General features: G+C 49.7%; 2 protein-coding genes across 2 annotated transcripts; both read right to left on the bottom strand.

Moving 5' to 3' along the window:
- Positions 1–14,460: 14,460 nt before the first annotated feature.
- LOC119104237 (zinc finger CCCH domain-containing protein 62) lies at positions 14,461–35,810 on the bottom strand. The gene is made up of 8 exons (XM_037227901.1): positions 35,727–35,810; positions 33,001–33,122; positions 30,380–30,476; positions 28,927–29,060; positions 22,950–23,085; positions 19,156–19,319; positions 17,651–17,773; positions 14,461–15,149 (listed from the first exon to the last, which is right to left on the bottom strand). The coding sequence occupies exons 2-8, from the start codon at positions 33,115–33,117 to the stop codon at positions 15,054–15,056; spliced, it is 867 nt and encodes a 288-aa protein (XP_037083796.1). The 5' UTR covers positions 33,118–33,122; positions 35,727–35,810; the 3' UTR covers positions 14,461–15,053.
- Positions 35,811–39,009: 3,199 nt separating this feature from the next.
- LOC119104545 (F-box/WD repeat-containing protein 11) lies at positions 39,010–46,739 on the bottom strand. Its single transcript, XM_037228261.1, has 8 exons — positions 46,607–46,739; positions 45,226–45,342; positions 43,550–43,646; positions 42,866–42,999; positions 41,993–42,128; positions 41,415–41,581; positions 40,303–40,425; positions 39,010–39,808 (listed from the first exon to the last, which is right to left on the bottom strand). Exons 2-8 carry the CDS (start codon positions 45,340–45,342, stop codon positions 39,713–39,715), a joined length of 870 nt encoding a protein of 289 aa, XP_037084156.1. The 5' UTR covers positions 46,607–46,739; the 3' UTR covers positions 39,010–39,712.
- Between the last annotated feature and the right edge of the window lie 25,350 nt (positions 46,740–72,089).

Here is a 72,089-nt window from a genome sequence, read left to right as displayed (position 1 = left end):
CCCTTCGCCTCTGTACACCCTCTCCCCTCGCCTCGGCACACGCTGTCCCTTCGCCACGGACACCCCCTCCCTTCGCCTCGGCACATCCCTCCCTTCGCCTCGGCACACCCCTCCCTTCGCCTCGGCAACACCCCCTCCCTTCGCCTCGGCACATCCCCTCCCTTCGCCTCGGCACACGCAGGCCCTTCGCCTCGACACATACCCTCCCTTCGCCTCGGCACACCCCCTTCATTCGCCTCGGCACACACCGACCCTTCGCCTCGGCACATCCCCTCCCTTCGTCGCAACGCGCAATTGTGCATGTTTCACACCCGCACAGTGAACAGCCGCCACAACCAGGAGCTGATGATGATTGGGGCTTTAGGGCGTACCGGCTGCACTGGCCATACGGCGTCCATTACGGCCAGCAACATCGCATGCCCTGTCGCTGTTTGTTGCCACAAGACCGGTGAAATTCCTTTGCGTCAACGGTATTCTCATCTCTTTCCGCCGCCGACAACAGAGAAAATGAGCTGGGGCTTTCTGTCACCGAGTTTCGTTCCGTCATTATCACGATGGGAGCGCACCCACGCCGAAGTCCTCATGGCGGTCAGTGTTTCGTCAAGTGACGCCGCCAGGCCCAGATGACGGTAAACAAAAACCAAGGCGCCGGCGTTGCTTGGCCGTGAATCATCACGACCCGGGTTTCCGCCGCAGCGGCCGTCTCGCGGATACCAATCCTGGGAGCCGAGTGGTTCGGACCACCGCAACTACGGACTACCGCCGCCTGTTGACGGGAGTGTAGTGGGGGAGGGTGGGGTGGTCATGCCGATCCATGACATAGTTACCCCCCCCCCCCCCCCCCACACACGGCTTCACTATCTTCCCGTGATATCAGGCGCCTTAAGTGTCAATCGAACCCACGGTGGAACAAGGCGCCTAGGTGCCAGTCGAATCCACCATGACAACAGGCGCCTTAGGTGTCAACCGAACCCACGGCGACATCAGGCGAATTTCGGTGTGCGACCTGAGTTGATAACCTCGACCAGTGAAGTTGCTGACCCCGCGTCAGTAACAGGCCAAAGTTCAACCTAACCCAACCCGACCTGAGCAACGGGCCACGGTTTCCAAAATGAGAAACCCCGAAAGAAGTCGAGGAAAGTGGCGAACGATGCAGTGAAAACACACCTCACCGGCATGCGCAGTCGCATCTCAATGTGTTCTACCACTTCTTAGCCATTCGCGCCTCGAAGGACGGAAGTGTGTCGAAGAGCTCCTGATGCCCAAAACACACGGCATCGTAGCGGTTCGTTTGGTTAGTTAATGAAGCAATTGGGACGTTGAGGTAGGCTAACACTCGACGTTAAGGTGCGCAAGTGGCATGTTTTTTATCGTGTACGTGGAGGGGCATTTAAGAAATTAATACCTGAATTGATGCTACTGCGACTGGTTTATGAACGCACACCTACATCTGCTACTTTCATCCTGACTCCTAACTTGAAAAGCTGATGGCAACAGGATATACCAAGCCGTGTGGCCTCTTACAACATCCCAATTCACAACTCGAAGGTTTTTATCGTTTCTTGACAGTTTCAGACTCATTCACGCCAAGGAAGGGGGAGGGGAGGGCTCTAGCTCCCCCAACCTTGGGAACAGAAATCCGGGGAGCGAGTCGTTGTTCTCCTTTGCGGACAGCTTTAGCCATTTTCTCTGTTCAGCCTCCCCCTCCTCCCCAGCCCCCCTTCCCATTATCTTGTGAAACTTCACCCGCCCCCAGGTAAGAAAGCTGCTGAACCAACGGCTCCGATGCCAGTACAAAGCTGCTCCCTTAATAACGCAGGGGCTGGACGGCCCTGATGCCTTCCAAGTACTTGGGTAATAATTACCGTTTTTCTGGCAGACGATGATATTGGACTGAACGATGTATGTCGCGAACTGTGCGTGGCAGATGTCAACATGCCTTTTCTTGCACAATGTTGACCAGGGACACTGACTGCCATTCGAAATTTCTATTCTGGTGGTTAGGCCCCCAAATGCGAGCCAGGCGGCCATTCCGCCCCTCCCCTCCCCCTCCAGGTGACCCCAGGAGGTGAAGTAACCCAGGCAGTGCTGGGTTAATGTGAACAATGAGGATGAAACATTGCATGCCACACCATTTAAAAACACACAGCAGTCAGGCTACATCTAGTTTTGTTACTGGTTACAGGGTTTTCGGACACCCTGACCACAGTGATTATTCAGCACCCATACTCTCCCAAGGCACTATTAAAAGTTTCACATAGTGGCGTGGCCCAAGCATGCAATGTCAGGACCAGGCACACTCATGAACACCTGCTCAGTTCGGACATAGCTCTGTCTGCTGCCTCTCAGCTTGTGCCCTGTGACATCACTAGGCATGTAATACACAACATAATACAACCTGTGCCTGCAAGGGAGGAGCATGGCAGTGACCTGAATGCTCAGAGCCATAGATGCTGGCTTCACTTTAAAAAGAGAGAGGGGGGGGGGGTCTTTTGTCCCTTGCAAGTAAAGAATACTGCTTAACCTTTGGTTGCCACTGCCGTTTGCATTTTCAGCACACGACACCATAACACCTGCCCTTTGCTGATGGAATTTATTAGCACCTGCAAATTGATCCCAGGGCTCTTTCAGTAGCTAAATGTTAAAGTTTTACTGCACGTAGCATCCTGCTAGTAAAGGTCATGGTTTTTGGTTGTTCAGGAAAAGTGATTAATTAGGACACGTCATGTCATTATTCAACATCAGCCATAAGAACACCATCACATTATGGATGTCCTTAAATGCTCTCAACAGTCTCAAAACCCTCAGATTCCTCACAGCTCTGGCAAATGCCCTCAGTCAAGCATAGTCTGTACTGTTGTATATACAGCTGTTTGTCAAACAAATAAACTTCTGAGGAGCAACATGCCTAGAACCCACATATGAGAGGATGACATACCTGATCCAGCAGTTGGCCAAACACATCCACAAAGTTGGACTGGTGGTTGTTTCCATTTCAAAAGGAATTGGTCCACCGCCATCCTGGGCAGGCAGCCAGGCCTGCAACACAGAGGACAGGTGTTACTGGCAACATGTGTGATGCCAAGAATGGCTGATGACCACTATATACACTGTGGCTAGGCAACTTTGACATGGTGCTAAGCAGCTGTTGTTTTGGTAAGCAGCATGGCCAGCATGAGTCAAATCTAGCTGCAACTAATTCTACTTAAAAAAGGCCAGACCACATGGCCCTCTTTGCAAATCAACATAACACACATTTTGAACTTGCATAGAATAAGTGGGGACTGTGCAAATGCTTTGCATGAACTTTGCATGTTTGTATTCACTGAATAGCAAAAATATCTCTTGAAACTAAATATCTTATAAACTATGAGGAATCACTACTCTGACAAGCCCACAACCACACTGCATACCCCAAAATTTTGTTAGAATAAAAAGCTGCCAGTAACAGAAAAACTGAACTGATGTTTGATTACCCTCGCTTGCTGATAATAGCTCCCAAGTTGTATCAGCAAAAACTTGCACAATAACCAAAACTTCATAGAAGAAGCTAGTGTCTTACCCATAGTGTCTGAACATAATACTGCTTTGACAAAATAATACATATTGCAAACTGCAAGCTCTTATCAGCAGCAAATTTATATCACTCATTGTTTCTCAGCCATCACACTGAACATTTAGCATGGGCCCTGCCTCCAGCAGGCATACCCTGGTAACCTTCCTGTGCTCACTACACTTCAGTGGTTTTTAAAGGCAAGTTTGCAACCATACTGCCACACTAATGCTTGCTTGTGTAGTGGTGAGCATGGGTATCATCACTACAGGGCTAGAGGATATGTCCCTTGCTATTTCACACAAAATGGTACATATAAAGTTCTTCTCATTTAAAAACATTTTCCTGATCCTGATCCATTATATTTCAGTATGACGTCTTCAACCCTGGTTTGAACCACAACTCTCAGATATAGCTGATCTGATCACAGGAAATATAAACCTTGAGATCAACCAAAGCAGAGAAAGACTGGCATAATGCAGCAAAGCTTCTTTTGATTAGTAACATGCAGCTACTACATTGAATCATCTGAACCATGGATGAACACTTTAACAATGAAAACACCACTAATAAATTAAACCAAATCCACCTGCTGCAAAAGGGCAAACAAGCTTCCAAAACATAGGATGGAAAAGCCTACTTTCTACACCATCAATCATCCTGCATATGATATGCTCATGCCCATGAAATTGTACATTACATGCTAAAATGATAATTTACTTTGTAATTACAAGGCACACAATGCATCTGGCTCCTTCTCCTTACTTTTCTACCTATATGCTCATCCTGTAAACCCAGATCACCCAACAGCAACAGGTGCGCCATTAATATGCGCCGCGATCGTATCATAACATTTTCAGCTTTTCCCCTTGGCAAACAAGCAGTTGTCAAACTAATCACAACACCGGGTCATCAGAAATGGCACCATGAACGTAGAAAAGCATCCCGATACCATTTTGAGGGAGATCCCTGAGATAATGACATCCTAAATTCCACCAAAGGGGCGTGTTCCCCATAGAGTTCCCGCGCATGTCAGTCGTACGTCGATTTGGGCCGCTTCGCTCCCGGATAAATGACCAAAAACATGACAGGAGATGCCAATCACAGTAGCCATTGTAAGCATCGGAGAACAGGTGAGCGGAACAGCTCCTTACCTCCAATTTTTCCCCAGCCTAAACTGACAACACCCACCAGCCCCCACCCCACGAGCGATGAGTTTTGCGGTTGCTGACCCCCACGGAAATGAACACGAAAATTAAACTGATAGTTCTTTATTTATTAAAAAGCATTCAATCCTTGAAATATGGTGTCATTTCAGATTGAAAGTACATTTTATCGTGTTTATTCAGTTATATAGTTTGACATAACTTCAAGTAACTGTATCAAGTCTTATAACTGATATTTTTAGTCTACTTGTCTGGCTGTTTGTTTGGTACGTTCAAGGACACTAAGGAACGAGACTACTAATTATTGACAGCAGCTTTGTCTACATTGCTGCAGATGCATGTTTTTTTCAGCGTCAGTTTTCCATTAATTTTTAATAAACTTCTCAGTCACTCTCGCTGAGCTTCAGCGTGAAACAATGACTGCACCAAGGGAAAATTGTAATACCCCTCCACCTCATAAGCCTGTTAAGCAGTGGTGTAGGTAGTTTTGCAAAACGTACTGGCAGTTGGGGGGGGGGGGGGGGGAGGGAATTGAATAGGGAAAAATTGCTGAGCCTAACCTGTTCTCCCTGAATTTTAAGCTGTTTTTAGGAGGATTATTCCTGTACGAATTAAGAGAATCGGAGCAGGTGATCTCTCATCTATCATTGATGTGACCCATGCATGCCAAATCATGCAAAACAGTTACCCATTTCCCGTTTTGAATTTTGTGGAATGTTTTAGTTTTGGGCAAATCAGCCACTGCCAGTTTTTCGCATCTACGTTTTTGTAAAGTAATGACTTGCATCATCCTCATGGGGGCGCTGAGCGTCTCTGTATGTCCATGATGCAAGCAACGCATTCGTAAAGGTGCGAATTCGAATACGCATGCGCGTACCCCTCTATTCCGTTAATATTGCACGGAATGCAGCCTGTAACGTTCACAGGGGCGCGGCTTATGCCTTGGTAAGCGGGTCACAGGGCTAACAAGACATCCCTGATGATAACGCCCCGAGCTGACAGAAGGTTATCTGATCATTCTGTTGCTTTCGATTTAGCTATACCAGCAGGTTTATTAGCCAACCTATATATGTGTATGCAACGGCATTTACAAGCTAGGAATGTATTCGGATACCCCCGTCGTATGGCGTCATTAAAACTTCGCCCCAAATTCCCGTTTTTCATGAGGATGGGGAGCGGTCGATGTCATCCCTCTCTTTACCAAACGAAGAAAGAAACAGGCCCGCGGAAAATCAACGCGACCCTCGCGATTAGTAGCCACTTTGATGTCTCTTGGTCCATATTTTACCGCACTCGGACAGATCAAATGTAATCCTTCTAGGAAACGACGTTCTTCAGCTTTGCATGCCCATGTTCACGTAACAGTGAAGCTAAATGGCATACAGTTTATACAAACGTGTTATGTATATATATATATATATATATATATATATATATATATATATATATATATAACCGAAAAAATATATAGGAATCCGAATACATTCCTATATATATATATATATATATATATATATATATAATATGTGTTTTAAGACTATGTTTATTATGCATAGCTCTGTTGTTGTAACAGTGTTGACCGCTGTGCACCATCGGCGGATCTGTCGGTTGCCGCTCCCCGCTCGCGCCGGCCGGCCGTGGACCTTGTAGTACCCCAAATAAACACATTTCAAAAACCAGATCGATGGAGGGACGTGTTTGACGTCAAAACACAGAATGAATGGTCATAGAATGCCGAACCATTCGGCGCGATTGCACGTTCCAAAGAGATATCCTCAGAAACTTCGGGGGAGGGGGGGGGGGGGTGCACCACCCTCCTCGTTATCAGCTGAGGGTTTATGCATAGAACTGTGAATCCATATGACAGTCTACGATCCTTTGTACAACATCGACGTGCCAAAACCATTCATGTGTGCTTCCTATGCGGCATGCTTCACAGAAGTGAAAAAGGGATGAAAAACCATGTCTCGAACAACTCAAAAGCTGTTTGTCGCTCTAAAAGAGTGCCGTCTGATTACGTAAGATTTAGATCCAATATTGTTGCACAATTATGACTGTAGAACTAACATTATTTCGCAACTGGAAGCGCTTCTTCAGCAAAGACTCCCCCGCAGATGACGCTGAAACTACCGCATTTAAAAAAGATCCGCGAAATGAAAGAGTTAAAATATATGCCACCGTTCGCCACCAGCAAACGGTTGCCTTTATTTGACTTGTCTTATGCTTTTCATTCGCCGCATTCATGGTCCATCTAAATCCATAATCAGCGAAAATAACGCTGTATTTTCGTGCATCATTCGTCAGGATGGCTGTCAGGAGCCTGTTTACAAAAGCGCTTGGGGTCTTCACACAATTCATTCACGGTGCTATCTGCCGCGGCTAATGCTGATCTCCATAGCAATAAGATGGAGGAGGAGGGGACACCAACTGAGCCAACACAAGCCCTCGCTGTTTTAAGCGTGTTTTTGTACAATCTCTCTTCACGTGGGTTTTATTTACGTGTATAATCCGTTATCTACATTATGTGCATTGTATTATCTACATTATCTACATTATATGCGTTATCTATATTATGTGCATTAACAAATGCCTTTGCCCATGCCCTTGAAAGTTGCATAAATAGTCCGGCGCAAATGTGAGGAACATTGCACATGCATAAGGCAATACTGATAACCTCATTCCTCGTCGAATAACCTGGGGAAAGGAAAAAGAGGTGTATGAATGTTTCGTACTGTATTCAGTATTCATAAATAACGCACTGAGGCTGAAATCCAGGGAAGTATGGACTCTCGAACCTTTCGCTTGCCCCCGTGCTTAAGTTGGTTTAACATGAGTTTTGTGTGTTAATGTATGCATGCGAACTATTTTCCAGAAATATTTACCTCCCGTCGACCTTTTGCCATAACACATGTTTTGCAGGCATATTTTATACTATGCAAACATTTATGTACGAGGTCTTTGGTAATAGCTTTTGTGCATGTTTTTTTAACCATGCGCACTTCACATCATGCTTAATACGCACATCTGTTGACGAAGAACTGGGTATGAATTTACATAATGCACAAGTCCTTTTTCTAAGCACATTTTTGTCCTAGAATCTTTGTCTTGGTAGTGATTGATGACAGGTTTCAAACGTTAGTATTGCCTACAACACCAGCACACGACTGACAATCAGTACCTGCTAGTTCATACTGTTATGACCTAATTCGAAGCCTCTGCAAATAACTACTGCCGCAGTTAACTACTACTGCAGCTAACTTCTACTGGGTACTGACCCTAAGGAGGACACCTAGGGCTGCCATCAGCCAGGGCAAGGGGACAGCCGCCTCCTTCTCGTTTGCTAAGAGGAGCGTATCTCTTAGCTCGCCTTGAAATTTACGGGGCTCTATCATACCGATAGTGAGCCGCGAATTACCGGCGCATGCATTGCGTTTTCGATCTTCCAATTCGATCGTTCATTCGTGCTTATCCATTCCAAAAGACAGAGCGAAAAACGATCTTGAGCTGCTGGCGCTAAAGCTCAAAAACTTTGAATTTCCTTGATTGCGAAATATCACAAGCGTAATTCAAGGCTGAGCGCATTTAACAGCAATTTAAGCGCTTTTTTCGGCCCAGCGGACCTGCTTGTTAAAGACTGATCAACCGATATGATCACCTAATTGGTGGATGCATGCCTCACGTTTTCGCTGATTTAACCCGTCAACCGGAAGCCCACACGCCTTTTCCCCGCAATTTAAATATGAGATTGACACAACTTATTCAGCGGTCACATGATGAATATTGTATGACTAACAACGTTTGGTCTACTGTTGGTCTACTGAATCGTGTTGGGCCCCAAAATTGAGATTGTTTCGTTTGACACCCAAATTTGTGCATGGTAAGATCCCATGAAATGACCGGGATCCAAAAATGACTTGCATGGTACAGCTTATAACTGAGAGGTCTGTTGATGCGATGCTGCGAGTGATGCGAAATGCTGCGAGTGATGCGAAACAAAGATGCGAAAAAGTCACACGGAAAGCCAACATCACGTTGAGAGGGATGTGATTTTGATTGCTTCCTGACCCGCACTTCCAGTTAAACGGCTGACGTCTCTCCACTCTGCTCCAGCTGGCCACCAACACTCAATAATGCCCAGTCGGGAGATCAAGCTGAGAACACAGCTGCCGTCGAACCATGGTACGGTGCCCGCTGAAAGCTCTCCCGTAATGCTACCAAACATGAACGGTTTGGCCCTCCTAGCACGACTATAAGTATTTCTAAAAGGCTACAGTTGTTCAATAGCTCCACCCTTCGGCTGCCCACCCGCAGTCGGTAATGCGCTGTCAGGAGGTCCTATCAATGCAATAGGCACCTTCTGCTACTGCGGAATGCAGAGCGGAGTGCTACGCTGCCAGGTGATAGCCCTGTCACATAATTGCAAAAAGCACATGATTGGGCCCCTGCGCGTGATTATGAGCATTCTGTGATGGCTGTGGTACGTTCGCAACTACGCTGCGGCTGTCCGCCAGCATTCAACAATGCGCAGATAGAGGGAAACGACAGGAGAATGCGGGACGTCGGTCCTGAAACAATACGTGCCGACACCCCTGTTTATAAGGCTCTGACCATAGCGCAAGACCTTCTAGAAAGTGGGAACAACGCAAGATCAATGTGAGGGGCCCGAGGGTTGTTGCGAGGGCCCCGGTACGGTAACAGAGGCCCGGACAACATTGCAGCGCCTGCCGAGCAACTGGGAAGGACAATGGGGGGGGGGGGGGAGGGGTAGATCGCGATGGCCCTGGCGATTGGCGTACTTTTCACAGTGCGCACTGCAGACATATAATGGCCGCGCGTTTTAGTATGTTTTAATCTCCTCATACGCTGTCACGACCACCTGGGTTCTGAGGACCAGCCGCTTACACGGATCGCAGTGCAGAGATAGTACATGCTCATCTTCATGTTCACGTCTGAGCTCGTTTATTTCGGATTCATTCACATAGTGGGTGCCATGGATGCATTTGGGTGCGCGTGGTTGGTTAGAGTGAAAGGTGTTTACATGCACACCATACAAATAGTCACGGTGACGGTACAAGCACAAAACAACACGACCATCCACGTGCCATTTATGTTGGCTGACCCATGGCCCGGTGCGCCGCCGACTTGCCAACCCGGTTGTGGCGTTCGTGCTCGGGTTTAGTGACGTCACGCGTGGGCAGCCCATCCTGCCGTTCGATATGCCGATTCCGGCAACCTTGTCTGTGAGTAGTGGATGCGACAAGTCGGTGCGGTGTGCACCTGTCCAGAGAAGAATGCATCGTTTGATTGGTTTAATCGTATGTGCCAACTAACCAAGGATTCGACACCGGTAACAGCAGTCGGATGGGGGGGGGGGAAAGATTCACGCACGCGCCGCGCGATAGGAGAATGGTCTTTACGTGACCGGCAGGCGACATCCCTTTATCTTAAGCTATCCCGTAGAGACCGCTCTCGTTTCCCTCTGGGGCACCTGGGAGCGTCTAACGTAGAGAGCTCTGAGGGCTGGTGGGCACTTGCACTCATCCAGCACGTTTAACAATTGGAGGCAATCTCGCTTATGCACCAAGTAGGTGACAGTGATGGCATTAGGGCGACATGCATAGCAAGGTAGCGAAGGCCTGTAACAAAGCTTGAAAAAATGATCTTTCAGTGGGGCGACTGCGTTTAGGCTGTCTGGATTCTGGGTATATGAACGTGCGAGTTGGGGGGGAGGGGGGGGGGGTGTTCCGAGCAGTTTGCTGGAAATTTCCAGCTTTGATCCCGTTTTGTACAGGCAGAGGAGCAGTGAAGATAGCTCTTCTCCCTCCTCTGCTCTAAGCCCCGTGGACAAGTAACGAGTCTTACTTAGCGATGTAGGTGTAACCACGGGGTGACGACACATCCAATCCAATTTGTACAATTGGCGAGTTTGTCCCCATAGTTTGAAAAAGTGAGATTTTGACGCGTGAAAAACGATTCGCGTGTTTGAAATACACAAGAACATGAATATAGTGTAAATTGTTGTAAATGGCAGGTATTCTACTCTGTTAAAAGCAGTTCATCCTAAAATCGATGAGATTATGTTATAAATGAAATTCATGAACTTATGTTTTAAATGTAATTGATAAAATGATCGCATAGCTAATTTCGATACCGTGATCTTGAACTGATGATCCGATATCCCAACGGAAACATGTAAGTGCTCCTAGGGTAACTGCGCTTTTTCATGCTCGACTGCCTCCAATCTTCCGCCGCGCGGTGGCGGAATGTCATTCAGTTTCCCGCACGAGCGGCAGTGCGTTTCGCCCCCGCCTCGCGCCTGCCATCAGGAGCGCGCGCCTCGTGCAGGATGGTCGCAGCGCCGGTGGCTTGACCGGCGGCGGGCGAGTGCGTTCCATTCCGCACCTTAACGGACGCAGTATGCGATATGGTCTGTGTGTTGTGTTTATACACAAAAAAATGGGCGGAATGTCAATATCGTGCCATCGCGTCACGCCAGCACCAATCTGTCGGCTCAGCTCGTGCCGCTCCCGCGGGTAAGTGATGGAGCACCTGGTGGGCGATACCAGTGTGAGTAGTGTCTGTCGGCGACGTCGATGGCGCCACTTTCGCCTGTCGTCGATCAGGCGAAGCGGCCATCGTGAAGTATTGTCGAACGCTGGCAAACAGTCTGTGGAAAGAGTCTTCTCTATGCACACGTTTTTGCATGCGGGATGACACTGATGGCCAAGTTCATGTCGCGGGCTTGCAGGAGAGGTGCCGTTCGGGGCCACCTGACGCCGCGCAGCACAGCGTTGCTCCAGCTGCGACCATTTCGGAGGCGCGCATCACCCATCTTTGTTTCCTTACCTCCCTCTTCCTCCTGAATCCTCGCGACGTCCGGCCCTCTGGAGAATGCCAGGGTCGGACGTCACTAGCCGTAACGCATGATGTATTTTGTTACCGAATAAAGTGTGCGTTAGGTCCAACAAGTTAGTACTGCACCAAAAGTTATTTTACACTTATTACAATTTCGGCGAAGATATGTATCCCAGGATATGACATGTACTTGATTAGGGACACGTACAATACTTGTCATTTCATTATCAAGCAGCGATAGGCAAAATACATTGCAAGCTGTAGACACACAGGCTCATAACATGCCAACATCTTGTATCAGCAAAAAATGTTAAGTTTAAGTATAGTAAAATAAAATGCACCATCCAAGAATATGGTGCTCCACCCATACTCCTAAAGGGCGGAGACCTGCACTCACACCGCGACCTCCTCCACGGGGAGACCTGAACTCTCACCTCAACCTCCTCCACGGGGAGACCTGCGCTAACACCTCGACCTCCTCCACGGGAGACCTGCACTCACACCTCGACCTCCTCCACGGGGAGACCTGCACTCACACCTCGACCTCCTCCACGGGAGACCTGCCTGCACTCACACCTCGACCTCCTCCACGGGAGACCTGACTCTCACCTCACCTCCTCCACGGGGACCTGCGCTAACACACCTCGACCTCCTCCACGGAGACATGCACTCACACACACCTCGACCTCCTCCACGGGAGACATGCACTCACACCTCGACCTCCTCCACGGGGAGACCTGCGCTAACACCTCGACCTCCTCCACGGGGAGACCTGCACTCACACCTCGACCTCCTCCACGGGGAGACATGCACTCACACCTCGACCTCCTCCACGGGGAGACCTGCGCTAACACCTCGACCTCCTCCACGGGGAGACCTGCACTCACACCTCGACCTCCTCCGCGGAGATGCCTGCACTCACACCTCGACCTCCTCCACGGGGAGACCTGCGCTTACACTTTGACCTCCTCCACGGGGAGACCTGTGCTCACACTTTGTCCTCCTTCATGGGGAAACTTGCGCTAACACGTCGTCCTCCAGCTCAGGGAGACCTGCGCTCACACTTTGACCTCCTCCACGGGGAGACATGCGCTCACACTTGGCCTTCCTCCACGGTTAATCAGCTGCTCGCATGTTCGGAAGGTGCTGTTCGCCGCTCGCCCAAATGAACACGCCCTGGGGGCCCGCTGCACTTCCAAGGCGCTGTTCCAAGCTTTTGTGCCTCTAATCGAAGCTTTTGCTTGCATGCTTGACTCTGTGCATTTGTCAAGACTGGCATCATATCAGCAGTTGTCACCAACAAACTCCTCAGATTTTTGTGTCCATTTTTTCCCGGTCGATCCCTGACAGCATATCATTCAATGCTGGCGGGGCTACGGGAGGGTATTTGCAAAGATACTGCGTCCAATTTGAAATAATTTTTTCTTGTGCGCGAAAGGTGCAACATTGCTATGACGATGTTATCGTGGGAGCACTACCACCTCACAATGTAAATATTGCATACGCGGACATGACCTTCAGTGCTCAAATCACCTATTGTCAGCGTAGAGCTGACGGCGACCGGTCACTACTTAAAGTGATGTTCGTATGTACGGTGACCAGGACGAAATACTTAAAATGAAACCCCAAGGTCGCGACTGTGTGTGTTCATCAGTCCAGGCATCTGTCAGCTGTCATTGCAACGCACCCGTCAGATTTGGTTTCAATTTTGTTTTCTATCGAACCTGCGCATCTGTGTGCACATACTTGGATGCGTAATGCAGATGCATACATCCAGATGACTCATGGATCCGGAAACAAGGGATTTTAGAGCACTGTGTTTACCCCCTTGTTCGCGAGTTTTTGTCGGCGAGTGGGTTTTTAATGAACTTCTGATACCAGTGAGAATATCGTTAGTGTATTTAACACGTTATGGTCCTTGAACATGGCGTGTTTTGATTGGCGCTTTGTTAAAACTGAGTTGCCCGTCGTGGTGATAATACCAAGAGCATCCGACGTGCAAAGTATAAACTCGCTCCGCAACATCAGTAGCTTTACACCTTACGCTATAGGAAGCGCTGATCACAGTTCCAGACGCTGCATTCTGTAAATCTACCCAGGATCACGACTGAGTTTAACACCGTCTGTAACACCGACACCCCGTCACAGGCTGGACATCATCCGTGCGTTAGCCGCACTTTTATGAACACGGTCGGATATTTCCGTTAGCAATTGGTAACACCAGAGATGACCTCCCCCGGAAGAAAGACGTTGACAGTTTCTGCCGCACGCGTTCCGTTTCGAAAAGGTTGGCTGACAATCAAGGCTCGGTGAATTCTGAAACGGGCTTTGTCCCATAATTTAAGTTAATGCCGACGTCTGTAAAAATCCGGAGTGCATCCAGGTAAGCCTACACAACTTTCAGCTCGTTCCGGCAGTTTTGCTACATCGGGCTGTTACGCTAAGAAGACAAAACGCTGTTCCTGGCGTTGCAGTCCGCGATCGTACCGATGACATTCGCTCCTATCATTTATGCTGCCAGCCATTAATAGCGCCCCAGCGCTGGCTACGATTCCAGCTTCCAGTTCCCGCAATCGTTCGCTGCACCTAATGTTCGTCTAATGTTCAGCCATTTATCGGCCTATCGCTACACAATTTGTTGAGAGATCCGATGCTCTTGCACATGCCCGCAGCCAGCTAAAACACAGCCTTTCCTGCCCAGATCTTAGAGCATAACACTTTGGAGTTAGAGGGTGGGGGTGGGGGAGGGGATTTTACCGTTGCTCTGTATGTGGAAGCGTTTGGCGTAAGGGGCAGAAAAATTGTGCAATGCATTTATTTGATGGAGCTAAGGTGAGACTGCTGCTTGCCCGAAAACCTTACTGAGGAGCCTGCCACGGGAGTATCTTTATCAGCGGGCTATTTATTTACAAATCCGATGCATGGTGGTTGGATACACCAAAGTCTGCTCATCACACCGGAGACACGGCATCAGTATTGATGAACAGTCGAGGAAGGAGAACACCCCACACAGTCACGTCCATGACAGCCAGCGACCAGCAGCGCACGACAATTAAACTACCAAACATTTGCGTGGCACATGGTTCCGCAGCGGCGGAAACGGAAACGGGTTCACGCATCAGTCGGGTCTGCTATCAGTCACGCTCTATCCAGCTGTGAGCCTCTGTCCTCGTGTGACCAGGGTGCAGACGTCACAGTCAGCCTTCGGTCCTGCCCCGACCAGCCTCATCAGAACAGCGTGATGGTGACAGACGAGCCCCCGCGACGGACCCGCTCGTCCCCCGTGCTGGCGGCGCCGCGTCCGCCCTGCGTGGACCATCCGTCGATGTTTGAAGAGTGCGCCTGAAGCCGTCATCGCCCAGTTTCAGCCCGCCAGCCGCGCCCCCGCCGGCGCGCCGTCGGTCTCAGTCGCCGCCGGAGCGGCTGGGCAGCTCCTCCACCCGGTGGGCAGCTGGACGGGCTCGGCGGCGCAGGGGCAGCTACTGCTGCTTCATTTTGACGATGTAGCCGCCAACGAGGCCGGCGAACACAGACCCGTCGTCGCCGACGGCGAGCGACTGCACGGCGTTGCTGACCTGGGAAAGGTCGGCAGGTTATAGTCGGCAGGTCGCCGCGTGATTGGTCCGTTGATGGCGCAAACCGGCTCGAACCGGCTGTGGCCGGAGAGAACTGGTACGACACCCAGCGTTGGGGAGTTGACTTTGAGGCTTTCCCATCAATGCTCTAACGCCAAAACCACTACGCCAACCTCAGCAACAACCGCTGACTTTACTACAACAACCTCAGGGAAAGGAAGGTCACTTCAGGGCCCCGTTCGCTGCTGAGCCAAGGCACCACATCAAGATAGAATCTGTCACCGACCTGGTGAACCAAATTATTCGTCATGCATTTGCACCTCTTAATCTAGAAAAGCTCGCTTTGAGGACAAGGTCGATCACGAATCTGTCAGGACCGGGTACCATTTCACTTGGAGGTAGGTACCGCAACGGACATGTCTAAGCTGGGGGTAGGCGAGATCACGGTGGCAGCAGAATGGGGTGAACAGGGTGTCTTCATTTGTGTAATAGGTGTGTTCGTTAAAGGGACTGTTCCACGTTCGCATGGGATTTTGGACTGGAAAGCGATTTTAAAGATAACTTATCGCATTTTACGGGTACGTCCTTTAAGGCTTTAAGTCCTTTCTATTCTCAGCTAAGCACACAAACTTGAGTAGACTTTTTCGCGCCACCTAATCTTAAGTCACCCAGATATGTATGACGTCACAAAAACGTCACACGGATTGCGCCACCTCAGTGGCCGTATTATGCACAAGGTCAACGGAAGTATCGCCAATGACTTTTTCGTATCTCACGTGCGTCAGCACGACTTGTCATGTCAGCGGACACCAGGTGACTTTTACCCAACTTAACGCTTTACATGCAAGCTTCTATTACGAACAGCTTGTTGTGGTACCTAATCCAGGCATTTGGCCAGTTCTACTAGTTACGTCGTAAATGAGGCTGGGAATCCAACAACTCATGAAGAGTGCCGTAACCAGGAATGTGAATGCAAGTTAAAAAAAATCACGCTATCACGAAAAATATACAGGACCACCACGAGAAAGGGCTAAGAACACGCGCACATACGGATGGTCAGTTAATCACACACATTAACTTACAAGCCGCCTTATGGCGAGTTGAAGTACTGCAAGTAAATCAGGAAGTACGCTTCAGTATCAATGCTGACAAAACGAGTCTGGCAGCGATTCTGATGTCATACAAGCGTCCCATGGCGTAATTAAACCACGTGTGTTCAGAACCATATTTACTCGATGGTGAAATAGTTGTATCCTAGAGCGGTCGTTTACACTAAAAAATATATCAATAGTTACAAGAGAGCTTTTCCCGTTATGTCTGATGCTTGCCTTAATATCCTCAAATGCAAAACATTTTCAGTCATATTTTGTCAAAACGCCGCCTTGCAGTCATTCATCAGTCATTGCAGCCCCTTAAGGCAGCCGCGCTGGCCAATCAGCGCCCAGATATCGGAGCGTCAGCCGGGAATGGAGGCCGGGCCGAGTTCGGTTCCTGGCTGATGCCGTAACTTCTGATCGCTGGTATGATCCTCGTGCCACGCGCCAGCAAATACGCTCCCAAATCTGAGCTGAGCTGTTTCGACGAATCCAGAACGAAAGGTCAGTTCGATTCCAAGCAATGCGGCGACGGTGAGATTAGTATAGGTGCCATTTCAGTACAATTCATCGGACGTATCATCCTTTAATACATATATATATATATATATATATATATATATGCATTATTTTATGCACCACATAAGATATGCATATTATAAGATATTATGATGACACCAAACGACTGACTGCACCATTTCGCTGCAGTTGAAATCGCTCAGCAAATACAAGATCGCTGCTTTTAGGATATTAAAAAACGAACTGCTATAGCTTGTACCTTACAAAACCAGACTACTCACTTTAATGCGAAGTAAAGTACGCTCCTTAATATGCCAACGACGTTATGAAGCCCACTTTGTCGCTTGGCTTATTTCACTTTTGTGTGAAAAATAAGTAACTGACATGTTTAGAGTCGTATCTTACTTTATCAAACTGTTGGCAACGCCGAGAACCACCTGACATGAAAAAACTACTCACGTGTTCAAACGGCAGTCTCCTGCCAGAACGGCAGGCATTATTTCATAGATGCTATAATGAAGATTTATAGAACTGAACGCTGGAATATTCAATGCGGTTCAGTAAGCCCTACCAAGTTCAGCGTGCGAGACCGCCTGAATCCATAGACATTGTCGAATCATGTCAGACGGGGGTCTTGGCATAACACCATTCCACCGCCCCCTCCCCCTCCCCTCATGAAGGTACGAGCACGACTGGGTGAGCAAATGAATGAAACGCTCCCGATTATGAAGACAAATGATGCACGCATTCTTCTTGCATTTTCTATGTGCACATGAACCTGACTCCAACGTCTCTTCACATGCATGCTGTACGTACATACAAGCATGACTCCAAAGTATCGTGCCATGCATGCTTCGCCTATCCGCACAAGAGCCCGCTCCAACGTACGGTGGTTCCAGTGGCCACCAGCTTCTTAGCGGGGACATCCCAGATCCTGACGCTGTTGTCGTAGCCGCCGCTGTAGAGGTAGTTACCACGTGACGCCATTGCCGTGATGATCTTGGTGTGCCCCTGTTGACAGCCAGAACAGCAGCGGCTGACAGAAACCATGGACTGACGGCTGACAGATACATTGCGCCGACGGCTGACAGAAACCATGGACTGACGACTGACAGAAACCATGGACTGGCAACCGACAGAAACATTGGGCTGACGGCTGACACAAAACATGGGCTGACCGCTGACAGAAACCTTGGGCCGACGAATGACAGAAACCATGGACTGACGACCGACAGAAACCATGGGCTGACGGCTGACACAAACCATGGGCTGACGGCTGACAGAAACATTGGGCTGAAGGCTGACAGAAAACATGGGCTGACGGCTGACACAAACCATGGGCTGACGGCTGGCAGAAACCATGGGCTGACGGCTGACAGAAAACATGGGCTGACGGCTGGCAGAAACCATGGGCTGACGGCTGACAGAGAACATGGGCTGACGGCTGACAGAAAAAATGGGCTGACGGTCGACTGATGCTCACGGGCGGGCTGTGCTCAGCGGTGTTTTGCAGTCATTATTCCCAACTGCACGTTCTATTGAAATGTCTTCGACAAACGACATCACAGCAACAGTGACCTTCCACAGTTGTATTGTGCGAGTTCCAGATGCCGTGTAAACTGGGCCTCGACGGAGCGCAGGCCTGTAGACACTTGAGTCCGGCCTGACTCAGGACTCGCGCGGGATGACCTCGGAATGAATCACGACAGTGTTCGCGCCCCACGGACTCGTTATCCACAACCCCATCTAGCTCGGACCGATCTCAGATCCGGCCATGCTTACCTCAGACTGCCCTTGACCGAACGCAGGTTATCTCCAGATCGAGTCTTACTGAGCACGTACTCACCTTAGATTGACCTTGAGTACAGTTAAACAAATTTGCCTCAAGCTCGCAGAGCTAACCAATTTTGACCGAGGACCAATCCCAGACCACTCGGACTGACTCCAAACGGACAAGGAGTTGACTCAGACAGCCTCATATTGATCTCAAACCACATAAACTGACCTGATACCGACCTCTCTGACCCTAACACTGATTGACCATTGATTGACCATAACACTGCTTGACCATTAATTGGCCATAACGCTTATTAATCATTGACTTAACAAGTAGCAAACGAAGACTGACAAGACTAATCAAGCATAAAGAGACAGATTTTGACCAATTTGACTAAAAGATTGGATCAGGCCTCGAAGTGAATCGAACAGCGCCTCTTCCTGGCCCTGATTGCACCTAGACCTGATTGCACCTGATTGCATCCTGATTGCACCTAGACCGTCACTATGCCGCAGCCAGTTAACCTCAGACCGACTGACCACCCATATGGCGGCGGCCTTATGTGGCCTTGGCGGTATGGTGGCCTTGAGCCATCCCAGATTAACTTCAGACTGACCTCAAGCTGGCCAAGGTCCGGTTGTCCCTTCTCGTTGGCCTTGAGCTTGATCACCATGCCGGGCCGGTCGCAGAAGCAGAGCGTGTTGCCAACCAGCATCAGCGGCGGACGGCCCTCGAACGACGTCAGGATCACGAACTTCGTGTCGCCGGCCGATGTTTCTCCTGCCAGAACGAGCGCAGCATGCTCATCACTGTCAAGCAAGAAGTACCAGGAATGTTTTGATTCGCGAATGCATGCAGCGGGCTAAAAGTGAAAGGCGACGGTATACGCTGGCGCTGACACCGTATCCATGCCTAACGAAGGCACGATTACCGATCGCAATTTGGCCTAAGTCATATTTTTATACTCTAAAAAAATGGCTTCAAAATTTTGTTATCAAAAACATGTCAAACAACAAACAAAATGTCAAAAAGGGTTTTCAACGAGGGTATTTCTAAAACTTCAGTGCCTCCAGTCATTTTAAACCGGAAAACGAGTATTTCTAAAATTTTGGCGCCTCTGGTCAATTTAAACGAAAGATGACAACTTTCAAAAATAGCCGTCTTTCCTGCCTGGAGATACTACTACCAAAACGAGCGACACCATGTGACGGATTTCAACAATTTCAGATTACTCAAATAAGAAAACTTCTGGAAGCTTTCCTCAGGACATGCGTGCGTATTATTATTTCGATGTCCCATCGTATCCATTCATTGAAGGTGCGAGCCAACCTGCTCTTTGCATGCATTTCGAAATTAGGCCAGTGGAGTTTTTTTAGAGCCAATTGATAAATAGAGAGGTAAAATACTTAGAAATGTCCCCACAGTCCCAACTTGCGAAAGACAAGGCAACTGTGGTGGCTACACTCACCATTGGACTGATTTATTTGTGGACTGACACAGCCTCAAACGATAGCGGTCATCATGCTTCATTTGGTCTTCTCTGCCCTTGCTTTTGTTTACCATGTATGCATGAAAACAGTATTGTGTGCATGTGTATGTATGTATGTGTGTGCGTGTGTGCATGCATGTGTGTGTGTGTGTGTGTGTGCGTTGTGCATATTCAAGAGAGAGAGAGAGAAGAGAGAGAGAGAGAGAGAGAGAGAGAGAGAGAGAGAGAGAGAGAGAGAGAGAGAGAGAGAGAGAGAGAGAGAGAGAGAGAGAGAGAGAGAGAGAAGAGAGAGAGAGAGAGAGAGAGAGAGAGAGAAGAGAGAGAGAGAGAGAGAGAGAGAGAGAGAGAGAGAGAGAGAGAGAGAGAAGAGAGAGAGAGAGAGAGAGAGAGAGAGAGAGAGAGAGAAGAGAGAGAGAGAGAGAGAGAGAGAGAGAGAGAGAGAGAGAGAGAGAGAGAGAGAGAGAGAGAGAGAGAGAGAGAGAAGATGAGCGAGAGAGAGAGAGAGAGAGAGAGAGAGAGAGAGAGAGAGAGATAGAGAGAGAGGAAGAGAGAGAAGAGAGAGAGAGAGAGAGAGGAGAGAGAGAGAGAGAGAGAGGAGAGAGAAGAGAGAGAGGAGAGAGAGAGAGAGGAGAACGAGAGAAGGATAGGAGACGCCACGCCAGGGGCGAGGTCCGTTGGGGAGCGCTGCTCGCTGATTCCCCGTGCGATTTTTGTGCTCGCTGATTCCGCGTTGCGGTCCGGGGGGGAGAGGGGGGGGGGGGGGTTAACCCGCGGGCAAACTGTCGCAGTCCGGGGCGGCGGTATTTTTAGCCTCGGCCTGCGAAGCGGCTGGCGTGGCCGGCGGTACAGCGAAAGGGGATGGCGATCGGCGCCACCGACGGCTCGCCTTGCGTCCGTCCGGCCGGCCGATCCCGGGCCCGGCCGGACGTTGGCGGCGGCACAACAATGCGGTTGTCGGCACACATCGCGGCAGCCGCCCGGCGCCAGAGGATTGCGCGGCGACCGGTGCTCGTGTCAGAGGGCAGGGGCTCAGAATACGGCTGTCCGGTACCCGCGGCTGTGCTCGACGCCAGAGGGTGGACGGCGGGTGGTGGCCGTGTCAGAGGGCAGGGGTAAGAGTCCAGCTGCCCGGTACCCAGCGGCAGTTCTTGACGCCAGAGGGTGGACGGCGGCTAGTGGCCGTGTCAGAGGGCAGGGGTAAGAGTCCGGCTGCCCGGTACCCAGCGGCAGTTATCGACGCCAGAGGGTGAAGCGGTGACTGGTGGCCGTGCCAGAGGGCAGGGGTAAGAGTCCAGCTGTCTGGTGGCCTGCGGTAGTTCTCGACGCCAGAGGGTGAAGCGGCGGCTGGTGGCCGTGTCAGAGGGCAGGGGTAAGAGTCCTGGCTGCCCGGTAGCATGCGGTAGTTCTCGACGCCAGAGGGTGGACGGCGGCTGGTGGCCGTGTCAGAGTCCGGCTGCCCGAGACTCTGCGGCCGAGCCAAGGGAAACTGGAACCATTTGGGGCGCTGGAGACTGCTGCCATAGGCATTACAAGTAACTACAGGAAAAAAGGAAAGGGAATGTTACACATTTGAAGACGTTGATTGTAATGGCGAGGATACCAAGCACTACACCGGCTGAAAAATACAAGATTTATATTCTTAAGAACTGTTTTTTGTTTCTTTTTGGAACTGAACAAAAATATCGCAAAACATGGCACGCTATTGTTACATGTATGGTTAGCTTTTTACAACGATCAATGAGCGGTTGATTCTTGCAAGGCAACTAAGAGCATGCCTGCAAAAGACTTGTTTCAGTCATTATCGTCTTATGGGGCGCGGCAAGTCTTTTCCGAAACATCAAAGTGTTTAATATTGTCCGTACTGAGAAGGAGTAGAATGCCACGCGAAACCAATAGAAATGACAGATATACAGCATACTAACTTACATTGCGAACGGGACAAGGGAACGGGTAAAAGCGAGCTGTGTAAAAAAGCTTCGGTGAAGGTAATGTCCCACATTTGAAGATATTGAGGCAATCATCAGTTGCAAGGGGAAAACCTCATTTGTAACGACTGACAAAGGTGGTACTTTTTAAGTTGGTCGGGAGGGATGGGGGTTTCGTCAAAAAGGTTAACCCAGCCTGCCCAAAAAACTGATTTCTCTTCTGATTTTGCTCAGCTTGAGTTGCGTCCTCGATGTTATCCTTTTTACTGTGGACTCAACATTGTTTTCCTGCGGAGGAATGACTTCCCGTCTGAAATTCATGTGAGGTGCCTCTTTGTGGAAACTTAGGATGGGAGGCTAATTCACAGGAAAGCATCTTAGTAGATCTTTGTAAAGGATTGCTGATGACTACCGATGTAGCTGATCGCGTTGCGTAACCATAACAGTCACGATTTTGCGACAGATGCACTTGCCACTGCTGGGAAAACAAGCGTTAATTTTTATCTTGGTCTCCCTGCACTTTTAAAGCTGCCGCATAGTTGCAGTCAATTGTTTTTATCCTAATCCAGGCGTCGTCAGTTTAAAAAATTTGTCCAACATTTGCAGACTGGCTTAACATATGAAGGACTGGCCGACATAGCATATTATATAAAGTGTAATTCTTTATCTAAGCCAGGGTGCGTCAATGTTTTCCAAGTGACTTGCTCCACAAATAACGATTAGTCCGAAAGCCAAGCTGGCGCACAAAAAGCAAAACAGAATTTCGGAAATGTCCCTGTTTAGATTTAATGCCTGGGCCAGTGATGTCACAATAATGAGGCCCGTCGGGGAAAAAATGTAAAGTGAACGCGTAAGATTCGCTCAATTTGTTGCACATATAGAACCAGTAATACACAAGTTACTTTCAAAACACGGCTAATCGCTTAAACACCCAAGATATCGATTCTTGTATGACTAGCAATATGGTCCAGACGACCTTCCTTCTACGCCACTTACTAAACATGACTTCGGAGCAGGTGATGTCCTTGTCCCTGACGGTGAAGCAGATGCTGCCGGCCACAGCAATGTCCCACACCTCCTCCACGCAGTTGAGGGTGAACTGGCCGGCGCCGTCGGTGCCCCAGATCTTCACCTGCGGAGCACCAGACAACGCACTTGCAGAGAACGTGCGGCAGGTTACGTTGCCTGCGTGCAGTTGTCGCAACGGCTATTTGTACGCATTTTGTGCGCGTCTGTCGCCAGTTCGAATGTCGTGAGATGAATTATGATTCTGTTTATATTATATAAATGCATATTATCTAAGTACATAATGTATATTATTATATCCTTGTTGTTACAATAGATATGCGATAATAAGTCATCAAATGCGTACAAACGCATATATATATATATATATATATATATATATATATATATATATATATCCATTCGCTAAGACCAAGCCCTCTTGAGCTGTGACCTGTGACCAATGGCTTCACTGGCGATCAACAATCGGTGTTCATCTCTGAAGCTGTTTATGCGCTGTGCAATGGAGATCAAAAAATCCATACAGCCCGTTAATGTTTCTCGTAGCTCGTTTGTAATAACCGTCATCGTTTTACTGACATCGCATCAAGGAGGCAATTGGGCGGGCACTGCATGATGATTTCAATGCATATCACATGCATATAGAAGGTTACACCAGCGCTGCTAGTCGAGTATTAGGCCGTAGGCGGCTTACATCGATATGTGGGCTTATCGATTTGCTCGTGGACTTACTAGATCGAACATATTCTCAACTGTACACCGAGACCGAGAAGGGTGTTTGGTTGAGTGCCCGATTTGTCTCCGCCTACCAGCATACTTCTCGGCAAGGTTCCGACCTCCAGGCCGTGACCCCCGTTACGTAGTTGGGTTTTCACCGCCACGTGAGTGTGTGATGTGCCCACCCACACCCAGCATGCATCGATACTTTTTTACGCCGTTACCCAAGAACAGGTAACCAGGAGTGCCCCTCCCTCAATCTCAGCGACGCAGTAAACCGTACGTTAACACCAGAAAACATAAAGTCAAGTCGCGGCACTCCCAGCTAGGAAGATGGAACAAACGTAAAAAAGCAGGCGAAGAGGTGGAGCAGACCCGAAGGAATTGTGTTATGTGATAGGTAGGGAAAAACCATAGAAGAGAAGGCTTAAGTAGCCATTAGCCAAAGTCAGCTAATGACAGCCCGCTATAACCGCCCAATAATCTGCAACCGCTCAATTCACCGTGTTAGTAAGGGCTGTACAGTCACACAAGTCGGAGGGGGCAATTACCTGGTCATTTTTGTGCTGTGTTTTGAGCTGGATGTCCAGGGAGTCCACCCAGCTAAGCAGAGCTTGTAGCTGGGAGAACTATCGGAGCCAGCGCCGTGAATATGGGTATATGTGCATGACTTTATATCAGAAATTGACTATGAAACATGAAGGAGGTCAAATATGAAATGCGTTGGATATGTACAGCACAAAGGATGGCAATGTCTTCAAATATGTTGGTTACGTTAATATGTATTCACGAAATGTTTGCGGATGATGTTCTAACGATGGTTTTTGATACAGGGATATCAGCTATTCTTGGAAAATATGAAACCATAATGTCGTTCCACAGCTTAGGGCCAAGGCAAGATGCTGTTAATAGTCTATAATTACGATTAGAGAAAGGTTGGTCTAAATGTTTTGCTCGCCCCATATCCATGTCATTGGATTCGTAGAGAGTGTAAATTAAATCGAATGATGCAAGGAGCTGTGGAGTTAAAAATTTGTGCATCACAATTGACATTTGGGATTTAGCAATATCCGATAGTTTCAAAATTGTGTATCGTTTAAAGATTGGCTCCGAGCTTTGTGGAGGATACACATTTCCTATAAGACGCACAGCCTTTTTTGCAATTTGACTTGGCCCGTTTCCTGACTGCTGGCTGTCATCCGTGTACTGGTGCCTGTGTGCACTCATCACCCAGTCAGCTTCACCTTCAACCACATGCGTGGCCTGCAAGAACCTGATCATTGCCTGCCGCGTGACGTCACCACCCGACGCGCGGCCCGTCCCCGCGGCTCGACCGTGCCGCCGGGCCGCGCTCCTCCGGCTTTGACCTGTGACGTCACAGCGCCTCGGGCACCGCGTGGCGCGGCTGCCGGTTCGGCGAGCCGGCCGGCACAGCCGCTCCTGGCCAGTGGACGCGCCGGGTCACGGCGGCCGCGCGGCGGGGGCCGACGACCCCAGCGCCACGGGTGGAGGGGGCGCAGCGGTGGACGGAAGGCAACCGACGTCGGTCTACGTATCGGAACTCTTAACAGCCAAAGGTTTAGGCCCAAGCTTCTAGAGGTCACCAGCGAACTTAAACGTCACGAATGCGACGTCATGCTCCTATCTGAGACGTGGCTGCGCCCCGCCATGCCCAGCCGGCTCGTCGTGCTCCCCGGGTGCTCCATCACCCGGATTGACCGCCCCAACGGGCGAGGCTACGGCGGCGTCGCTGCCATGACAAAAGCCAGCATCAAGGTGACCTTACTGCGTCTGTCTGCGTCTCAGACCCAGCGCAGTAAGCTGGTGTCACAGCGGGCGATGCTGACGCTCGAGCGGGGACGTCAGCTCATCTGCCCGCTGTACCGCCCGCCCCAGCACACAGTAGCTGCCTTGCAAGACTACTTCACGGACCTGGAGACCCAGATGCGGCGCGTGCTGATTGGCCACCCGGAAGTCCCGTTCGTCACATTTAGTGATCTGAACTGTGATTTTTGGAAGGACCACATTGGTCCAGAGTGTGGGCGGTTTTTTCTTTTTTCGTCACACCACTTTCTCTCTCTGGACCAGATCATGACCGTCCCGACTTTCTTCACTGGTTCTCTTTTAGATTTGCGCATCGTCCAAAACCGCCACCGTGACAACGTGCGCGAATGCCGTGCTAGCTTCTGTTACTGCCAAAGTAACTTCTGTTATTTTAGCCCGCATAAATTCCTAAGTCTGCTGGTGAATATTCCGAAACCTTCAGCTAAGCCTGTTGTTCTGTTCCGCTGCCTGAAACGCATCGGCATCGCTTCTTTTAACCACGATCTTCATCGAGCTGATTGTGGAAGTTCTTTCTACCCCGACGGTCGGTGATTAGTTGATCGCATTTTGACAGGTTTTTACCTATTGTTGACGCTCATCCCCCGTTCAAGACACATTCGTAAGACTCCACTGCTCTCCTACCTCCGCCGCCATTCGTGGTCTTATGGCCCGCCGCCAGGCCGCCTTCGCACGGTCAGGGAGAGAGAGTCGTGCGGGTCCGTGAAACAGTGAGCCGAGCCGTGCCGTTCGATCGCCGTCCGCAGCGGCCGGCATGGTGAGGATCCAGAGGGAGATCAACGAGCAGGGTCAAGGTTAAGGGTGGCTGGTGCACAAGGACGGTGTTAGTTCGGAGGAGAGACCGACAAACGATCGGACCAGACACGACAGCTGATCAGCTGAACGAGTTTTTTTTGGGTCTCAGTTGGCTCTCGTGTCACCGCAGAAAGAGATCCAAGCACCAGTCCCTGACTTAGCGACGCGCCTCACCCCGAGTCGGGGCTTGCTCGTTTGTGGTTCGCTTATTCAAATTCGGCTCCATACTCGGAGCTGATGGTTGGGTTACACCCGTTTGAGCATACGACTAGCCGTCAGTTGTTGCAGGGACCTCAGCCACGCTCGGTGGAATGACGAATGGAGGTGGCGTTGTGTGGTCGGTGTTTGGCCCTTTGCTCCTTGCGATTTGTGTGAATAATACCGCGATAGCAATAGGAATTAAGGTACTTGAATCCGGATTCTGGGACTTATTAACGGGAATGCCCGTTACAAGAGTGGGAATGTTGTGAAGAGTTGCACTTAGCTTACGTTAGGCTGCACCTAGAGTATTGTGTGCAGCCTTGGTCCCCATGCTTCCAAAGAGATAGCGATAGGCTGGAAATATTACAGCGGGTCGTACAACGGCAGCTTTACCAGTACCTATCATACAACCATCTCCTTGCATTCTCCCAGCACGGTTTCCGTCCGCGTCACCGACGGAAACCGAGTCAGTGTCCCCGACAACATTCTTGGCGCCACCTTTAGGGGAAGTCTTACTGCTGTGCCTTATTGGCTCTAGTAAATTTTTGACATCCTTGATCACCAAATTCGGATTCAGAAGCTGCAGATGCACGGTATTGAGTCCTCCTGGTTTGCCCCTTATCTTCAGGGGCACACCCAGATTGTGCGCCTAAATGATGGGTCGGGACGCAGATGTCACGGACACTTGCCAACAAAGATAAGTGTCTTCCAAGGTTTGACATTAGGTTCACTTCTTTTCACAGTTTTCTCGAATGACCAGTTTTTGTGCGCAGAAAAAGGCAAACGTATTTCAATATGCAGATGGCACCAGGTTTTGGTGAGCGGTCCGAAGAATGACCTAAGGGAAGTTATCTCTCGCATGGAGGCATCGCTTGCATCACCCAGCTGCTGTTTCCGTTCGCATGTCCTTAAGGTGGGCGCAACCAAAATGCAACTGATCACTTTTGGCAGTCGTCAAAATATACGTGCTATTCCGGACTTCACCGTAACTTTTCGTGACGCTGCGTTGCGACCGTATGCAGAGGTGAGGAACCTAGGTGTTGTTTTCGACAGCGACCTGTGCTGGCATTCACACGCGTTCGAGCTCAGCCGCCGGTGTATGGACGTGCTGGCAAGCCTGTTACACATGCGGCACTGTCTTCCAGATGACATCACTAAAACTGTGCCGACGGCGTTGGCGCTCACGTAGACCAGATATCGTCTCACGATTTACGACAATGGCACACGGAAAATTTTTGACAAAGTCCAAAAGATCCTAAACTTTGCTGCCAGAGGGATTTTTGGCCGACGTAGATTTGACCATGTGTCTGACCTGCGTGAGGCACTTCGTTGGATGTCACCTCGACACGTGGCTGAGTTTCCCGTAGTCATCCTGGCTCATAACGTGATCCTGCACGGCGAGCCTGATGTACTGAGGGCTATGCATATATATATATATATATATATATATATATATATATATATATAACATAATACATACATGTAATACATATATCATACGCATTGCATATATATATATATACATATATATATATATATAGTTATAGTTATAGTTATATGCATATATGCCTGTGTTAGACCGCGACACGCGTGCGCGACCCACTCGACGGGACAGACTCTTGCGCCTCCTTAGGCCGAGAACCGAAACTGACAGGAGGCGTTTTGGGTACCACGCGCCAGTATTGTATAATGCACTGCCAGCCGACATGAAACAAGCAACACAGCAGTGTTTCGCACGCGCAGTGAGAGCGCACCTGTTTGAACGCTAATGCTATTGGTGGCCAGTGAAAGAATGTCGGCGTGTTACACGTTTTGCTTTTTTACCTGCAGGTTCTTATCCCCTATACTTTTGACACAGGGCTGTAATAGCCATGCTCCATGTGGATGGCCCAGATTAACATCACATATGCTTATATACATACATACATCACTGATTGGGTGTTTTATGTCCTTGTGTATTACCAATACAAATCCCTCCAAAATAATGTTCCGGGTTGATTTTTTCAAGTTAGCCACTGATATATAGTGGCCGTGGCAAGACCAGAACTCGACGCATTTGTCGCTGACAGGCTGCCGTCCAAAGGCAAAAAGTTCATATGTTCATTTATAGCCATTTTGCGCTTTCTTATGACATCTGATTTGTCTTCTCATGCTGCATTCGGAGATCTAAACCAATAATTGAAATCTTCACACACTTTTAGATAAAAGAGTGGGCTAAAAATTTGTGAAAATTTCAACTGACTGCTTCAAATAACCGAAATCAGCATGAGTAGATGAATAAGGTGAAATAAAAATGTAAAATAGCCAAAAATTGACATATGGGGTGAGACCTTTGTTGCCTTTGGACAGCAGCGCGGTTGGTCTGGTTGAGTTGCCGCCGCGCCCGCCTTACCTTGCCACTCATGTCGCCCGAGTAGAGCCGATCCGGCGTGGGCAGCAGCTTCCTGACCTCATTGTCGTGACCGGTCAGCGTCTTCTTCAGTTCCAGAGTGTTGACGTCCCAGATCTTCACCAGACCATCATTACCTGATTACAGACACGACGCATCAGCGACGATGCATGGTATCAACACTTCCATGAGCATGACTAAAGGCCTGGAGCCAGGAGCGCAGCTCAAATTGTCTAATGGTGAGATTGGAGGCTGGAACACGGTTAGAGTGCATCACGCCGATTATTTGTTTTCTGCTAGGAGCCATCTATGATGAAATTATGGTAGGCCTGAGCGAGCCGCTCCTCACCTCCCCCCCCCCCCCATTGGGTGTCCCCCCCCCTCCCCTCATGGCTTCAGCTTCAGTTTTCTTTTGGCATGATCAGTTCAGAGTTGTTATGATGACAGCTACCACCCTTCAATACGCTGTCAGACTCGAATGACCTGGCTACGGGGTTTTCCCCGACTACCGACGCTCAGTAGAATATCAGGCTCTGATGACCAGGCTCTGGGGCTTCCTCGACTATTGCCCGTCAGTGCACTGTCAGGCTCTGATGACCAGGCCCTGAGGATTCATACGTGTCCGAGCTCAGCCGCCAGTGTACGGACGTGCTGACAGGCCCGTCCCATGCGCGGCACTGCCTCCCAGATGACGTCATCAAAACTTTAGCAACAGCGTTGGTGCTGACGCAGGTCAGATGCTGTTGCATTGTTTATGGTAATGACACGCAGAAACGCTTTGATAGCATCGAAAAGCTCTCGAAAACTTCGATACCAGAGAGGTTTTTGGCCGACGTAAATTTGACCACGTGCCTAACATGTGTGAGATACTTCGATGGATGTCGCCTCGATATGTGACGGGGCTCCAAATCACTTTGGCTGAAAAGGGGATGCTGCACGACAAGCCAGATATGCTTAGGTGCCTCTCTAGGCTGAGAACTGAGAGCGGTAGGAGAACCTTTCGTGTGCCACGTGCCAGCATTGTACAACGCACTGTCGGCCGACATCACACAGCTAACACAGCAGAGTTTTGTGCGTGCGGTGAGAGCGCGCTTGTTGAGCACTGATGCTTTTGATAGCCGGTGAATGAGTATCTTCAACATACGTTTTGTACTTGTATGTTTTTTATACTTTGTACTTTTCACACGGGACTGCAATAACCCGGGACTGGGACGGGAAAGACCTTCAGTTCCCGACTGTGGAAGGCGCTGTGTCCTCTAGCGTTCTATCTGTTGGGCCCCTGTTGGGGAAACATACGCTGTCAATTGGGGTCTGCTCCCCTTTGCTTGTCCTTCTACGCATCTGTCAGTATCGCTGGATAAAGCAACGAAAAAAACAGGCCCCTCGAAAAAGCGGGCCAAATCTGGCGAATACTTTGTGTTGGCGCGGACCTTCATCAAACTGTTGTTGGACTAACCAGTGGTGACCAGATCTCCATTAAAGATGCACATTGAGTTCACTGTGTTGTATTGCGCCTGTATTTCTTGATGTATGGTCAAGTCGGCGTTGTAAATCTGGAAAGGAAAGACATTTTAAGCGAGATGCATGGGTCGCATGTCGGGTTGGGGCACAAAAGGTCCAGTCTCCTGTCATGCCAGAAGTTGGCATGGAACTCCAGGCGTTGCACGGAGGGAAACGGGGGAACAGATGTCGTCATTCTCCCCTCGACACCACAACAATGAAAGAGAAAGTTTCTGTTCCAAAACTGCCCAGTGTGATGGCAACCGTCAGCTGCCCAGTGTGACGAGGTGCGATGGCAACCGTCAGGTGCCCAGTGTGATGAGGTGCGATGGCAACCGTCAGGTGCCCAGTGTGATGAGGTGTGATGGTAACTGTCAACAGCCCAGTGCGATGAGGTGCGGTGGTAACCGTCAGCTGCCCAGTGCGATGAGGTGCGATGGTAACCGTCAACAGCCCAGTGTGATGAGGTGCGGTGGTAACCGTCAGCTGCCCAGTGTGACGAGGTGCGATGGCAACCGTCAGGTGCCCAGTGTGACGAGGTGCGGTGGTAACCGTCAGCTGCCCAGTGTGACGAGGTGCGGTGGTAACCGTCAGCAGCCCAGTGCGATGAGGTGCGATGGTAACCGTCAGCTGCCCAGTGTGACGAGGTGCGATGGTAACCGTCAGCAGCCCAGTGTGACGAGGTGCAGTGGTAACCGTCAGCAGCCCAGTGCGATGAGGTGCGATGGTAACCGTCAGCTGCCCAGTGTGATGAGGTGCGGTGGTAACCGTCAGCTGCCCAGTGTGACGAGGTGCGGTGGTAACCGTCAGCAGCCCAGTGTGACGAGGTGCGATGGTAACCGTCAGCTGCCCAGTGTGACGAGGTCCGATGGTAACCGTCAGCAGCCCAGTGTGACGAGGTGCGGTGGTAACCGTCAGCAGCCCAGTGCGATGAGGTGCGATGGTAACCGTCAGCTGCCCAGTGTGATGAGGTGCGGTGGTAACCGTCAGCTGCCCAGTGCGATGAGGTGCGATGGTAACCGTCAGCTGCCCAGCGTGATGAGGTGCGGTGGTAACCGTCAGCAGCCCAGTGTGACGAGGTCCGATGGTAACCGTCAGCAGCCCAGTGTGACGAGGTGCGGTGGTAACCGTCAGCAGCCCAGTGTGACGAGGTGCGGTGTTAACCACCAGCTGCCCGGGGCGATGAGGTCCGATGGTAGCCGTCCGCTGTTGACCGTCAGCATCACAGCTGATCAAAAGCATGCAGCGGCGTTGTCCCTGACCGGCCAGTCAGCGACCAGCTCTTGGCACACCTTTGGCCAGCTGTTGACACACCTCTGGCCAGCTCTTGACACACCTCTGGCCAGCTCTCGACACATCTCTGGCCAGCTCTTGATACAAGTCTGGCCGGTTCTTGACACAACTCTGGCCAACTTTTAACACACCTCTGGCCAGCTCTTGACACACCCCTAGCCAGCTCTTGACATCTGGCCAGCTCCTGACACAACTCTGGCTAGTTCTTAACACACCTCTGGTCAGCTCTTGACACACCTCTGGCCAGCTCTTGACATACCCCTAGCCAGCTCTTGACATGCCAATGCCAGCTCTTGACATGTCTAGCACCACGCCTCTTGACACTGTTCAAAATATTTGCTTATATCTGTGTTCAAAACGGCTTATAAACAGTGCAGTAGCCGGTTTTACGAACGTCCTGTAACGGCCCTTTGCGAAAGCGCGTGGTCTCAACAAGACGGTGAGCACGTCCGAGCTCGTACCGAGACACGCGGGCGCGTGCACATCCCAGAGCGAGCGGACCAGACTCACTCTAGAAGTTGAAGTCCTTTCACATGGCGCCGTGTGGTCAAAGTTGGCCATCCACGAGTAAGTGGGCTACAGCCGACCACCCCCACCCCCCTCGCCCCCCTCCCCCTCCCCGCCCATCGTTCAGCGCACTATTCACGGCATGCAGCGCCCATAACCGTGCGGCCGTTGACCCGGTAAACCAACATGGGGAGAGACTGCGGGTCCCGTCAGTGACAGGCCAAAAATAGCCCCGGGCGATGCCGACCTGCCGCGAGCGGTCTCCTCGCGCCGGCCCCGCTCCTCCCCTCTCCCTCTCGAGGCGAAACAAAAGATCGGTGTGGCTGGGATGTTTGTGCCCAGCCGCTCCAACGGTGTCGGATGGAGGGTCACGGAAAAGTCCAGTGCTGCATGTGATGATATTTACCGACTCTCAGTCGGTTTCACTTGAGGGCAGTTTCAAGGGCAGACGGTAGTTGGAATTGCTTCAGCCTTAGAGATTCTTCCGGTGGGAGGTCAGACAATAATATCATCGATTGCTGTGTGTGTGTGTGCTTGTGTGTATAGTACGCTGTTGTTTTTTCACAAAAACTAAAAAGACTATGACAGCCGCAATAGATTTGCTTTGTTGTTGACCGCATGCAGCTGTTTGCGGCATGATTTCAAATCATACCTGAGTCTCGTAGCGATAAGGGACAAGGCTGATGACTACACCGATAGCTAAGACCAGTGCTGATCACACTCTTGATAAGGTGAGGTTGTCACAGGGATGTACGTTACTCAGGCGGAGCCACTTACGATGAGTTTGCCGCCCTCGGCGCCGGTGAAGAGCTTGCCGTTGTGGTAGACCATGGCGACCACATCTCCACTCTGCTTGGTCTCCTCCGTCACTGAGGCGACGATGTTCAGGCTCATGATGTCTGGAACACCGGCACCCTCGCATGTCAGAGGTAGCAGATGACTGTTGCCAAACTCATGCGCAAAATTTAGGTGACAGGACGCGTTTCCTAATTTTGCACACGATATATACTTTTTGGTTTGCCTAAACTCTAGGAAAACTAAAGGCCTCGACAGCCGCGTCAAAGTTGTAGCTAGGGAGTCGAAGGTGTCATACTTTGCAACCATTCAAAAGCGAATTAAAGTTGCAACTAACCCTTTATTTGGTTGCCGGTGTTCAATTCTGCTCTAGAGGTTATTTTGAATTTGGCATAACAACAGCTGGTATCGCTCACACTACCCAATATATATATATATATATATATATATATATATATATATATATATATATATATATATATATATCAATTCACACAATATCAAGATCACATATACGTGAGTAATCCGCTTAAATGTGAACAGTTTTTTTTGCCCTGACACTATTTATTATCCATGGAATATTGTGTGAAAGGTATGGTGTGAAATGATTAAATTGTGGCGTATTGCTAGATTGTGGTGTATGGTGTGAACATATTAAAATTACCGTGAAGTCACCAGAACGATGAAAACACGACATCGAAAGTGAAATGTCCAACGTGTTTTTCAATGTACAATGAGAGTCCACAATCATATATTAGAAGGCCCGTTCCGTTGGCCCGAAGGCCCGTTGTTCGAGTCCCCACTGCCGACCGTGGAGCCCTCTATCCCCTTTCAGCCAAGGTGTCCTTAAGCCGAAGTGAAGTCTGCCAATTATTGGACCACCCGCGGCGATAAGGAATAGTGTTGTGTCAATGAGGGCTCCTGCATCGATCCGGTGCCAACTGCCCGGGTCAGAAGGTCTGCCGCGTCAGGAAGGAGACCGATTCATGATGCATTCCTCTAAGGCCCGCTGGATCGACCATGGGACCCCGCCCTCGTGCCACCAGAATAGCAGCTGCAGCTGCAACCTGACCCGCCCCGGCTAACTAAGGATCTAGCCCGCAGAGGCCCGCTAATGTGCTCACTCCCTAGTGTTCTACACACGAGGCCCCTTACACGTAAAAAGGTGAGAGGTCTCACTGATGTTTAATGAAGTGGATCGAAATTAGGTCAGACATGAAAAAGACCAATCCACGTTTGCCTAAGAACGTCCATCCTCCAGCAGAATCGACTCGTGAGACAAATTACTTGAACAAGATTTGAGCCCACCTGCTCGCAATCTTACGAGCAAGAATAGAAATAGCCGAGGTTGCAGTCGCAGCGAAACTGAACGGTGCTGGCCACTGCAGGTAACTCAGAACGTCGGGCGCCGGGCGCGCGAGCACGACCGGCGTGAAATACTTCCTAAATTGTGAAATACTTTTGTGAAATAATTCGGAATCAATTTTGAAAACCAGTCAAAATTAATTCGCGCCGTTCAAAGAGAGGACTGTAGCGTATATTTACCGTTTGTGATCTTGGTGCAGCTTTTTAAATAAAAAAAATTGTTTAGAGCAGCCAGAAAAACAACGATTCTGCCAGTTCCACCATCAGATGCAAGCACTAGTTGTTGCGTAAAAATACAAATGCAAAAATGCGGTGCCACCCTTATTATGAACATACAAACACGCAGATAGAACATACGTTTGGAATTCTGTCTAAACGTAGGAACTGATACTCTAGAGCGTTCAAATACTCTTTATGCAGATGTATCATCATTTTCATCCGCCCGTTGGCGCCATGTTACCACGGGGGCGACGTGTGCGGTCTGGAGGCTGCAACACCAGGGGTAGGTTGCTTTTTAGGGCTTGCGAGGGCGCATGCCCGTGATTTCACTCACTTATCAATTATGACTCAATGTTGAGGATTCCATGACGAGCGTTTGTTGGTCATGTAATAATCGTTTAAGGAGTCCTCGATATTTCTGTAAAATCCATAAAAATATAATAGCGCCTCTGAGCTTTAGCGGCTTTGAAAGCTTCCAGTGAACTGATGCAACTTAAATAGTGGCTACGGTATATTTCATACAGTTATTTACCGTCCCCTTTCATCAGCTTATTAAAGGGAGTGTTCCACATTTGTATGGGGCTTTGAACTGAAAAAGCTATACTGAAGATCATTCGGTGCAGTTCACAGCCCGCCATTCTTAAGATCTGAACCATTCTAGTTTCTGAGCTGCACGTACGCGTAGATGTGCACGCCATTTGGAGAAGACTATTTCGTTTCTTAGGCATCCATGACGTCATGATAATGTCGTGCAAGTCCTGCCATTCCGTTGGCAATGCGGCGATCAAGGCCAGAAAAAATAATTGTCGAGTCGGTCATATTTGGCGTTCGCGAGAGCAATTTTTAGATACAACGGCCGTTAGTTGGCTCTAGTTCAAGGTTGTGCAAGGTAAGATGTCACAATCAAAGAATGCGGGCTTTGTCTACTGCGTTCTTTTTTCGACGGTCATTCCACTTTCTCTCTCTCTCTCCCTTTCTCTCTCTCTCTCCCTCCCTCTCTGTCTCTTCCTCTCTCTCTCTCGCGTTCAGACATCTCCCGCGCTGTCCTATCTCCCACCCTGAGCTCGGTGTGCCTGCTCTGTGTCCTGACCGGGCCGCGCGTGCCCGCAGCCGCCGCCGCTCACCTGCTGTACGGCGCCTCTCTCGTCACCAGTGGCAGCTGCTGTCGGGGCTGGTCCGTCCGTCTCTGGCTAGCGACGGGGCGTGAGTGTCGCCGGCGCCGGCGCCTGTCAGCTCTCGCGTGTCGGTACGTACCGAACGCATCATTTCGGGAAGGATGAAGCGTATTTTAGGCAGGCCCGCGCTCTTTTTTGACGCCGCCGTCTGCCAGAGCAGCGAGGAGCCCAGGTCGAGTGAATCCGGGCCTGTCGCGACGAAAGCGGGCTGAGATTGAATGCGTCAACAGGACGCGGCGCCGAACGGGCTGCCTTAAGGACTGAGCGAGAGATTCTGCAACGGGATTAGAGGACTAGGGCCAGTCGCACTCAAATGTACTCACTCCCTCGACGCCATCATTCACATATGTGTTGTGTGAAACTGACTGTCTCATATTTGCCGTGGAGCAAAACAACTGAGCGAGAGACTCTGCAATGGGATTAGAGGACTAGGGCCAGTCGCACTCATACGTACTCCAGAACAGCTGCAGCTGGCGGTGCACACTGGTCCAGAATAGCTGCAGCTGGCGGTGCACACTGGTCCTGAACAGCTGCAGCTGGCGGTGCACACTGGTCCCGAACAGCTGCAGCTGGCGGTGCACACTGGTCCAGAACATGCGAACGTTGGCGCGTTCGGGCTCCACGGGGCCGTTATTTCAACTCCGAGAAACTTGAGGCCCAGTGGCAGCCGTGTCTGCGGGGACCCTGAGGGCAGCAGATAAGCACAGATTGTGTGTCAATGTGATAAGCATAGCTTACGTCACACTCCGGTCTCCGAATACTGCGCCTTGATGGAAAATTGTAGGCACCCGTACCTTAAAAACTGGCAGCATCTGCTTTTGACTAGTTTCCTCACACCGGCTAACAAGCACTTTGGAACGCAAATGCGAACTTGGAAGCAAACGCCTGTTGGACTACTGTCGTCATGTCACAAGATCGCGCGGGAAGAAATGTTTCCGTCACATATGGCTGCCAGCACCGTACAAAGCCGTGCTGAGGCGGGGTAGAACGCCTCACATTTGGATGGCCTTGGAAGTCGGCCGTGGTCGTAATGGCTTGGTGTTATGCAGCGGAGCTTGAGCCGTCAGGACCTGGCACTGTGGCGCGGCCGGTCAGTTCTGCCCATATGTGGAGTTGGTGCCATCAGGACCTGGCACTGTGGGGCGGCCGGTCAGTTATACCCGTCAGCGGAGTTTGTACCCTCAGGACCTGGCACTGTGGCGCGGCCGGTCAGTTCTGCCCATATGTGGAGTTGGTGCCATCGGGACCTGGCACTGTGGCGCGGCCGGTCAGTTATACCCGTCAGCGGAGTTTGTACCCTCAGGACCTGGCACTGTGGCGCGGCCGGTCTGTTCTGCCCGTCTGTGCAGTTTTTGCTGTCAGCACCTGGCACTGTGGCGCGGCCGGTCACTTCTACCCGTCAGCGGAGTTAGTGCTGTCAGGACGGGGTACTGTGGCGCGGCCGGTCAGTTCTACCCGCCTCGCTTAGACCCAAGCCGGCCGCATTTTGGCCAAAAATTTGTGAAACAACGAGAAACGTGCGAGGCTGCTGACACCCGACAGAACAGTTATTTCTGGTCTGCGGTGTCTCAATATATGATGCAGTTATGTGCACTAGTGAATCAATTTATGGACTGAATCGTCCAAATCTGATCCATCTCATTTACTGTCCCTTCGTGCAGTGACTCAGGCTGGATCAGGATAACCTGAACGTACCTTTTTGGCGCGTGAGCAGCGCCGGCCAGTTGCGGAGTGCCATAGCAACGCATGAAAAGTAAAAACATGGCAAAATGTCGCTAACAAAAATCGTGAGCAGAGTATTGCAGAGGATTCAAAGGGCAGAGACAACCAATCGCATGAGATCATGCGCGCCTGGATATAGCTGGCATGGCAAAAGATCAATCGTAAGGGAAAAAATCGCCCAAGATGAAGGCGGCTATGGAAAATTATCCTAAGGCATAAAGCTCATGAGGGAGAAAGGCTACATGCCAAAACGATTACACAGGATAGGAATCATGCTGCGTAAAGGTACCGGCAATAGCTCGCGCTGGAAAAGAAGGCGCGGCGTAAGTGGCGTATGGCTGACTTCGTCTCCTAGGTAAAAGTCCGTCGGAGGGCACAGTAGCCAGCGCTGGGCGAAAGACAACAAACACGTGTTCATCCAAACAATTACGGAACTCATTTCAGATTATATACAAATCGGACTTCACGGCTGACAGCTTTCATGCACTAATTTTGACTTACAATCATCTGGAATTTGAACATAATCCATGCCAATTTTTCCTCTGACAACATTCGTCAGGCATCATATATGGTAAACGATGCGTTACATACCAGCTGATTTCTTTGATCTTTTGCAACACGGGCAACATTCATTACGATTTGTGTTCTGACGATTCTTACACTTAATGATGTTTTCCTTACAACCTCTTCCATGGGCTCTTTGCTCATGATAATTCATTAAAGGATATTGTGCCTTTCAAACTTTTCATTTTGAGCTTTTTCATTATATCAGTCGTCATGACTGTGACGATTGTCCGTCCCGATGGCTCAGTTGGTCAGAGCGCTTGCCTTCCGATTCACCCACCCGTGGCGGGGTGGGTTAGAGTCGCTTTAGGCGCTCGCTATTTGCCCTTGACGGGTGTGGCCTGCGGCAGGCGGCAGCGGTCGCGCCAAAGGTCAATTGACGTCAGAGGGCAGGACGGACCGTGCCGAACGACACGCTAAACTTTCGCCACAAAATTCTGTCGTTGCTGGGAATTGCGCGATCGGATATTAGGGGTCAGGGCTCACACAACAGGCACCGCTTAATGTGGGCTCTGATCCCAGAAATCCATCCATTCAAAGGGTTTGGACCAAATCTTTAACAAAAATCCTGTATCCTGCAATCGAGTCCATTTACTGTAGCGCAGTTGGCTGCAGAGGCCTGACAGTGCGATAAGTTTTGCCTCGGGGAAAATCATACTTGTGATAGCTCCGGTCACTGTCCTCGGGAAGAAGAAGAAGAAGAAGTGTTTTTGGGACACGCTGGCCGACCGGCCGGAGCTTGTGTTCCACAGCAACAGAATGTCAGCTGATTGATGCTTCTTTGGTGGATAGCGTCCTGGGAAAGAGTCTGGAGTCCGTTGATTCTCCGTTGCGGTGTTCCGTGTTCCACTTTTGCAATTTGATGACCCCTGCGAGGGGCCTGTGAATTAAAACTCCGCTGGAATTTCTGTGAAAGGTTGTCAATACAACGTATCCAAATAGTCGATAACAGTGTATAATTATGTATTTGAATCGCCACAGCCGCACTTCACGCCCTCATGTCTTGCCTAAGTCTTACGAGCATTGTGACACGTTCTAGGCGTAGCCACCGCAGTCGTGGGAGTGATGGCTGCTGGGTAGCGGTGCAAGTAAGGCAGCACCGAGCATCCCTACCCAGCGGGCAAGTAGTTGGGCCTGGCAGTGCAATGTTTACAAAATCGACACGCATTGGCAAAGCCACAAACCCACACATTAGGGTACACAAAGAAGCTTCGCTGCTTGGCGGTCTTCGCAGTACCACTCGCTGCTAGAGGAGCACTGGACACAACAGTGCACCCATATTCCAGAAGTTTTTTTATTTTAACAATATATTTTCATCACTCGGATTCTTTGCTTGCATGTGTGATGGGCTACCAATGTTATATGCGAAATAAAAACTACGGGCACGTACTGGCAGTGATGTCATGCAAAACAATGAGTCCAAGGCTCCGTGTCCAATTCAGAGCAGCAGTTTACATGGTGCATATCATCGGTGTCCTTCGTTTACATCCGACCGGTGGCTTCACCATCTATCGGTCACACAGTGAGCCGCGGACTCAGCAAAAAAAGCAGCTTTGACTGGTTCGGATCAGAGGCGGACACGAATCGGCCAGTCGGAGGATCGCCAGCGTTCCCACGCGCGTCAGCTGCGCTCGGGAGGCGAGGCCGCTTCACTGGCGACGCATCTGGACGATGTTGCCACCGCCGAGGCCGGCGAAAATGGCGCCATCGTCTCCCACAGCCAGCGAGTGTACGGGATTGTTCACCTGGGGGTGGGACGAAAATTTGAACACGTGGTGCGCGTGACAGAAAGATATAAATAAATCGCCAATCTAGGTAACAGGTCGATGGCAAAAGTCCTTTTAAGGCCAGCAGAGACGTTCTGAAATTCACAATTTTTTATCGGTGAAACTGAAAACAAGGAAGCCGAGGTGGACGAAAAAAAATGATACGCTTCATATGCCAACACAATTTATCACTCTAACAAGGAGCAGAACACAAAACGGCTAGTCACGTGTCTGATGTTTTGATGCGTACGAGTCGTGTGCAACGAGGCCAAAGACGTTCTGAGGAAAATCCGCACACTTTACCATATACCCTACCGCATGAAGAGATGAAGGAAACAGAAACAGTGAGCTCAAGATTTAGGTCGGTCCCAGAGGAACGGTCGGTGGAACGGAGGAACGGTGATACATAACTATATCATCTACTTTGGATTTCTGCAAACTTTCCATCTCGTGGGGCGGAAACAGGACCTTACCGTGGTTCCCGTGGCGGTTTGCTTAAACGAGCCAGCGTCCCACATCTTCACCAGGCCATCGTACCCGCTGCTGTAGATCATGTTGTCAACAACCACCATGGCGTTGATAATCTTGCTGTGACCCTGCGAACAGCACGCCGTCTTAGCGTGGCTGCAGGGGCTCACTCGGGTTGGGGGATGCGTCGGTGCGGCAACTATGGGGCACGGCGGGTACCGAACGCCGAACTCCCAGCCCAACTGTCTCAGAATTCAACATTGGCACTATGGGCGTTGGCTGGCCAGACCATCAACCCCGGTTGTGCGCCATTGCCATCAAGCCTCAGCCGTGGCATCATCTTCGCACACCGTTGTATACCAGCGGCGACTTCAGCACGGGCCAGAATGTGCAGCCAGAGGGGGGGGGGGGGGGAGGAACGCTGAGATCTTCAAGGCGGTTCGTTCTGTGCAACACTTTAGGTGTGATGTTGAACTCCGAAACACAGGGACCTCTTGCCTCCCCCGCGGCACGCACGCTGCGGTGAAGTCCAGGCTTGTCATAATTTTTTAGCGATTTTGATAAGAGTGGACTTAGTGACAGCGTGTTATGTGCGAACTAGGTCTGAACGTCACTCCATGCCTTTTGCTGTCCTAGCCAAGCAACAACTGTCATTTCGCAGCCGATTCCAACAAGACAAATAGGACTCTGCGGCCGTGGCCGACCTGCGGAACTGTGCGTGGCCAAGCTGTGTCAGCGGACCCGGTGGGAGCCGTGAGTGACCAGGCTATTCCAGTAGACTAGGTGGGAGCCGTGCGTGACTAGACTGTGTCAGCAGACCAGGTGGGAGCCGTGCGTGACCAGTCTGGTGGGAGCCGTGCATGACCAGGCTGTGTCAGCAGATCAGGTGGGAGCCGTGCGTGACCAAACTGTGTCAACGGACCAGGTGGGAGCCGTGCGTGACCAGGCTGTGTCAGTAGACCATGTGGGAGCCGTGCGTGACCAGTCCGGTGGGAGCCGTGCATGACCAGTCTGCGTCAGTGGACCCGGTGGGGGCCGTGCGTGACCCGTCTGCGGACCGGGCCGCGGCCACATGAGCTCGCTGTTGCGCAGCTCTGCGGGCTGTCCGACGGCTCACCTCCAGCTGAGCCACGTCCTTGTGTCCGCTGCGGTTCTCCTTCACCAGGATTTTGGTGCCCTCGCGGCTGCAGTACAATATCTTGTCGTTGGCGATGCACAGGGGACCACGACCCTCGAACGTGTCCAGGATCACGAACTTGGTCTCGCCCGCAACATCCATCTCCTCTGCAAGCAGGAACGCCAGTTCGTGAATATCACAACACACCCCTTGCTGCTGCTATCATTGATTGCAATGTTTCGCACCGATCGTAGGAAAGAAACTGAAACACAACCGGTCTGTTGTCGGTAAAGCCCTGGGTCGGCGGAGCCCTGTTCTTAAGTTAGCCGGTCATTCCTGGGGCCTGAGGAGCAGGTCACTGTCATCTGCGGAGCATTGTGTCCAGGACACTGCCTCGCCGTTGATTACGGGTATGGGATGCAGCGCTCACTGAAGCCGATCTCTGTGGTAGAAAGCTCTGCACTTACTGAAGCCGATCTCTGTGGTAGAAAGCTCTGCACTTACTGAAGCCGATCTCTGTGGTAGAAATCCCTGCACTCACTGAAGCCGATCTCTGTGGTAGAGAGCCCTGCACTTACTGAAGCCGATCTCTGTGCAGGTGACGTCGTTGCTGCGCGCTGTGTAGATGATGTTATTGGCAAAGGCCATGGACCACACTTCCTCGACGCAGCTCAGGGTGAAGAGCAGCTTGTAGTCGGCTGACCAGATCTTCACCTGCAGCGGCCCACAGAGGCGGAGTGTTAGCGGGGTCATCTGTGATACACCTTGCCATGTGCCGGTATAGGCCTGCTGAGAGGGTCAGGTCTGACCACCTCTGTACCTGTTAAGCGTGGCAAACGTCTGCATGCATGCATGGCATGATGTCAGTTCGAAAAGTATTTTTTTCTTATTAATCTGTACGTAGGGTTTCCAATCTAAGTAAAGGGGAATGAAGGGACATGCCCATGAAGTAATGAGTATGTACTTTGAAAGCTTGCTACACACACAACATAGAGCGCTACCGTTAAGCACGCTTCATCAACTGTTTTGGGTGATTGCTAGTATATTCTAAACATTCGTACTCAGCGCTTAACTGTGTGAAGATTTTGAAATTAAAGGCTTCTCCATGAACAGCTTACTGAAAAACCCTAACCACCGACTAGATGGCGCGGCAAGTTCATGCGCATGTTAACGTAGGTGGGGTGCTCGGCGTTCAATTCTGACTTCGGTAGACTCCACCCTGACCGGCTCCTGCCCGGGAGATGGCAGCGGCTAGGGCGTGATCGCCCCGTCACGGGTGAACGCTGCGTCAATGAGCGCCTGCGCCTGACAGTGGACGACTGAAGACGTGCTACCCAACATCAGCATCTGCCAGTCACAAGTGCCCTTACGCTATAACTGAAGTCAAACTTCACATACTGACGCGCATACTGGGGCCATTCTGAAACGCCCAAGCTGAAGGCAAGGCTTACCTTGCCGTTCATATCTCCAGAGAACAGCTTTCCGTCTCGGGCCTGCAGCACGCGCACTTCATTTTCGTGTCCCTCCAGCGTCTTCTTGGCCTCCAGGGTGGTGGCGTCCCATACCTTGATCAAGCCGTCGTTGCCTGCGGGCGGTGACGGAGCCGTGACCGCCGAGCCAAGACAGACAATGTGACCTGTTTGAACAACGTTGGCTTGCTGTTGGAGGGTGGAAGTGCGTCTGTCGAAACTTTGCTTTGTGGTTTTGTTACCGCCTAAAGTCGAGAGCATATGGCTGCGGGTTTTGTGACGTCATGTGAGTGCTCGTTAAGCAGAGAACATCACTTTAAGGTCGAAGTATAATTATCAATATCCGTAGGCTAATTAGCTGTTTTCAAGCCCGACTGCAACGCCAATTAAAAAATAGCTTAGACTTTCCATTCGAAAAAAGCCGCCCTCGTGAAGTTCTTCCGTCGGACGTCTTGTTGTCTACCATCCAAACTTCTTGTTCAGCAATATTTAATTTGGCGTTGTCCACCTATGACTGGAGTTCGGTAAATTGTAGAACAGGTGCCGCTGTACAATTTACGATGTGATTACGTTGAACGACTGAGGAGGCGAAACAACTCCAGAAAACCGCTGTTGAGCTTCATGCCATTGATGAGTTCATTATTTATTTACTCGGGCTCTACTAACCTGTTGTGACCAGGTCATTGTTGAAGATGCACAGGTCATTGATGGTGTTGAATTGAGCCTGCAGAACCTTGTGCACTGTCAGGTCCGGATTGTAGACCTGCAAAAGCACACTGATATATCAGCTGGTCTTGTGGGTCACACCCCCTGGACACACCGCGCAGCTTCGCAACAGCGTGAGTCCGTGTGTGACTTATCAACGGGATGTCAAAATAGCCACGACCTCCAGTGCAGCGTGGCTGGTTTCAGCGCAGCCGCGGTGCCACCGATCGGATCGTCGAACGGCCGTGTACGCCGGCACAGTAGACCACCTCAGGGGCGCTTAACGCGCTGCCACGGATGCGTTTCTGACTAGCGGCCGCAAGATCCAGCCTGCAATCTCATTGGTGGACCCAATAGCATGAATATTTATCATAGGTCTATGAGTGTCTGAACCCGTGGCTATTTCACAAGTTGGCGCTAGCCCTGAGCCGACACTGGCAATCGTCCACCCCTGTAGCGGCCTGGTGGCCGGCGCGGCCGCGGCGGGCCGGCCACCGGCTGTCACTCGGAGGGCTTCCGCACCGGCAGGTACGCCGCCCACAGACGCTAGGTGGTGGTAACCCCTCTCCCCGCGGCAGACGGTAACACTGCTACATTTATAGCCCTCTGTTTGGAGAGAGAGAGCGGAGCGGGGTAGCTGTCGGGTGCTGGTGGTGTAAACCGGCACCATAGCGGACCGACGGACCGGGACCCCGCCAGCTGCCGGCTGCCGGTGGTGTAAGCCGGCCCCATAGCGGACCGACGGACCGGGACCCCGCCAGCTGCCGGCTGCCGGTGGCATAAGCTGGCACCATAACGGACCGGCGGACCGGGACCCCGCCAGCTGCCGGCTACCGGTGGTGTAAGCCGGCCCCATAGCGGACCGGCGGACCGGGACCCCGCCAGCTGCCGGCTGCCGGTGGTGTAAGCCGGCCCCATAGCGGACCGACGGACCGGGACCCCGCCAGCTGCCGGCTGCCGGTGGCATAAGCTGGCACCATAACGGACCGGCGGACCGGGACCCTGCCAACTGTGGCCAGGCAGCACAAATAGCTGCTTAGATCATGACATTTGAACCTTTTTTATTGGACCGCTCAATCGAAAATCGCTCCACTGAAAAAACGGACTGAAATTGTTTGAAAATCGGCGTGCATGACGAGATTCTTATTTCTGAAACGTTGCGGTCTGTGTTATAAAGTTCGGTGACCTTTCCCATTTACCTTTTGTTGATGAAAACGTTGCAGATTTCAATATTGTAATGCAAGAGCACACTTTTACCACTAATTTGCCTACACAGCCTTGCTAATAGCCAATTCGTTTAGTACGGAAAGCATTGGCAGGTAACATCATTTGTTTATTTTGAACCGTTTACAGAAACTCAACAGCCTGCGCGAAGCCAAATGCGTCCAGGCCGAGTACAATGACAAAGCAATGGTGTGCGAAGTAAAGACACTGGCCTAGGTGTCATGTTCAAAGGAGCTCGTCACACAGCACTGTTTTTACATCATTTGGAAGGCACGAACGGCAGTATTCTAAGGGCCTTAGCGTGCTAATTTTTACTGCAACAGAAGACTAAGGTGAGCGTTCTGGGGCTTGGCAGAGCAACTAAGGTACGCACGCCCCGACAGCTGTTGGAAGATCTCGTGTTGTTCACTTACCACCAGGCGACCACCCTCGGCGCCTGTGAAGAGCTTGCCGTTGTGGAAGGCCATGACGACCACATCGCCGCTCTGCTTGTCCTCCTCCAGCACTGTGCGAACCAGTCCCAGAGACATCTGCAGCAGGCGTCGCACGAGTCACGGGGCGCTAGGCCACCCGCAGATACATCAGGGAACATCGCAAAGATATCCAGCGGAGACAGCAGACCAGCGTGTTTACAGATATTCACAGATCATCCCTTTACTGAAAGAAAAGGGTCTGTCTCAAGGCGTATGCACAAGGCGGAGCGCCAGAGATGGTATGGTGAATGAGTAGTTGGAATTAAACGAAAAATGGGCTGGGTAGACTAAATCATTGAGAAGTTAAAAAGGCGCATCATAATCACACGGACACTGAAAGCGGAAATGGTGCTAAAAGAGGAGAAATGGGGATTCAAAAAGATAACCTTACTAGAGAAGAATGGTACGATGTGAGATATTTCACCACCATGAGATGTACGTTCATGTCTACTCGAGATTTTATCAGAAGTGCACTTCACTCGCGAGAACGCGCTTAATCTCGGCACCTCCCCGCCCCACTGTGACTGTCCTGCCGGGAATGCTGCGCATGTGTTGTGGCTATCCTGTGCCATGTTGTTGTTGACGGCCCTGGGCGGCGAGCAGCGCGAGCGGCGCGGCCAGCCCAAATTACTGGCGGAAGGCTCGTGAATCAGCTGCTTGGTGTGCCTCTGCTGACCTTCTGCTGGCCTGTCCACGACAGCCGGCCAAGTTACTACGCACGCCGTTGCCAAAGACAACAGCTGCCGAGGGGACTGCACCACCAGCTGAGCACGCGCGGCCTTGTGTTGCGACTTTTTGGTGCTGTGTTGTTGCCCGAGTCAAACGCCCAAAACGTGCCCGCTTGGTGCACTGGCCAGCGCCCTCTTTCTTCGATGAAAAGCAAGTATTTGATGTGATAAAGCTGTTAACGCTACTTCGCGGATTATCGTTATACTCACGAAACTGAACTACCCATAACTTCCCAAGCAACGCTTTAAACAGCGCTCAGCATTTGGTTACCATAGTTACCTCATACATCTCGAAAAATTGTGGGAACTCTTTGCGGTGGAAGTAAATGTCGAAAAACACAATCGTTAGAAAGTTAAGCGAATAGAACAACAAGGCCAACAATTTTCAAGAACGTCGCTATCTCAAATGTACAGTCAGGCCGACGATACAAGGGTCAAAATAGATACATAATCTACCAGCGTTTGACGTGACTCTACCATATTCCTTATACCAAAGGCCCTGGCATCCAATACGGATGAGTCCGAGTCTAACACTAAAACATCCATTACCAACTACCCCGCGGGGCGCACCCCCATCGCCAACGCAGACTCACCTTCACCGGTTATAAGAAGCGCTTCGGTCAGCTCTGGCTTGCGCTCGTCTCGTTGGCCCTCTGCCGTCCGTCGGAAGCCCTCTGCAGCTTCTGTCGCAGGGTCCCAGCCGCGCGCTGCACTGTCAGGCGGCAGTGGAGGCGCTATTTTATACCCGGTCTCCACCGGCGTCCCGCCCAGCGCTCCGGATATTTTGAACCCGGTCCGGAATCATCCCGACTCGTCCGAAACGCAACAGTTGGGTGGGGGGGGGGGGAGGGGGGCATGGGGCGGCGGGGCGGGCAGTGTGGAGGGGGGGGGGGGGGCATCTACAGCACCAGTGTATGGTGCTGACGATAGCTGTAATGATACGGCTACGGTACCCGCTGCGTGGCCCGCATTCCTTGGTTGGACGTTGTTTAAGCTGTCAAGAAAGTGATGTCAAATTAAATTTGAACAATTGTTCAGCGCATTAGCGAGAAACGTTATTCACATATATAAGACAGTGGTACTAGCCTTATTCCTCGGAGAAAAACTAGGAGAATGGAGATGTAGTTTGGTTGATATTTCGGCAACATGCCTTTATCAGAACAATAGCAGAAGTAAATTCAAAATGGGCAGTTTTAAATTCACTTCTGCTATTGTGGCGATAAAGGCATGCTGCCGAAATATCAGCCCAACTCTCCACTCTCCGGTTTTTTCTCCGAGGAATAAGACTATTTTTACGGTCTTATCTACGCAAATGTGAATAGCCTTGTGCCCAGTTTCAAGGTGAACATGAATGCTGAACTATTCCAAAAGTTCTCACTTTAATTGCTTTGATATTTAACGTTTTACCGACCAGGATGCTTCAGTTCTTTTTTGACTGCTGTTAACTCCTATCGTCTATTGTTAACCCCGCCTGGTGCTGCACGCATTCCACTTATGCCATTTTGGGTATCATAAAATGCTCGAGAAAACCGTATCCGCTTTTCAGGAATAGGTGAAGCAAGGAAACATAACTCCGTTTTAGTTCCAGCGGACAGAAAAGACCGCAGCATCAAGAATATGTTCAGCAAGGGACTCTCCACCCACAGCACATTTACAATCTTAATGGCATTCGAGATCGATTCAGACGGCATGTATGAAAAAACGATTATCCAATTATTTATTGTTCCTTGGAGCAAATGATAAGTCAGTGGTTCACACTGCAATGGTTTTCCTCTCACAAGATTTCACCGCGTTATTTTTCATGACACCATTCTGTGCTCCTTCAGACCCTTGGTAACTGTGGGTCCAACTTTGCTCTTGAAAGGGCGAGCGTGCGTAGCTCCGCCTTGTGTGGGCCCCTGGCGGAAGTTGGCGCAGCAAGCTGGGCTATTAAAAACTCTGATCGTAAATCCATTCACGTCAAAAATTTGACTAAATCTATGTTTCCGTGCATATATACTACGATGTCCTCAGGCGTAAGCCCTAGTAGAGGTGGGAAACAAAACGTCTACGCCTGTCTACCCGTTTGTTCTAGCACAAGCCACGGAGTACTTTTGGATTCTTGCTTCGCCAAATCTCAATTTTTCCCTTGCCCCAAACACGAAGCACAGTTTTACAGGAGTGTCAAGTTGAGAAATGCGTTACGTGAGTGCGAATTTTGGTGAGGGCTTATCTCTATTCAGCGGAGAACAGCGGAGAGGAGAGCAGAGAGTGATTGTCCCCAACATTTCGGGGGGTGGGGGCAGGCAGGTGTCAGCCAGCAGGGCAGTTTGCTATCTCTTCTGTCTGTAGATGGTGCCCATAGCCCTCGCAGCCAGACCGCGTACTGCCATTTTCTTGTCCTTCCTCGGGAATGCTTAGCTTTCACAATTCGGTATAAATGCCTGAAATGTCTGTGCTGACTTTCCCAATAATGTTCGCAAGCAAAAATCGAAAGAGGCAAGTGTCTAGGTTTTCGTAGTGGATCTTTGTACATTTAAGCTAAATGAAGACAGTTGCGTGGTTCATAAAGCTTGCGGTTTAAGCGTAGGTTCGTCTTTAAGGGAGTAAAGCTAGAAAACACAGGCATGCTACGAAGCATTGAGCTTGCCTATATCGGGCTATATGGATATATATATATATATATATATATATATATATATATATATGTATACATGGATTTTCAATATGCTCACGATGCTGGTTTCCTGCCGTTTTCAGGGAAGTCCTTTGCCTGCCAAGATATATTTCAGGCATGTGAAAATCAGTTAATGAGAAAAAAGTGGAACGGAATGACGCCAACTAGCCAATCCGAATCTAGATAGAAGATTACGTTCAAATAACTATGCATCCTTTTTGTATCGGCCCTTTTGTTTGCCTACGGCTTTGATGCGAAATGTGAAGAACTCTTAGGTGGGGACCTTTAGCATTAGTTTCTTTGGTCCAAATACCTTTCCAAATTTTGCCAGAGTTATCACAATGTCGCCGAGCACTGTATACAGGCGCAATAGGAACTGCTCCATAGGTGCATTTACATAGCATTTTAGGAATATTGCCAGATTAGCCCAAACTTCGGCAAGATAAGCACGCGAGCTGGCCAGCGTTAATGTGGTGTCTTCAAGTCACCCACGTCGTGTCCAGATGTCTTAGATTAGCAGCACCCTCTCAACAAAGGCTGAGCCCACCAGTCTCACTCGCGATCGAAGAGACGCATCATAACCGAACAGACATCCGCCAGCTCGGTACGAGCACCGATGCAGACGTTTCAAAGCTTCTCATTGCATTGGACCGAGTTGGACAGGAGGTGACGCTTTGTTTGATTCCCTGTCATGTCGGTATCCTTGGAAACGGGCTGGCTGACTCAGGCGTAAACCCGCATCACGTGCACCACGTGCACTCGTATTGCTTCCTCCAGCTCGAAGTGGTTATCCTGTCATCTTCCCATTCTTACAACGCAAGCGGCAGCTCTGTTGGGATAATTAAACAAATAAGACGTTGAGTCTACAAAAGCTGAATTATTCCTAATGGTTTTCCAGCTTCCACGAGGCGAGGCGCGAACAGGTTGTACTCTGCAGGCCGCGTATTGACGACACGGACGAGACTCGCCTTGCTGAGTGGCGGTGACAGACCTTGATGTCCACGCTGCCCCGCGTCCATCACCGTGCATCACGTGGTTAGGTTGTGTCCACTTTTCGTTCGGGAGGGTTCGCGTTACTTCAGGCGAAATGCTACGTCCGTTACGTTAAGCGATATTCTAGTGCGGGTATTCTATTATCTTACTCGCAATTGCTTGATGGTGGCCAGCTGTCTTCATGCCTTGTAGAAATCAGATTTTGCTGTATATCCTCGACTCGTTAATTAAAAAGCAATGCCACTGGTGCAACGTGAATTCTGCAGTCGGCACACCCTGAGACCCTAATTAACAACAACACGAGTACCGTAAGATTGATAATACCGCGTCTGGTTCGAGCTTGATAATACCGCGTCTGGTCGCACTCCGCGACTCCGCGTCTCCGTTCCGAGACTGCGGCCCGGCCCAGTAACCTCAGTCGCCCGATTCACTGGTCTCAGTGGCCCGGTCCGGCGGCTTCAGTCGCCCGGTCCAGTGGCCTCAGTCGCCCGGTCCAGTGCCCTCAGTTGCTCGGTCCAGTGGCCTCAGTTGCTCGGTCCAGTGGCCTCAGTCGCTCGGTCCAGTGGCCTCAGTCGCTCGGTCCAGTGGCCTCAGTTGCTCGGTCCAGTGGCCTCAGTCGCTCCGTCCGGTGGACTCGGTCGCCCGGTCCGGTGACCTCAGTCGTCCGGACTTGTGGCCTCAGTCGATTTCTCCACCCCTGCCTCCAGCTCACTTCGTGTTCACCACAGTCACACCAGCGATCTCGCGCCAGCATGGAACGGTACCCACAAATAGTAGGACAACGTCACTTTAGCTGTAATGATCGGCTGTAAACCGGGTGACCAGGGCGCATAACCCGTCGCCAAGTATTGTGCATCACATGCGCGTACGGGTATTGCAGGCGGCCCATGCGCATTTGCGAATCGTGCTTGCTATCACAGACTACAAGGCCGATCTAATTTAAAGGGGGTTTCATGCCTCGGGAAAACCGACAACACATGTCGTATGCTTTGCTATTGGATAGTGCTGGATCTGGGGCAGCCGTAACTACTTGCCTAATGGTCAAATTTGCGGTTGTTTGCGTTTGCACACAAAACCACCTTGACAAAATACAGAGTACAGATATTATGTGCAAAATACAATATAAGTCTCAGCGACTGTTTATTGTGCGTTTCAGCGAGCCAAGGGAGCGCTTTGTAACGTCACGTACATCGATAACTGAACCTGTGCCTTCGCTGCAGACTGTGTGCTGCCCGTGAGAGGTGGCGCCCCTGCGATTGACTTCCTCGCCAGGCCGCCGGTCGAGGCCAGCGTGTCGGCCGGCAGCATCGCCAGCTGGCCTGGCTCCCAGTCAGCTGGCGTCGCCGGTCTCGTGGGAACACCTCTAGATAAGCCCGACATGATAAGGTAATCATGAGCACCGCTGTTGATGAATGTTGCCCGTGAAGCCTGTCACAATTAGCTCTGCGAGCTACTAGAATCAGACATTCGGCCGAACAAAACACCTAAAGCGCATAATTCGCAGGGAAACGCAAGAATGAGCAAGAAGCGCGAAAGCGCATAACGTATAAAACATGAGTTTCAGTATGTAAGAACCTCCTCGTGGCATTACGGCATGTGACAACTCCCTCATGGCATGCTGGCATGGAGTGGCAACTTCCTCGTGGCATTCCGGCATGTGACAACTCCCTCATGGCATGCTGGCATGGGGTGGCAACTTCCTCGTGGAATTCCCGCATGTGACAACTCCCTCATGGCATGCTGGCATGGAGTGGCAACTTCCTCGTGGCATTCCGGCATGTGTCAACTCCCTCATGGCATGCCGGCATGGGGTGGCAACTTCCCCGTGGCATTCCGGCATGTGTCAACTCCCTCATGGCATGCTGGCATGGGGTGGCAACTTCCTCGTGGCATTCCGGCATGTGTCAACTCCCTCATGGCATGCCTGCATAGAGTGGCAACTTCCCCGTGGCATTCCGGCATGTGTCAACTCCCTCATGGCATGCTGGCATGGAGTGGCAACTTCCTCGTGGCATTCCGGCATGTGTCAACTCCCTCATGACATGCCGGCATGGGGTGGCCATTTCCTCATGACATCCCGGTATGTGTCAACTCCCCCATGGCATGCCGGCATGGGGTGGCAATTTCCTCATGACATCCCGGTATGTGTCAGCTCCCTCATAGCATGCCGGCATGGGGTGGCAACTTCCTCGTGGTATTCCGCCGTGTGTCAACTCCCTCATGGCATGCCGGCATGGAGTGGCAACTCCCCCGCCGGAATACGAGGCATTGCGCTTGCCATTGCCTTTCGAGCATTGCGCAAACGGCTGTGGCGCTGTGTGAAGATATTCTTTCTTGAATCCTTCCCCCATAGCTTTTCAACCGTAGCAGAGCCTCTGTTAAACAATGTCAGAAGCTCTCATTTCCAATGAGTGTCTTGGCTTTCCTTGCCTTCACGTACCTTAAATTTCCGTACCTCTTTTACCAGCCTACCTCAAAGTTGTGGAGAGTAGCTATGACCCAGAAGCAAGGCCCTTATTTTGTTTCCGCTGCTGCTTTCTTTTGCACTATCTGATGGATTGTCGAAGATCTACGCTGCATATCTTTAATTATGTTCCGCTTAGTGGCCGTGGAATGCACCGATGTGCGGTGCATTATTATGCCAGAGTTGGCGGGCTTGATACGGAACTGTGTCTAACCTTGCGGGATGTTCCACATTTCTGCCGTCACTAGTGCGTCCAAATGTGATACCCCCTTCCGTCTCAGTGTGGACCATAGACAGAGTTAAATTGGGATGCTGAGTTTTCATGACCCTAAAAGTTGTTCAAGGCCACGGTGCCTGTGCGTCCACACTTCGGCAAAATCATCGGGGTATTTGACTAAGAAAGTTCGTTTGAATGGACAAGGTGGCAAGGGCCTGGGCACATCTTTTATTTTCGCCTATCTTGTATTATGTATATGAAATGTTCCTCGCAGCTGCTCCGAACAGCTGACGAGTTAGTGTTGCCTATTGTCCTGTACACAGCTATCTTGTATTATGTATATGGAATGTTCCTCGCAGCTGCTCCGAACAGCTGACGAGTTAGTGTTGCCTATTGTCCTGTACACAGCTATCTTCGTATTATGTATATGAAAAGTTCCTCGCAGCTGCTCCGAACAGCTGACGAGTTAGTGTTGCCTATTGTCCTGTACACAGCTATCTTGTATTATGTATACGAAATTTCCTCGCAGCTGCTCCGAACAGCTGGCGAGTTAATGTTGCCTATTGTCCTGTACACAGCTATCTTGTATTATGTATACGAAATGTTCCTCGCAGCTGCTCCGAACAGCTGACGAGTTAGTGTTGCCTATTGTCCTGTACACAGCTATCTTATATTATGTATACGAAATTTCCTCGCAGCTGCTCCGAACAGCTGGCGAGTTAGTGTTGCCTACTGTCCTGTACACAGCTATCTTGTATTATGTATACGAAATGTTCCTCGCAGCTGCTCCGAACAGCTGACGAGTTAATGTTGCCAATTGTCCTGTACACAGCTATATAAAATGTCAATTACGTGTCGTTCGTGCTTTGTGCGCGATGTCGGCATTGTCTTAAATAAACGGCAATATCTAGTTCATGTTTCCGCCAACTTTATCTTGCGTCGCTGCGGTCCTCCAACGAGCAAAGGTATGTCCTACATTCGAACCTTGGTACGCTTCTGGGCAAAAACAAAAAGATGGTTGGTGTGGGTATCAAGATCTATGTTTAGACATACTTTACGGGTAAAGGTTGTTATGCTTATCATCAGATGGGGTGTCAGGTTCATGTAATGGTCTTTTGAATCGTTACATCACCAGACGAAAACTGACCACCATATTATCAACACAGCACTAGCTGGTCAAGATGGACCAGTCAAGTCAAATCAAGAGTAATGGCCATTAATGAGACATACATGAGCGGGCTACGAATCATTTTCGTTGGGCTAAAATTATCCGACGCAAAGATGATCACCAACTTTTCCTGTCCATGGTTTCCCCGTGATTTACGTCTGCGTTCTGGTGCAGTGGTTTCCGTATCTTGTGTTGAGCGTTGACACTATATCCTACTGATACGCGGTCTCGGAAAGCCAATTTAAATTTTTACCTCGCCTTTTTCCAGGTTGACTTTAGGTCACCGCTCTGTTTAACCTGAAAAATGTAGGGGCTAAATCAAACACTAGTGGGCATCAGATTCAGCTCATTATCGTGATTCCTCAAACGACAGAGCATGGATATCGCTTACGCTCCGCACCAGTAAGGCCACGCCGTCTATATATTCTGACAGAATGTGTCATGCCCCTCCACCGTCCCACGAAGCACACAGAGCTAACTTTGCCGCACGGCACCGATGCCTCCGCCGCGAGATAATCTGATTCTTTAGCATAACGACGTTTAACATATCGTTACTTCTGAGTACAGGCACGTGGGCTGGTATCTTTCTGCGAAATCCTTAAAGTCTCTATAAACGCAGAAATCATGCAAAGCGTATATCACAGTTCGTTGTGAAAATGTTACGCACCCGTTATGATGCTAACACGATGAAACCTGCGCATTCGTTTTCAATCTCGGACCTACTATACGACAAATATTCCATGAACTGCACGTCATTGGCAGTCAAGACCTCCACCATCCCACGTGGGTTCCATAGTTCGCAGGATTTACCTGACGTGGGGTTCCTCATTTGGGTTGTACCATTTGTGCCGCTGAAACTGACACGTTATAGGGCTCAACCAATCCCGTCGTTTTCAGTGATTGTATGCGTTTGGCATTTGCGTTATTAACGACCTATCATGTGTAACAATATCTTACGGCATCTTGTATACGATATCGATCGATATCGTTGCTGTATATATATTATGCAATAAAGTTGATATAATACAATATGAACAAACTGATATTCATGTGACAGAAATGCAATCCAGCGCACGTGGAACAAGAATGATTTTCTGTTGAGCATACATCCCGATGTCTCCATTAGATTCCTCTCATGATATTTATCCCATGCTCCATTCTTTCCCCTTCAATGGAAATAGCGCGTTAAGGGCTTGAAGTCCGGGCCGTTTATTATTAGTTTGTTAGTTATTGGGGTTTAATGGCGCGTCAACCGCAGTGGTCATTTGTATCCATCAAGCTGTTCATTGCGCCGTTTTATTGCCAAGCGCAATAAACAAGTAAAAACTTGACCTTGGAGCGCTCCAACGGATCACAGTGCATGAAAAGAAACGGTACTATTGTAGTCGCACACCTGATAACTAATCCTGCATCCCTACCCCGCGCGCCAACGCTCACCCCAACACGTACAACCGCCACGTCGTGCCAAAGGCATCCCGACTCACGGTTGCGTCAGGAACTACGAAGCTCTTCTGCGGGAGAAGCGTGGGGCGGGGGTCAACCCCGGCGAGGAGGCCGCGGCCGTCGCTGTCACAGTCCCAGGTGGGAGCGTCGGGCCCGTGCCAGGATTGCATCAGAGCGGCAGGGGCGTGCCGGCCGGCCCAGCCAAGTCCACGTCGCCCAGCGCCGCCCGCCGGGCCGCCCGCCGAGTCACCTGCACCACGCGGCCGGCGCTGCGCCAGGACGCTTGGTTTGAGCACGCGGCGCGTGACCTCCATCATCGCTTACCCGACCGCGAAACTTGTGGAAAAGCTCAGGTCGGGGCGACTGGAGACCGACTGGTTGGTCGATAGCGAATGAAAGACACTTATTCCTCGACTACAATGTCCAGCGCTCGACGAGAGAAGAGAGCTCAGTTGTTACTGAGTTATTTGGTTATTCGGGGGAGCAGTGATTACCTAAAATCCCACAGCGAGTACTTTTATTCCACTGATTTATCGAATTTATCTCAAATCCCAGCGCCCGTCTTTTCAGACAGCAAATTTGGATCTCACACACTTTTAAATTGAAACTTGGAAGAGAGAGATATATGTATATATATTTATATATGTGTTATATATATATATATGTATATATATATATATATTCATATATGTGTGTGTGTTTCTGTGTCTGTATCCTTTCCAGAATATTTTCCTTTAAGTATGTTTGATAACAAACAAACGCTGATTACGCATTAACAAACTTCTTGATGCATCGTTGGAGATTTCAGGCTTTCCGCTTATCAGTATCGTCAAGGTGAAAGGTTTTCGTTGAAAATAACTCATATGTCCGTTGATATTTGCACACTCTGACATTTTGGGACCTCGTGGGGGAAATGTAAGTGATGTATGAAAAAGTTTTTAGTTTTTAGGGACAAAATTGGCGCATTCCTGCCTTGAGGGAGAGATGCGACCTATGATGACGTTTTTGGAGAAAATATCCCCACGGGTGAATGAGCAACGCTAGCAAGTCTAAAAAAATTAATGTCATTCAGATATTAGGCAACTAGAGAACATCCCGCTAAAAAACTAAAGTAAAGATCAATTTAGTTCAGCGGCGTAAATTGACATCAAGGTGCAGGTGGAAATAAGATAAAGAGAACTTTGTTTAGAAAAGTTGCTCGGACAAGAACGCGACCCCATTATAGCGCACTACTAACGAATGTGGTATTCAACTATCGCTTGGACTTTACCAGGCTTAGGTAAAACTCATCTAGACCATTGACGTGCGATGACCTACACCCAAAACACTTCTGGTATATCCGAAGTTAGTATGGGTTAAGGCACTGAATGCATCAGAGGGATGGTGTGAAATGCTCTGAAGATATTCCAAAACATATCGCGGGTTGGATACTCCCTTCCATTAAGGAGAGCGATCAAATGCTTTGAATATATGGAGAAGCCAGAGTACAAGGCTAGCCAATTTGCCTTTCGGACTGGGACACAGCTGAATGACCATGGGAGCCCAACCAGAATGTGAAACGAAACTTCAGAGGCTACTTGTTTGCGCATTCGGATTTCTGTCCGCTATGATCAAACCCAAATCTGATCGCAGGCTGCCAATGGCCATGTCAACAGTGTCAGGGTTTACTTGATGTGTTCCCAAGGTCAGGGCCACTAGCACGAATGGTTTATTCAATGTCAGTCACACCTAACGTGTAGGTAGTACGTCGTGAAGCCCGCAACGGGCCGAGCTCAATGCTAATATTGGCACGGAATCCTGGACCCAAAACTTCAGAAGCCCACCATAACAGTTGACGCTAGGGGCTGCATCACTGTGTCAATAAAGCTCTACGTTGAACTATCTGTCAAATTATGTCATGGTACGGTAAGACTCATTGCACAGCCAATGACAACCGGTTTGACGGAAAAGCCTTGTCGGGACAGAATCGGAGTTACCAAGGCATAATGCGTGGTGATAGGAGTGGTACTTGCCTTCGTAAAATGTGACCACATATTATCTGAATAGTCCTCTGCAGTTCAATGTAGTTATTCGTAAAGGACTTTTTGTAATTGTAAGCTGTTGGGGGCTTGAGTTTTCTTCAGTTCTGAGGCTTGGATTGCCTACACGTATTTCACGTTTTCAGCATGTTTTTCTTCGAAGTCTACTTGAAGCTACTCAGTAACGTAAAATGGTGTGATTGATTTCAGTTTGGACCCCGAACTATTCTGCAAAGTTCACTGACATTGATAAGAACGCAGCGAACCCAAAAGACCGAAGTAGATGCGGTTACACTGGGTGAATTGAAGATCCTGACTTGTATCAATGCATACCTACGTAAGCGGCACGTGTTGAAGATCCTGACGTTATCAATGCATACCTGCGCAACGACTTATTACCAACGTAGTAAACTGCTGTCTGCAACTAGTAGCCACGCTTAGTGGAATATTCCACTCTGCACCAGTCAGCACGGCCGCTACCCCAGCCAGTCTTTCGAGCTGCCCAAGATAAGTGGATTGCTTCACTCCGCTATTCTGCGGAGTGGCCCTTGAAGACTTCCTATTTACGTTGGCGCCGGGGCCATTTCGCAACACATCAGAACGCAGGCTCCTTCGGGCCGTCATCAAGCGCAGCACGAGCCTCGCTGGCTTGGTGCCTATTTCCGCGGTAGTGTTGCTTCACCCAGCGTGGCCGCCGTGGCGCCCCGCCGACGAGCCTAGACCGGCTTGGTTCCGCGGCTCAGCCGGGCCCTCATTGACGGGCCTCGCTCGGTCTTGTGGCTCGGACACGCCGGCGGGCCCTCAGTGACGGGCTTCGCTCGGTCCTGCGGCTCGGGCGCGCCGGCCGGGCCTTCATTGGCGGGCCTCACTCGGTCCTGTGGATTAGGCGCACCAGCCAGGTGGGGCCAGACGCACGGCAGAGATGCCACCGCCGGCGTCGCAGGCCTCGCTCCTGGCTCGCCTGTATGGCTGTAGACAGAAACACTGTATATGTGGTGCACGGAGGCCCCAACAGAGGGCAGACGGAGCCGTCCGTGATCTCACCGGAACGCATTTAGGTCATGCTGAAAAAAATGGAGTGACAGGTCAGATCACCGAATTTTACGTTGTCTATGGCAGCACAAAACAACCAAGAAAATCAAAAGAAAAAAGAAAAACAAAAGAAAAAAGAAAACAAACGAGAAAAGAACACATTAGCAGGCTCTCCAAAGCCTTAGGCGTGAATTGAGTTCCTCAGTCATTTTTTCAGAGTAAAAGTGTCCGTAGCAGAAGACTGACGGATGCGAAAGCACGGCAGCCCCACAGACAACCACCACACTTGCAAATAACTGCCATCTTTCATCTTTTCATCTAATTAATCATCAAGTTGTATATTAATAGTAAAGAAGATTTTACCAAAGATAACTTGTTTTTGTGTGCAGAATGTACTTATTTCAACCCTACAATTAGGAGCACCACCTCTAAGAATGCATGTACTCTGTGAGGGCAGATGCCAGACCTTTATCAATATTACTTCGAACCTGGCAGATGAGTGCTGTGGCCTGTCAGGCACCTCACTGCCGTGAGTATTCTTCCCAGGACAAGCTATCACATATTGAGGAACTTCAAAAGAAACGTGCGGTCTGATCCCAGAATGTTATCAAACCAGAATGTTCAGAAGATGTTTTTAAAAACACATGATGCAGAAAACAAAGAATGAGTCGGTATCTCGACCGGCCCGAAAGCCTGCGATTTTCCATAATCTTACGTGAGGCAATATTGCTAAAGTCAGGTGTTACCCACAAGTAAAGAAAATCACTTAGAACTGACAGCAAGACAGGTGGGAACTCAGTGAAAAATGCCGCTGGTGGGATGGGAGCCGCCGACCCCCGAGGGGTCGTGGTAGAGAGTCTTTTTTATATAAATTTGATCCGAACCCTCGGAATGGATGGATTTCTGGGATCAGCGCTCACGCTAAGCAGTGCTTGTGGTGTGAGCCCTGACCCCCACCATCCGATTGCGCAATTCCAGGCAACGGCAGAACTCAGAGGCGAAAGCTTAACGTGCCGCAATGCTCGGCACGGTCCGTCCTGCCCTCTGGCGTCAACTGACCTTTAGCGCGACCGCTGGCACCGGCCGCAGGCCATACCTGTCAAGGGCCAATAGCGAGTGCCCTAAAGCGACTCGAAGAATGGGGGCCATTGCACCCACGGAGGACTGCATTCTCGAAAATCGGGCTTCTTCACATCTGGCAACCTCGCAAAAGTGCTGCAAAATAGTTTCCACTCCAAAGCAAGTTTTCAAGAAAAACCATACTATGACTTCTATCAACCCACAGTGTGCCATGACCGTGTTGCCGCGAAAGCAGAGGTGCCGCAGATGGCGAAATTTGCCGCAAGGAGCACGTGACATAAGCATATAATAGACGTATCCTCTTCATTCGTCATCATGACAAGCGGAGGGAGGGAGCACTTTTTAATCTCGACCTGGCTACCCGTCACTGCGGTCGAAGAATGCAAGATCTGCTAACGGAAGAAAGATATCTTTTCTTCTCTAAGAAAAAACCTCCGGCCTCTAGCAGTGTCCTAGTGAGGACGCACGGCGACGATAACTGCCAAGACCTGCGTGGAAGGCTGAGAGGTAGTGCCAAAGATTGAGAAGTAGTGCCAAATATTATGAGTCCCTGAGTTTTGGGTGCTAAAAGATGCTGAGTTGCGTGCCGAACCGCATGCGATGTGCTGCACGCTGGGGAAGCCCAGGCTGTGTGCACTGAATGGATATGTTGAGCGCGGTTAATCTTCTACACCATCTGCAAGTTACATTTATGGGATGGTAGGAAACGATAATACGTGAATGTCTATGTACATTTCAGCTTTTTGACAAATTTCATGCTCGCATGTTGCTTTTGAGCACACACCTCCAGCGGTGATTGGATAACGTGCAAACCGTAACAATGATTGCGTCATCTTACTTCCAAAAGATGAACTTAATAAGGGCTTGCGCTGTCGACACTGTTAACACTAACACTAACGTGGCAGAACCGATGCATCGAGTTTAGGCAGCGGCAAAACATGACACTGATCTCTGATTGGCCGTCGTCCAGAGGGCAAAGCGGACGAATGAGAGCGTGTTTTACGCGCGAGCGGGACGATGAGTTACAGAAACATTGGGTGGTATTTTGCACACTTTTGGGGCAACGATGGGTTGTGGGGATTGGATAAGGGACATTGAATATATATGCCAACAGGTATTGATTGTATGATTGGGTTATGGCGGATGGGGCGGTATTTTACGAGCGAATGGGATGGCGATGGGCTATGATGGGATGGGCGACATTGGCTGGTGACCTAGGGCGAAGCGAAGGGCGGGAATAGGAGCAGGAGTAGAGGTAAGATTGGGAGTAGATGCACGACTGGTGATCAGTAGGTGTATTAAAAGAGGTCGGAGCTGGTGTTGGAGTAGGGTTAAGAGTATGTCTAGGAGCATGGGTCGGAGTGGGTTTAGGAGTTGGAACACGGTTAGGGGCAGATGCGGGCTAGTTGCAGAAGTATGTGTCGTAGGGATAGGAAGTATGAGTGGGAGTAGGAGTAGGAGTAGACGTAAGCGTAGGAGCAGGAACAGAAGTATGGATATGGGGTAGAGTAGTTACTATGGTTCATTTGTAGATACCTTTGTCTATGTATACTTGATGTACAAGAAACGAACCGTGGCGTTCAAGGCTGGTTTAAACAACGGACGTTTACAAAGGGAGTATCTACTTTACCATCAGAGAAGCAGTCAGGGAAGTCAGAGGAGCAGCATGGTGAATGAAACGATATTATAGCACATGCATTGAAAGCACATTTAGCCGTGCTGACGGATGGGGCCGTCGGCAGCATGTTCTAGTCGGAGTAACACACATATGTGTCTTACTCCAGAGCAGGGGTACAGCTACTTGCTCCTTACGTTGAAGTGTTAACCCATGCAAACGTAACTTCCCCTCACTCTGCTCTTTTTCATATGTTTTGTAGTCTTAACGGCGATGGCTTCTTCCTTTGAAAAGCACCGCTGTTCTGGGTTTCACACCACCTCTACAATAATTCCGGGACAAACGGACGCATATTTTTGGGACGATGCGTCGTTTGGTCGGAAGGAATCGAAGGCCGTTTGATTTTTGATGATGTGCGCAGTAACTCTCCGAATCTGACAAAGGGGTGTAATCCCCCCCCCCCCCCCCAGCACACACACACAGCATAACATGGTCTTTGCGTGCCGTATTTGAGACATTAAGGTTGAAACGGAAACTCGCGCCTCTAATCTCCTGACCAGAGTGTTTATCTCACACTGGCCCTAAGGACATTGCGGCAAGACGGGGCCAGCTCCGCGTCACCCTGTGACAGACAAACGTCAGAGGGCCACTCATAGGCGTAGGAACGTTTCAAAAAGTGGGAGGGGGGGGGGCAAGCTCAGGGTGTACTTCAGGAACTTTTTCTGGAAAGCGAGCCCGATGCCCAGGGAGGGAAGGGGTTAGGATTGGAGGTTGTTATTGCTCTTTATTCAAATATCATGGATGCCTTGCTAGATATACGTCTAGAGCTGGTTATCACTGGTGCACAATCTTGCCTGCTCGACTCGTCTGTTATTTGGCAAATAAGGCTATCCGGCTTCCCAAGATTATTCGTCTATTTTAACATTGCCTTTCCTGGGAAGGCGAAATTCCACGAACGGGTAGGTATCTTGGGTCATTGAGGAAGCATCTGCCTCCAAAGTGTAGATGACAAAATGCGGCCTCGATATAGGCTGGCGAGAACTTTGAAAGTGGATCGATGACTCACAGTGCGACAGATTTGTCATGCGCCTTCATTTCGCTGACTGCTTTTCAAGAGATAAGAGTTGCGGCAGCATTTTAGACAGAAACAAATTCAGGAGCTTGAAACTGCCAGAAACAATGTGAAAAGCCATGAAACTGGAGATTCTCTTTTAAGAACCAAACCACATCATAAGACCTATCGGCCATATGTTCCTTATCTGTGCCTTGTTGCTGTCCGCCGTCGGTGGCCATTGCCCTGGCCCGAATGTCTCCTGCATGACTGGCTGTGAAGTGATCGTATGGTTGCCTTGTTGCATACTTTTGGATCAGCGTTACCACTACATGGTGCATGAAACACGTGTTGGACACCTGCAACAGTATCTTATTTTCTAATTATCTTCCCTCACAGCACACCATCGCAGAAAAATAGCCTCCGAGAAGCTGTATGTTTGGGGTATGAATTGGCCCAACAGACGCTTCATTGCCCATCATGCAGCCCATACGACTTGATTTGCTTCTGTGTGTAAGCACGAGCGTAGCCAGAGCCTTGCCAAGGAGGAACATAAGGTTGACAAAAGCCCATCTTATGGTGATTCCCTCTAAATCCCCGGATGTAGCTTTACTTGTTAACAAATGGCACGGTTTTCTTCGCTTTATTGTTATTTTTACCTCGTAACCAGAACAGAATCCAGGAGCTACCGTGAGCTCAATTCTGTTTGCATTCTGAGGTCAACAAACTGCATAAAGCAGGCGTTGAATAACTGCATGGGAGAAATCACCAGCGCTCTTAATGCACAATGTTTAGTTGACTCTTTCCAAACCGACAGATTTCAGAAGATTATCAATTTGTTTTTCTGGGCTCTTCAGACATTGAGGGCATCGCGAAGGTTAATTATAGATCAATATGTTTGACCCAAATTTGAAGACGAAAATCTGATTGCTGGTCGAGTGGCCAACGATGTATATTAACGTGGCCAAGCCATGTTTGTCTGGAAATGTTCTTCATTCAGTCAGAATCGATTAGTGATACAATTAATGAACCGTATTTTTTAACATGCGCGCTCACAAATCTTAGCAACAAAAACCTCGACACCAGGCGTTGCAGTCTTCATAATCTGCGGAGCGTTAGCTCAGTAGCTAATATTTAACCGTGGTCCACCAGTGGACGAAAATGATGACGCTTCTGAAATGATTACCTTTTAACACTTGAAACAACTGGTGATACAAGTTATGTGACGTAATTCTGAGCATGCGCACTCGAAAATTTTAGAAACACAAGCGTCGACCCAAGGCGCTGCAGTCTCCGTAGGCCGTGAAGCACCGGCCCAGCAGGGAATATTAAGTTGTGGCCAACGGGTGGACGAAAATGACGACGCTTCTGAAAAAGTATCCTTGAACGCTTCATGACATCAGATCTCGTATTTAGAAGGCAGCATGAGCGCATGTTTCAAGTGTGCAATTTTTAGACTGACGAAAAAAATGAAGCACCACGAAGTGGGGCTGGAATCTGGTGGTTGAACTGGAAGAGTAAAAGAAAAATATCTATTGTTCGTGTTTTCGCAGTATTTATCTGTCCAGAAGACAGACCAACAAGGCACCCGCCACCTGGTGGCACTTGCAGTGGCCGAAACTTTTCGGTTTTACGGAGATTGCAACCCAGACCATCTTTGTCCTTGCTCTCGAGTTTGCGGGCGGGCATGTTCACGCCTTTTGATATAATTTGTTTCAAGAATATATTCTGAAGAAATGAATGTTCTCAGGCAAACATGAGATGACCTTGCTCGTTTTTTTACAAATTTATTTCGAGCCGTGGTATTCAACAATAATTAGAGCCCCACTCTCCTCAACACTAATGAGACCCCTTACTTCCTTCCGGGCAAGTAGAACACCAGGGTACATTATCGTTTCCGGTCAAGGGCTGAAGAGCCATTCCGTCCCATCGCGAAGCGTCTTCTGGCTATCATTCTGGTGGCACGGGGCGGGATCTTGTGGTCGATCTGGAGGCCATTATAAGGATATATCGTATCACATTGTCCCCATCCCTGACACGGGAAGCCTCAGATCAGCACAGGAACCCTCATTGACGCAACAACATCCCTGATCACCGCAGGTAGTCCAATAATTGTCACATGGACTCCAGTTCCGTGTTGTTCTGTGCTCTTCAGAGATATTGAGTTCTCCCTGACAGTAGATTGTAGATGAAATAGGGCTCCTAATTTTATTAACATGGCTATCCCATATTCGTCTTAAAATGCTCAAGATCCTGCCAAAGCTGCTACTGATAAGAAAACTATGCAATACGGTGTTGAACATGTCTGCTCGCAAGTCATAGCAATAGCAGCCTCGACGCCCAGCGTTGCAGTCTCCATGCCGTGCGGCGTCGGCCCTGCGGCCGTAACACTAAGCGATGGCCAATGAGCGAACGAAAAAGATGACGCATCTTTAGGGAGATGACTGGTGAACTAGGTAAATCGGCATGCATGTTTAACTTAGTGCAAAAGTAGGCCAAATGCAACCTCAATCTGAAAAGTGGCGGGCCAGCCCATTGCTGCCCCCTCCCCCTTCACCTTGAGAAGTTGGGGGGGGGGGCATGGCTCCCTTGCCCTTTCCCCCCCCCCCCCCCTGTTCCTACGCCCATGGTGCCACTGGCATCAACAAAAGAGACAGGCATGTTGGCCTGGCATAGGCTCAAAGCACACCTTTTTACTTCCGCCGCTAGATGCCACTAGGATCGCTGCGCTCGCTTCTAAGATCGGCGGCCAACCATCTCAAGCGTTGCTCACTGTGGACGCGTGCCCCACCAGGCAGCGAGAGCACCCATATAGGTTGCGCTGGCATCACAACCCTCACAACCGAACTCTATTATATGAATAGACCGCGCAAATGGGAGGTTGATGCAGAATCGAAAATATAATAGAATGCCATTTGAAATTTGACGCCGTGCCTGTGCAAACCACCGCTCCAGCCGGCCCACCAACATAGCGGTACGCTGTCGAGGGATCGACCAAGTCAAATGGAAGCCAAAATGTGACAAGCATGTTGTATCGGGAGCTGAAAGCCTCATATCAGCGCCAACGAATGCAGACAGTCGGAATCTCTCTGCTTGATCATTTACATTTTACAGAATCGCGGTATATCCGCATGTCTCCACGTGTAGGTAGGCCGTCGTTGGCTCTGCGTTGTCAATGGGTGATTTGAACAGAAGTGTTCATATCGGCCAATACAAAATTTCCATCGCCGTCCGATAGTGCTCCCAAAAATGCATTGCGCATTGCGTGCGCAAGGTTGAAACTTAAGCGCGCCAAAGTAGAAATAGTCAAATTTAGGCGCCCTATCTCATAGGCGTAGGAACGTCTCAAAAAGTGCGAGTGGCCAAGATCAGGGCATACTTCAGCAACTTGTTCTGGAAAGCGAGCCCGATGACCGGGGGGGGGGGGGGGGGGGTTAGGGATGGAGGTTATTATCGCCCTTTATTCACATGTCATGGCTGCTATGCTAAATATGCATTTAGAGCTGTTTCTCACCGGTGCACGATTTTTCCTATTCGACTCATCTGTCATTTGGCAAATGAAGCTATCTACCCAAGCTACCCAAGATTATTCGTCCATTTTAACATTGTCTTTCCTGGGGAGGCAAAATTCCACGAACGGGTGGGCATTTAGGGTCATTGAGGAAGCATCTGCCTCCACAGTGTAGATGCCAAAATACGGCCTGGATATAAGCTGGTGAGAATTTTGAAAGTGAATCGATGTCTCACAGTGCGACACATTTTTCATGCGCCTTCATTTTGCTGACTGCTTTTCAAGAGATAAGAGGTGTAGCAGCGTTTTCGGCGGAAACAAATTCAGGAGCTTGAAACTGCCAGAAACAATGCGAAAAAGTCATAAAACTGAATGTTCTCCTTTAAGAGCCAAGCCACTTCATAAGGCCCATCTGCCATATGTCCCTTATCTGGGCCCTGCTACTGTCCGCCGTCGGTGGCCACTGCCCTGGCCCGGATGTCTCCTGCGTGACTGGCTGCGAACTGATCGCATGGCTGCTTTGTTGCATGCTTTTGGATCAGCGTTAATACTACATGGTGTATGAAACATGTGCTGGCCACCCGCAACAGCATCTTTTTTTGAATGATCTTCCCTTACATCACACCATCTCAGAAAAATAGCCTCCGGGAAGCTGTCTGCCTTGGGTATGCATTGGCCCAACGGACACTTCATTGTCCATCATGCGACGTATTCGACTTGATCTGCTTTTGTGTGCAGCCAGGGGCGTAGCCAGGATCTTGCCAAAGAGGAACACAAGGTCGACAAGAGCCTGTCTTATAGTGATCCCTCCAAATACCCCCGGATAAAGCTTACTTGTTAACAAGTGACACGGTTTTCTTCGTTTTATTGCTATTTTTTCCTCGTAAGCAGAACAGAAAAGGGGAGCTACCGTGAACTCAATTCTGTTCAGTCAGAATCCATTAGTAAACAATTTATGTAGCGTGTTTTTTAACATGCGCACCCGCAAATCTTAGCAACAAAACCCGACAGCAGGCGTTGCAGTCTCCATAGTCGGCTGAGCGCCAGCCCAATAGCTAACTCTTAGCCGTAGCCCACCGGTGGACGAAAATGGTGACGCTTCTGAAATTATTACCTTTAAAACTTAAATGGACTAACACAGGATATGTGACACAGTTTTGAGCATGCGCACGCAAAAATCTCAGAAACACAAGCGTCGGCCCCAGGCGTTGCAGTCTCCGTAGGCCGCGCAGCGTCGGCCTAGCAGCTATTGCTTAGTTGTGGCCGACGGGTGGACGAACATGACGACGCTTCTGAAAGAGCGACCTTGAACGCTTCATGACATCATATTTTACATACAGAGGGCAGTCTGAGCGCATATTTTACATGTGCAATTTTTACACTGATGAAGAGAACGGATTGGTCCTTAAAGCACCGTGAAGTGGGGATGGAATCTGGTGGTTGAACTGGAAGAGTGAAATTAGAATCTCTATTTTTCGTGTTTTTGCAGTATTTATCTATTCAGAAGACAGGCTAACATGGTGCCCGCCGTCTGGTGGCATTTGCAATGGCTGAAGCTTTTCGGTTTTAGGGAGATTACAGCCCAGACCATCCCTGTCCTTGCTCTCGAGGTTGCGGGCGGGCATGCTCAAGCCTTTTGATGTAATTTGCTTCAATAATATATTCTGAAGAAATGAACGTCTTCAGGCAAACATGGCATGACCATGCTCGTTTTCTTTAAGCCCTTTTTGACCCACCCTATGGAAAAATAATGAGACCCCCACTCTGCACAACAATAATGAAAGCCCTTATTTCCTTCTGGGCAAGGGGCCTTTTGAGTAGAACACCAGGGGTACATTACCGTTTCCGGTCAAGGGCTGAACGGCCATTCCGTCCCATTGCGAGTGTCTTCTGGCTGTCATTCTGTTGACGCGGGGCGGGATGTCCTGGTCGACCCGCAGGCCATTATAAGGAAATATCGCATTGTTCCCATCCCTGACACGGGAGGCCTTCTGACCCGCGCAGTTAGCCCCGGATCAGCACAGGAACCCTCACTGATGCAACAACATCCCTGATCACCGCAGGTAGTCTAACAATTGTCACATAGACTCCAGCTCCGTGTTTTTATGTGTTCTTCAGATATATTGAGTTCTCCCTGACCCGTAGATTGTAAATGAAATGGGGTTCCTAATTTGTATCAACATGGGTAACCCATGTTCGTCTTAAAACGCCCAATATCTTATCAGAACTAATTACTCATAAGAAAACTGCGTAATATGGCTTGAACATGCGCGTTCGCAAGTCAAAGCAACAACAGCCTCGACGCCCGGCGTTGCAGTCTCCATGCCGTGCGGCGCGGCCTTGCGGCCGTAACACTAAGCGATGGCTAACAAGCAAACGAAAAAGATAACGCATCTTTAGGGAGATGCCTGGTAAACTAGTTAAATCGGCATGCATGTTTAATGTAGTGCAAAAGTAAGCCAAATACAACCTTAATCTGAAAAGCCGGGGGGACAGTTAACATTGCTGATCCCCCACACTTTGAAAATTGGAGGGGGCATGGCCCCCTGGCCCCCCTGTTCCTACGCCAATGCCCTGTCTTTACAACTCATCGCTTCGGTTGGCCCTCAAGCGTTGAATGATAGGCCGTCGGGGATCAACCGAACAAAATTGAAGCCCAAATCCGACGAGTGTGTTATGCTGGCAACTAAAGGCTTTTTTACCAATGCTATGGGATGCTCATAGTCACAGTCTTCTGGTTCGATTACCATCATTATTTCGCGGGATGGCATTGACTATACGCGCAGGCCGGCCGCCGTTACCTCTGCGTTGTCATGCGGTGATTTGAACTAACCAGGTTATGTCTTCCAATGCGGAATTTGCATCGCTGGCCAATAGGGTTCTATAATAGCATAAAAGAGCTCCATAATAATAATAATAGGGTTCCATAAATAGCATCGTTAGCGCAAGGTTGTACAATCCGCGCACACCTAGGTGTACTTCAAACTTTCGCTAGCCATCCGGACTTGAATTGAAGTCAAATAAAACAAAGTTCACGTGACTAGGCAGGTATCGCTCAAATATTCAAACGGTATGTGGTAACCGACCTTGCGACAAAGGTAAGATTCTAGGTCTTTGGATTTCTGCAAAGGCAAATTGTGCTGAGGAGAATCTAAGTCCAACAACACGTGGCATTGTAGAAATTTTGAACGCGTGGGCACAAAGCCATCTGTGACATAACAGATGCCTTTGAAGACATGAAGACATGAAAACATAGCAATCTGATGACTCTGTGGTACTGGCCGTTGATGACTGTATACATGCGCCATCAAATGCACACGACGCCAATCTTCGTGTTTAAATATAAGTATTTTTCCCGGGTCGCCGTGTTTTGACAATTGCACTACGCTGAGCCCAGCCGTCGTTGGCCCAGTACCTTCAAAGTGTGATTTAAACAACAAGTTCATGCATTCCCATTCAAGATTCACATTGCTGGCGACAGTGTTCGCGACAGTGACATTGTCAGTGCAAGGTTGCACCTACGCGTGCAAGTAAAAATATTTAGAATTCAACGTTGTGTCTGAATGATTGACTTCCCCATCAGGCTCATATGCACTCAGTGATACACTTTAGGGGGGGGGGGTCAACCGAATAAAATCGAAATCGACCATCGATGAGCCCGTTGTACTGGCAACCGGGCACCCTATATTCTATGAAAGGCACGCGGCCGCAATCTTGGAGCTGAGCTATAAATGTTGTGAAGGGAAACCTTCATCTGGTGAGCGGCGGAAGCGGCGAAGTGTGCGCAAGGGGCGAGGAACAGCGAAAGCAGAAACGTTTTTGGCGAGAGCAGTGTCGGGGAGGGAGAAACGGCGAGGGGACGCGTTGCTTGGAGGGCAGGGTGCCGCGCTGTGTACGCTGTTGGAGGCCAACAGGAGTGACGTGCTGCGTGGCCCAAATACATGGCATTTTTTAGATCCGCTAGCTGGTTCTTACAGACGTTCTCGCGGAATGCCCATCACTCTACGTACCGGCTGGCCGCTGTCAGCTTTTCTCTGGCGAGGAATAATGTGAACAAAAAAGTCATATCTGTACATGCCAGATTTCCACTGACGGCCGATAGTGCTCTCCTTAGAACATCGTTACATCTTGCGCGTGAAGTCAGAGAAACAAATTCGCAACCGAAATGTGGCGAGTGTGCTGTACTAGTTGCTGATAGCCCTATACAAAAGCTATTGAATGCACGCACTTGCAACCTCCGAGTTTGGTTAAAAGTGTCTTTCCCAGGCGGCCGTATTTTGGCCACCATGATGCGCGCAGGCAGACCAGCATTAGATGAAGGCGGTCAAAGGTTGATTGGAATGACAAGGTCACGTTGCGACGCCCTAGGAAAGGACAGGCAATAATTTTTAGGTTAAGCTAGTTACAGGCAAAGGAAATTTTTTTTTATGTTTTCAGCCACAGGAAAGCTGAATGATGCGCCTTTGGGGAGGGCGGCGACCGAATAAAAACGAAATCAAAATTCTAGGGAAAAGTGTTTTATAGCCCTTAAGTGGCGTAATCGAATGCACAGTCACAATATTTGGGTTTGATGCAAATGCTTGCTTTGGCCTCGACATCATTAATATGCGCTGTGGATATCTCCCCTCTATCACTCTGCAGTAGCGTTATCCAATGCGCCTAAAGTGGCGTTATCAAATGCAGACGGCTGCAATCTTCGGGTTCAATTACCACTGTTTGCATGTTCCCGGTATCACTGATACCGCTGTACGTACAGGCCGGCTGCGGTTAGTTGTGCACAGTGGAGGGGTGATGCGAACAAAATTGGTCATGTTGGCCAGTGAAAAATATGCATTGTAGGCCGATCTTGCTGCCGCAATAGCATCCTGTGTGCAAGGTTACACTTTCCGCGCACAAGGTTATGTATTATATATGCGGCGGGCCTTCAAGCATTAAGTGAAACGCTGTCGGCAGGCTGACTGACTCAAGTCGAAAATAAAATCTGACGGACGTGATGGACTGGCATCCGATAGCCCTGCACCAGTGGCATCAAAATAAAATGGTCTTATTCTTCGGGTTTGATTGTAAACATTTGTTTCCCGTGCCGCCGTCTCACTCTACGTCAGTCTGGACGCCGTTAACTCCGTGCCGTCACGGGGTGACGTCAGAAAAGGTTATGTTGGCCGATGCTAGACTTACATTGCCGTCGGGTCTTGCTTCCACAGTGGCATGGCTAGCGCAAGGTTGAACATTACGCGCACAAGTAAATATATTTAAAACTTGGCGCTATATCCGTGCAATTCGCCCATCCACCAGGCTCACAAGCGCTTAATGATACGCTTTCGGGAGGTCGGCCTGAAAAATCGAAACCAAAATTCGACAAGCCTATTGTATTGTTGGCCGAACATTCTATGCCAGCGCGATTAAATTGCACACAGCTGAAATCTTCAAGTTTGATTATTGTAAGTGTTTTTCCCGGCTGGTCGTTTTATGGCCATCATTTTACGTACCGGCCGGCCGCCGTTACGTGAGTGTTGTGAAAGGCTCATGATGTGAAAAAGTGAACAAAAAAGGTCATGTCGGCCGATGAGAAACTGACATTCCCGGCTGATGGTGCTCCCACAAAAGCGCCGCATGTACGAGGCTGCACTTGCCACGCACATGTTATAATATTTTAAACTGGACGCCGTATCTTGCTAATCACCGCTCTGACGTGCCTTCAAGCAAAGCACGTCAGGGGTCAACCGAATAAGATCGAAACCAAATTCTGACGAGTTGATTGCATTGCCAGCTGATTGCTATACGAAAACGCTATGAAAAGGGCACAGTCGCAGTCTTCGGGTTTGCTAGCATTTTTCAATGACTACCGTATTATGGCGCGATTGCACGTACAGGCCGGCCGCCGATACATAACGTCGTGACCGGGTGATTTCAAAAAGGTCATGTCTTTCGAAGGAAGATTTACATTGCAGGCCGATAGTGCTCCCTTGATGACATTGTTAGTGCAAAGTTGAACTTTCCGCATAAAAGTAAAAGCATTGTAAATCGGACGCCGTATTTATGCAAATTACCTCTTCGGCAGGCTTACAAGCACTGAGCGATACGTCTTCGACAGTTTCCAGGCCGCGCTATTATGGACATCACTGTATATGCGGACCAATCGGCGTCAGTTTTGCGCAACGAAGGCGTGACTGAACAAGAACGGTCATGTCAGCCGATAACAAATTTGTATCGTCGGCCGACAGTGCTCTCAGAATAACACCGCGTGCGCAAGGCTGCACTTCCCGTACACAAGTAAAAATATTTCCAGTTGGACGCCGCATCTTTACAAATCACCGCTCCGACCAAGGCCGGCTCCGACGAATCCTGAAGCATCGGGTGATGCCCTGTAAGAGGGCCGACCGGGCAAAATAGAAGCAAAGTTATGACGAGTTTGTTGTACTGGGAGCTGACAGCCCTATACCAGCTCTTTTGAAATAATAGCGTTCCATTATTGGGATTTGATTACAAGTATTGCAATGCTACTGATTTAGTCCGGGAGACCCTATTTCCGTCCACCGTATTATGATTATCACCTGACGTGACATCCTGACGATGTTAGTTGTCCGTCGTGAATGAGAGCTCAACGAAAGAGATCATGTCGGTAGACGTAGGTAAATCTAGATTTATTTTGCCGGCCGATAGTGTTCCCACAATGACACTGTATGCGCAAGATTGCACATGCCGCGCACAAGGAAATTTATTTCAAACTTGACGCCGTATGTGTGCAAGGATTGTGTGTTACGCTTTCGATCGAATAAAATCGGATCCAAAATCTGACGAATGGATTGTCCTGACAGCGGATAGCTC

Source organism: Pollicipes pollicipes, unplaced genomic scaffold (genome assembly GCF_011947565.3).
Source record: "Pollicipes pollicipes isolate AB1234 unplaced genomic scaffold, Ppol_2.1 Scaffold_6052;HRSCAF=7182_pilon_pilon_pilon, whole genome shotgun sequence".
Taxonomy (NCBI): domain Eukaryota; kingdom Metazoa; phylum Arthropoda; class Thecostraca; order Pollicipedomorpha; family Pollicipedidae; genus Pollicipes; species Pollicipes pollicipes.
This window is presented reverse-complemented; position numbering and strand designations above follow the sequence as displayed.

Bases quoted from the DNA above. Each gene is read 5' to 3' on its own strand.
- LOC119104237 (XM_037227901.1), bottom strand. From the start codon at position 33,117: ATGAGCCTGAACATCGTCGCCTCAGTGACGGAGGAGACCAAGCAGAGT. The intron at 30,477-33,000 runs GTAAGTGGCTCC...TTTCCTTTCCAG, and splicing joins CCGAGGGCGGCAAACTCATC to ATTTACAACGCCGACTTGAC. The intron at 23,086-28,926 runs GTAAGGCGGGCG...GGTGCTCCGCAG, and splicing joins CGGGCGACATGAGTGGCAAG to GTGAAGATCTGGGGCACCGA.
- LOC119104545 (XM_037228261.1), bottom strand. From the start codon at position 45,342: ATGTCTCTGGGACTGGTTCGCACAGTGCTGGAGGAGGACAAGCAGAGC. The intron at 43,000-43,549 runs GTTAGTAGAGCC...CACCGCCCGCAG, and splicing joins CAATGACCTGGTCACAACAG to GCAACGACGGCTTGATCAAG. The intron at 41,582-41,992 runs GTAAGTGCAGGG...TCCTGCTTGCAG, and splicing joins CTGCACAGAGATCGGCTTCA to AGGAGATGGATGTTGCGGGC.